The sequence below is a fragment of the Adiantum capillus-veneris genome, chromosome 5, assembly GCF_014529385.1.
Source record: "Adiantum capillus-veneris isolate H3 chromosome 5, ASM1452938v2, whole genome shotgun sequence".
NCBI classification, from domain to species: domain Eukaryota; kingdom Viridiplantae; phylum Streptophyta; class Polypodiopsida; order Polypodiales; family Pteridaceae; genus Adiantum; species Adiantum capillus-veneris.
Window position 1 is genome coordinate 157,778,019 of NC_140935.1, and position 72,089 is coordinate 157,850,107.

The 72,089-nt window shown below is 43.1% G+C and overlaps 1 protein-coding gene across 1 annotated transcript; it reads right to left on the reverse strand.

Moving 5' to 3' along the window:
* Positions 1–21,102: 21,102 nt before the first annotated feature.
* On the reverse strand, positions 21,103–53,244 carry DRT111 (D111/G-patch domain-containing protein). Its single transcript, XM_086513036.1, has 2 exons — positions 52,154–53,244; positions 21,103–22,067 (listed from the first exon to the last, which is right to left on the reverse strand). Exons 1-2 carry the CDS (start codon positions 53,096–53,098, stop codon positions 21,765–21,767), a joined length of 1,248 nt encoding a protein of 415 aa, XP_086369162.1. The 5' UTR covers positions 53,099–53,244; the 3' UTR covers positions 21,103–21,764.
* Positions 53,245–72,089: the final 18,845 nt, after the last annotated feature.

Genomic DNA, 72,089 nt, shown 5'->3' on the forward strand with positions numbered 1-72,089 from the left:
CCATCGTGAGCTTTAGAGGAGCCTTCCCTTTTGTTGGAGCCTTGTGCTTGTTATGCCCTTGGGGTAAGAAACAATGGTTGTTTGGATAGATTACCTTGCACAAGGAATCGGACCTCTCCGTCACCAACAATGGCCCGCAAGTAGGACATGCATTGTGCCCGATGTGGACAACCGTGCATACATATCATATGGTTAGAGAGATGAGTGAACTAAAGTGAGCTAAAGGGAGACAGGGAATGAGGGAAAGAGAGATAGAGGATAGGGGGTTACCAGAAATCTCTCCAAGCCCAGGATAGTCGTGCATAGTCCACATAAAGATTCCCCCCACTTGAGCCTCTCTCCCCCCCTTTGCAAGTGAGACATCGACAACAAGAATGCCTCTCCATAACTCCTCCAACTCTTCGATGAGGGGCTCGAGGTAAATGTCAATATTTGACACTTTGCACTTCCCTGGCATAAGCAAGGAAAGAAGTATATTGCCCTTCTTGGTTGTGTCCCATGGTGGAATATTGTAGTTGACGATCACCACAGGTCAAGTGCTCCATGAAATAGACTTAGTGCCGAAGGGGTTGACACCATCACTTGCTAATCCAAGCCTCAAGTGTCGAGGCTCTAACCCAAACTCTGGCCATTGAGTTTTGATGTGCCTCCATGCAAGTGAATTGATAGGGACATGCATCATTTGATCATTTGAGCGATGGTTTGCGTGCCACGCGAGAAGCTCCACTGTAGGCCTTCTTTTAAACATGTGTTGGATGCGAGGAATTAATGGAAAATGTCTTAATACCTTGCGGGGTAGGTGTGCCCCGCTCACACCTGTCTTGTATCGTGCCTCCTCGCACACGAAACATGAGGTAGCATGTGAATGCTCATTGCGGTATAGCATGCAATCGTTGACGCATGCATGGATGCTCTCATACTCCACTCCAAGTGCAGTGACATATGATCTAGCTCGTCGATGATCTGGAGGCATGTGGTTATTTTCTGGCAACATTTTGCTCATCAAACTACAACATTATAATTCCTAGAAGACGACACCATAAAGAGAGAGGGAGAGAGTATATAAAATCCACATTCCATACTTACAGAAGTAGCGCATCGACACTTGCATTACTCCAACCAAATTTTGCTTGTTGCAAGTTGAGTACTTCCAATGATGCTCGGAGCACCGAGTACTGTGCACCATCGTAAAGAGGTGTTCGGACACTCGTCATCAATCTATCCTCCATTTTGGCAGCCCGTTTAGTGCAGGACCGACAATCTTCCTCGCACATGTCGCGCTCATGAGCTAGTAACTCATCACACATGTCAAACATGTGCTCATCCTCTACCTCAAAGTGCGACGAAGACACCATAGGCGCTGCCGACGTAGAGCCAATGGGAGGATCACCATGCGATGCACCCAAATCGCCTAGTCGCTCTTGCCTCTACCGTTCGGCTTTGCGCGCCGGTGCACCACCACCGAACACAAACCAATGGGGCACCTCCTCAAGCGACGGGTGAGTCGCGCTATCATCTCTCTGAGCGCTTTTCCAAGGATGCCAAAGCTCTTCGTTCTCCACGTGCTCCAAAGCAATGCGCTTCGAGCGAGGAATTGCTCTTTTGCATTTGGTGCAAGGACAAGCTAGTTTTTCCTTGAGCCAACGATCTCTCTCTAGGCCTCTAGGAGGACCACGATCATCCCAGTCGATGTGCTGCACACGCGAAAAGTTGTTTATTTAGTCATGTGTCCTAAAAAATAAATAATTAGCAAAACACTTAATTCCATTTAAAGAAAAATTACATATTGTTAACGTCAAAGGAATAAATGACAATGAGTGTTGAAATTATTTTTAACTAAAAGAGATTTTTTAAAATTCAATTAATAAACATTTAAAAGTACTACAAAGTAAAGTATCCATAAAAAATATAAAATCTTCATCAAAAAACTCAAAAGGCTAAAAAATGAAATAATGTATAGCTAAGGGTAGAGGGGGGGGGGGGTTTGTACCTCCCCCCCCCCCAAGCCTCCAACCTCGGATTCGCATGTATCTGTTTGAAATGATTGGGCGCGGTAATAGCTGGCACCTAAAAAAGGAAAGAAGGTAGAGTATTCCGCGTTTTTGCAGCATGCCTTGTGTTCTTGCTCTCCGCCATCGCTCCTAAGCTTCTCCCCGCCCCCCACCTCTCCCTTCCCCCTCTCTCCTTCTCCAAGCTTCTCAAGTTTCGTCGAAGAGGGTTTCGTCCAAGTTTCGGCAAGGGGGTATTCCGCCATCGTCTTTGGAAGCTCAACCTAGTCGAAGCTCAACCACGCTACAAAGAAGAGGTAAACACAAAAGCACATCCTCCCTCTTCCCCTTTTGTTTTTTACTACACACACACACACATAAACTGATGTCATCCATGTTTGGCTTCTCATTTCTGAGAGTGCTTGCTTTACATGGAGGCGCAGACATGACTCTGGGGGATGGAGCTTCCGCTTCGTAATTCAACTGCACGACCAAGAAGGGGAGAGCGAGAGGGATAGAGAGAGAGAGAGAGAGAGAGAGAGAGAGAGAGAGAGAGAGAGAGAGAGTCAATGAGAGAAACAGAATTACTTATTGCATTACGTTAGAATTATAATATTACGATCAATTCATCACTTAGACGTTGAATCTAGGTGCAACCAACACAAACGATGGTTACATTTACAACCTTAACATATATATGTGTGTACATATATATCTGTTTATGCATGTATGTAGACACTAAGTACAGGAGCATAGCACCCAAAGGTTAGGCGCTTCCTCTTGGGTATAGTCCTTTTTTAATTGTGGCGTTGTGGTCATTGATCCACTCATGCATGGATTACCGCAATGTACCTTTGGTTTTTCACGGTTGAGACTGCGATGATATTTAAAGAGGTGCAGTTGACCTTTGGCACTACTAGCGTCTACTTAGGTCTACTAGTATGTATATGTATCTACGTGTTTGTGTGCTAATATATATATCCTCTAGGAGAGAATTGTAATGTTACGATCAATTGATCACTTAGACATTGAATCTAGGTGTAGCCAACACAAAACAATGGCTACATTTATAACCATAACATATGCATATATGTAGGCACTAAGTACGGGAGCATAGCATCCGAAGGTTAGACGCTTCCTCTTGGGTATAGTCATTTTTTAATCATGGCGTTGCAGTCATTGATCCACTCATGCATGGATTACCACAATGTACCTTTGGTTTTATCACGGTTGAGATTACGATGATATCTAAAGAGGTGGAATTGACCTTTGGCACTACTAGCCTCTACTTAGGTCTACTACTATGTATATGTATCTACGTGTTTGTGTGCTAATATACTTGTGTACGTATTTATAGATGGATGAGTAGGGTGGAAAGCTTAATCTTATATTGCTCTTTGTAATGTAGATGTCAGACGAGAGACCAACTGGTGAGGAGTAGCCAGTTGGCTCTTCTTTTGGTTGGTTCACATCTCAGGTGGGCTCCCAGCCGGGGTGGACATCGCCTCCAGTGGACCCGGGTCTTGATTTGGTGCGAATAATCAAAGAAATAAATAATGTTTTTACGTAGTTAACCATAAACCATGAGTGTCATAGGTTTTCTTTTGTTATTTGCAAGCATGGCCATCCTACACCTACCCTTCTCAGATTCCTCCATCGGTTTTAGATCCTGACTTACAGCGGGCTATCTCTTTACGAGAGTAGTACCTCCGTTCGACGGAGGATTTGTTTGACCGCTACACTCTGCAGCAGCTTGCGACCTACGGCATTTCTCCGCATACTACACCATGGGAGAGTCAGGGAGGGACTCCTTACCTACAAAGCCTCGCACCGATGGCACCTCCCTCTACTCTCCCTTCCTATCATAGGTTATGGTGCATGAGACACATCCTCCACATGCATCTTGGGTGGAAAGTAGCTCTTACAAAAGCATAAAAATCTTCGAAGGACCCTTGTATCTAGCTTTGAATGACTTCTCTTTTCTTGTTTCCATGGGCAAATTGCTTGTTGAGGCAACAAGAGTCCCACTCATCTTCTAAAAGATTTTGGAAGTTCAATAATAGTTGATTATGCCTTTTATTTTAGCATGGTTTTTTGCTATGTTTATAATGCTACTTAATGAAGGAAGAAAATATAATTGCACACATGTGTGCACGTGCGTGCCCACACACACAAAACAAAAATGACACAACAGTGAGGGCCACATTTCCATGAGACCAAAAGACCAAACCCCCTTTGAAAGGAAATATATTGATAGAAATCCTTGCAGCTAAAGTGCGATTAGAACTTAAGAGAGGTAGTAGTCACGGTATGAAGTTTCTATATATATTCAAAAACCAAAACCACTTGCACATGGTATGTCACTTGTATACACACCATTTGCTATCTTTATCCCTCTCAAGACTCAAAACCACGTAGGTTAGTAGCCCTACCCTCTTCTTTGGACCTAGCAAAAATTAGTATGGAAAATGCCAAACTATGTTCATTCATTGTTTGCCAAAACAAGTAATCAGTGATCTTGGAGTATTCACATAAGGAAATTCTCTATTCTATATAGTTTGTTTCTAGCGGGCAATTTTTTTTACAAGCATTGAAAAACTAAGCAACATAATAAATTACAAAACCATTAAAAGTGATAGAGAAAGAAAAAAATTATTTACCATCTTTTAAGCGCATGCTAATCATTATATAATCTCTCTCTCTCTCTCTCTCTCTCTCTCTCTCTCTCCACCCACACACACACACACACACAACATGTGCTCTATCACATTGCTATCAAATTTTCAAGCATTAAATGTATTGTCTTGGAGAAAGAGACTCAAACAGAGCATCACATGCTCACATTACACATCACAGTTTGAAAGGGAATATGGATAAACCAAGAAAAAGGAGTTTAAGGATATCATCATTAAGTGATGAAAGACATTGAGAACAAGAAAACGAAATTCAAAGCCCCATTCAACATCATGTGGAAATTTTTGTACAAACATAAATACCTCTATCATGGAATTAGGTGTCTTACTCATTTTGCATGTGTGCTTATATAGCTTATTGTATGGATTATGTGGCATGAGAGCATGTGTGGCATCATACTCCATGTGACTATGTATGTTCTTGTAAGGGATGTCATGAGCAAATTAGTTGACAAGAAAAAACCTTCTTGTTTTGAGAGGAGGATCATGATGCAAAGCCCAAGGGTAGCATAACCCATGCAATTTCCATGTGTATACATGTGGTAGACCTAGATTTTCGTCATTAGGAGAAATTTTAAGCCACTTTTGCACCTTGTAAAAGAAACTCTAGAGAGAGAATATTTGTTCAAGTTTTAGAAAATGAGTTGTCAAAAGCATGTGACACTTCATGATTGTCAAACGCCACAGTTCTTATTCTCCCTCTTAGTCTTGTTTCCCTCTCATTCTTGTTTGCAAATTTAAAATACTTGTCTCCCTTCAAAATGGCTAGTTTGACATCTCTTTCATATTCAAGCTCATCATCTTGTCACCACACTCAACCCTATAATCTTCTTCTAAGTCATCAACATTGATGAGAGATCTAAATAGCCATAAGGAATGTAACTAAGTGAAAGCATACCAATCCATAATTTGGGATGAAGGAAGGAGAAGCTCAAGCATATACAAGGATGTTGCAACAAAGGTGAGAATTGTTCAGTTTTGTCATATCAAAATTTTCCAAGATTTGGTTTTAATAGTCTTTCTTAGTAGCTTGGTACTACTAATGAGTCATTAGTGTCTCCTAATGGTGTTCTTTTTTTTTTAATCAGTATTTCTAAGATCCCTAAAAATATTCTCTCCTCTCCCTTCCTCATTGCCTCACCTCACCCTCGCTACCTCCAGCCCCATGCTAACCTCACCCACATAGCTCACATTGCTCCTCTTCTTGTGGGCAATCACACCATGCTTGCCTGCTATCTAGCTCCATCTCCACCTTTAGAGTCTTGACAATCCCCTCAGCTACTCTCGTGCATGCCCTAGTCCATCACTCGCTTGATTGTCCCATCTCCTCAACCCATCACCCACCAGCAAGACCCTAGAGAGAGAAAGGAGGGAAGTTTGATGTACAAAACTGAGCAGAGGTGACATGGCAAGATGGAGGCAACATAAGCATGGCACAGTAGCAAAGATGAGAGAGAGAGAGAGAGAGAGAGAGAGATTCCAAACTGGGAATCCAAAAGGATTCTATTCACATGACATGCCTCACCCCATTCTCACTCTTGTTTGAATCTCTTAGGGCATCATTTCAAGATTCTCACAATTAATCACTCCTCTTTCAACAGATCAAGACCATATTGGCAACTCCGTTGTTATATTCATTCATTCACAAGGTATTTCATGATCCCACCATCCTTACATCCCAATGCTAAGGTTGGAACTCATTTAAGACCTCTCTCACCAGTTAAATGGAGGGTGTCTCGCATCAGCCCCTCCTCCCTTGCCCCCTTGTTTGCGAGATCTTGCTCAAACATCTTCTCTCTACCCCCAAAAAACAAGAGAGAATCTACTCAAGGATTATTTGACCTGATGAATTCTTCTGAGCTAGTACCCCTATTAATATAATTGTTGGAATTAGGGTTGCAGAGAAACGCACACAGCTTGGAGAAGATGAAGGAAGTTCAAGGCACACAATAGAGAGTGTGTTCTTTAGTGTGCAATGGAAGATAGATAGCCCTAGAGTGATGAGTGTATATACAATGCATGGGGGGAAAAACCTCCTAAAGAGGGGAAAAATGCCACGGCGGTCCTAGTGTCTTCACACACATCACTATCACATGTATATGGTAACATTCCCCCCTGGAGTGATGCGGTGAACGAGAGGTGGAACATGAGTAAGGGAAGTTCCATGCCCTGAGGACATGATCAGTCCACAAAGGGGAGTAACCCAAAGCTTTGTGGAAAGCTTCGAGCTTCTCATGAGACAATGCATTTGTGAAAAGATCTACAAGGTTGTCCTATGTTGGCACATAAGCCAAGCTGATCTCTCCTGCTGAGAGCCTCTCCCTCACATAGTGGTAATGCACCTCAATGTGATTTGTGCGAGCATGAAAAACTGGGTTCCTCGCAACTGCCAATGCGCTCTGGCTGTCAGTGTAGATAGTGTTGGCAGTGTCCTGTGCAACACCCAAATCAGCCATAAGGCGTTTGTGCCATACACACTCAACCGTAGCTGTGAAGACTGCCCTGTGCTCAGCCTCACAACTCAAAGTGGCCATAGTAGGTTGCTTCTTGCTCAACCATGCTATACATGAAGTGCCAAGCATGAAACAAAAACCACTTGTGGACACTCATGTGTCAAAACAACCAGCCCAATCTAAGTCCAAAAAAGCATGTAAGTTTGGCGGCAATGATCCCCCATTGGGATAAAACAAGCCAAGATGTAAAGTGCCACTAAGGTAGCGAAAAATCCTCTTGACAGCCTGCCAATGCTTAGACCCTAGGCTATGCATAAATCTGATGACCTGTGAGACTACAAACTAAATATTCGGCCTTGTGTTGCATACATAAATGAGGCACCCAACAGCAGTTTGGTAAAGAGTGACATCAGCAGGATCACCAACGTCATGAAGACTCAATTTTAAACATGTTTCCATGGGAGTGGCAATAGGTTTTCAATCCTCAAGTCCAAACTTACATAGCAATGTCTCTACGTAACTTTTCTAACACAAGGCAATACCACTGTCACACTGCTTAAACTGTATACCCAAGTAATGATGCAATAGCCCCAAATCTTTCATCTTGAAAGCGGCATACAAATCAGCCTTAAATTCAGCAATATGTCTCTCATTGGTCCAGTGATCATCAAATTATCTACATAAAGAACCACAATCAGAAGTACATCACCCTCACGCTTTACATACAATGTGCTTTCTGTTGGATAGTTACAAAAGCCTCGTTTGACCAAATGAGTGTCAGCTTTCTCATACCGAGCATGAGGAGATTTCTTCAACCCATACAAAGCCTTCTTACATCTCCACACTTTGTCCTCTTGTCCTTTCACGACAAAACCACGAGGCTGCGTTACATAAACTTCCTCAAATATGTCACCATTCAAGAAAGCAGTAACAATGTCTGATTGATGTACATCCCAACCAAAATGAGCTGCCAATGCACATAGAGAACGCATAGTAGTCATACGACGAGTGGGAGAAAAATTCTCTTCATAATCTATGCCTTTTTTATGTGCATAACCCTTTGCAACAAGTCGAGCCTTATGGCGATCGATCTCACCATCCGGCTTGCGTTTCAACTTGTAAACCCACTTCGTACCAATGGCCTTTTTACCAGGAGGCAAACAACATAAAGTCCATGTGTCATTTTCTATAAGTGCATCATATTCTGATTGCATGGCAGCCATCCAATTTTTTGAAATCTGTGCTTCATCAAAAGACAGAGGATCCTCAACATCATGTAAGCTAGACACAACCAAAGCATAAAAATCTGATGCATAAGATGCATGGCGAGAGCCTGAACCAGTACGACTAGACAAAGGTGCATCCAATTTACTGTCACGCAATGTATGCACCATCCATTTTGGCATACCTCTAGCCTGTTCATTTTCAGTCCTTTCCTCATCAAGTACATCATGTACATCTGCATCAGAAATAGGCTGATCTATAACATTTTCAAAAACCCCCATAGGCTGTACATTTGCCTCATTGGAATTTACATTCAAACGTCCACCACTGAAAAGAGGCAACAAAGTGTCATAAATGTCATGAGCTTACATTACTGTCTCTAGTACATGACAGCAAGGGCTGAACAGATCTTCCACAAACACTACATCCCCTGAAATCAGAATACACTTTGTTGGCAGATGATACAATTTGTAACCTTTGCTTTTATCACTATAACCAACAAAAATACATTTGACAGCCTTATCATCCAATTTTCTGCGCTGTGTTTGTGGCACCAAAGCATATGTCAAATAGCCAAAAACACGCATGTGCGCAATAGAAGGCTTTCTATCATGCCATGCTTCATATGGAGTAATAGACTGCAAAGCTTTCGTAGGACACCTATTTAGCACTAGAATGGTAATAGGACACTTTTATGTCCTTGGACACTTTTGTGTCCTGTTAAGTGACCATTTTGCTTGAATTATTTGAAGAGTATGAAAATGAATTTCTAGGTGCTATATATCCACAAAGTTGCCTTATGAGCTGAAAAAAACTTAGCATTTTTTTTGGAGTATCGATCTCACCATTAACCTTATTCTTGCACAACATTTTTGAACCTAAACTGTGTGAAAAAACGGATCCTGTTTTTGGCTTTTTTTCAATTTTTGGCAACTATACCACTCTAAACTTCATGTTTGTGAGGTTTAGATGGCTAGAGGTTAAGTCTTCATAGTTCTCAACATGTTTTGATGCTTGTAGGGAGAGCTAAGTGTTAAATTTGAAAGTTATGACCAATTTACAAGAATTGCATAATCTTGTTTTTTTGGCCAAAATTAGCACTTTTATGATTTTTTTGGTGGCTTTCTTGATATCCAAATATAATTTTGATTGTGTAAGTGTAATGTATAACATAAATCTAGTCTTCCTTGAGTTTTGGGGGACCTAATATGCTATATAGCATAGTATACGATGATGGTTGATTTTTTTGATTGCTGAAGAATACGATACATTTTAGAGTAGCAAATATAACTTTCTGAATATTGCTAGTTTCTTAGGCCAATTGTGTGTATTTTGTAGGTAGTAACCATATCTAATCATAGACTACAAACTTGGCTAGATATTAAGTAGTTTCTATGGGTTTCTAGAGGTCATAATGCTAAACCCAGTTTTTTCATGTTTGCTGTATTTAGCACTTTATCATTGCCCCCAAGGTTCCAATTGTAAGAGATCCTTTATCCTTTTGACATGCTCCATGGCTCCTTTTGAATCCAAAGGCCCAAACGGAACTAAGAAAACATGTATATAGTATCTGTATTGAGCGTGACTATAGAAACTTTGATGATAGGTCCGCAGAATGGCAAAAATGCAACTTTTTTGTACCTATTTTTTTTCCCAAAAAAAATTTAGTGAGGTAAAAGCAACCATATGTTTTGGTCACCAACCCATTAAAGTTAACGGGGCATTTTATCTCATGTCCTACAAAAATCCCCACTCTTATTTATATGCAATCAACCGTAAGAAATTGTTGTTTTGGGCAAAATGCATTGGTCCATCAACTTTGGAGGCTTGTAGCGACCAAGGGATGAGAAAAATTACAAGTTTCTCATTTTTTCCATATGTAGTAGTTATTGAACTATAAGCTCATGAAAGGATTTTTCAAAATGAGTGGATCTACTATGGTTTTGGAATTTTTTCCCAAAACCCTGAAAGGACACTTTTATGTCCTGTTAGGTTACCATTCTAGTGTTAGTCCATAAGCGGCACGCGTGATGGCCTCAAATGCGGCAAAGCTTGACTTTTGACCATACATCGTGCCATTTCCGTAAGTGACCTATTTTTTCTCTCAACAACACCATTTTGCTGAGGTGTATAAGGCACTCTACATTGGTGTTTTATCCCACGACTAGCCAGAAATGCATTGAGTCCATGAGACATATACTCCCCCCCTCGATCGGAACGGAGGGTGCCCATAGTACATTTCGAGATATTTTTAGCCATAGCCAGAAATTGTTCGAAGCACATAAAAACTTTGAAATTTGCTTTAAGCATAAATACCCATGCATGCCTTGAGTAATCATCAATGAAAGTAATGAAGTAAAGGTAATTGCCCAAGGACGGAGTTTGCATGGGCCCAGAAACATCACTATGCACAAGCTACAACCTGCATGTGGCCCGAACTGAACAATCCTTTGGAAACTTCGATCGCTGCATCTTACACAAAATACAGCCTTCACAAACATGTTTTGCAGGTGCTTCAAGAGGCGGCAAAGAAGCAACCATATCAGATTTCTGCAAACGCAGCAAACTGGCAAAATTCAGATGACCAAAATGTGCATGCCAAAGTTTTGCATCTGAAATAGCCCTTGAATCTACAACTGCATTTGCAAAATTTTATCCACACTTGTCATACACAGTGAGCTTATACAGCCCATGGCACAAAAGCCCAGATGCAACAATTTCATCACCCAAATTGAGATCATGGACTGTACATCTGTCATCCACAAATTTGACTACAAGTCCAGTCTAGCAAGTGCGGATACGGACAAAAGATTCTTCTTGATACCAGGTACATAAAGTGCATCAAAACCTCACTGAAATCGGAGAAAGTGAGCAGGCATGTGTTGGAGCTGTTGGCGACTAAGCCCGGGAGGATGCAACCTGCTCTGATACCAATTGTTGGAATTAGGGTTGTAGAGAAACACACACAGCTTGGAGAAGACGAAGGAAGCTCAAGGACACAATAGAGAGTGCGTTCTTTAGTGTGCAATAGAAAGATAGATAGCCCTAGAGTGATGGACGTATATACAATGCATGGGGAAAAAAGCCTCCTAAAGAGGAAAAAGATGCCCCGGTGGTCCTAGTGTGTTCACACATATCACTACCACATACCACATGTATATGGTAACAATAATAGCTCTCCTAATGGCTTTTAAATATATATATATAGATTCACTACTATATAGTGCAAGGACACTCTAGAGACAAAAACGCTAAAGTGAAAATAAGCAAAAGAAAAACACATATGTATCAATGTGCACTGGACCATCTCTTTATATGGACACAGAACGTCTTTTTTCATTTTCATGGGTCTCTTAATTTTCTAAACTCACCCTTCACTTATGCACTTTAGATTTTTTTAAGGGATTTTTATTTTTCCAATATTGGGTACTTGTTTTTTTTTAGAATTGTTGAGCTGGAAGATGCAACAAAGCTAGTCGAGCATTGTTAGTTCCTTGGTATTTCATGTGCTACTTCTTGCGTACTTGACCATGTATTGCTCTTAATAGTTTCTATTCAACCATATACACTTCTTTCGGATTACTCTTAACAGTTCCGTAATTACTCTTGTTGTTGTTTACAATGCTAAATATCATTTTGATGTGTGTCAGATGTCTATTTCCCCAGTGAAGTTTGTTGCTTGTGTATGAAAGAGTGCCAATGGATCCTTGTGATTCACCCTAGGTTGCAAGGATAATAAAGGGTTCAATAATACTCTTAAGTGAAACATGCTTTGTTGAGTAATCAAATTATTATTTTTTATGAGAAGTTTATAGTACACTAAATTTAGGACCTTTCTCACTTGTCTCCCTAAGTTCATAGGCTCCTTTAATGGTTTGTTGTAAGATTTTTCTCTTTCTTTCAGTTTTGATTCCTATATTGCATGGCAAATATCTCTCTTAGAGCTTAGCTACTTCTCTTGTATTCCTTACATGCTACTATGTATATGATAGTGATGTATGTGAACACGCTTAGGACTACCGGCACTTTTTTCCCTCACTAAGAGGTTTTTTTCCCCTGTGCTTTGTATATATGCCCATTACTCTAGGGCTATCTTAATTTGTATTTGGACACCAAGTAATACATTCTCCATTGTGTGCCTTGGGCTTCTTCACAATGTCCAAGTTGTGTGTGCATTCTTGCAACCGTAATTGCAACCCTAACTCCAACAATTGTATTAGAGCAAGTGGAATCCTCCAGGCATAGTCACCAACGTTTCCAACACCCCCTATTGGCATGCATTAGTAGGTGTGCTAAGAATTTTGATTCAGACTCATTTTGGCCTCCATTTCCACTGCTACAGGTACTGTGGAGGTAATTTCATTCTTTTGTGTAGAATTTCTTCCACTACAAATTTTTGCATAGTAGGCCTTTGACAATCTACTGTGGTCTGTGCTATATAACACTACAATTTTCCTTCATTTCTACTTAGTTTGGCACTTTCTATAGCAAGGTCAGTCTTTCACAATGGCTGAGAGCAATGATGTTTTCAAGATGTTGTCTAAGTATGACATATTGGATGGAGAAAACTATCCATTGTGGGCTTACATAATGCAGCATGTACTTGTTTCCAAGTGTGCATAAAACATTGTTAAAGTTCTTGATGTACCCCATTGTAGCTTATATTGAGAGCCTCGTCTTGTTATTGGAACATTTACACTAAATGAAGGAACTTTTTGTGTCAGCCAATCTGGTCCTCACCCCATCTAAAATATATTGATTTTGGAGAGTCCATTGTAACTTATACTAAGAGCCTCATCTAGTGATTGGAACATTCACACTAAATGAAGAAAGTAACTATATAATTTCCTACAGAAGGTTGAGTAGAAGTAGGTGAAGCTTTAGCCTAGCACATATGGCTCTAATACTAATTATACTTATCAGTGGGATAACGGCTAGCATTCATGTCTACGTGACATTGTGAAAGAGAGAAAGCCCAATAGATATAAACAGGCACCAAACTTGACTACGTCAACTTTACAGAGTACATCTTGCCAATACATGGACTTGGAAGTGAGAAACGATGACATCAAGGATGATTATTTAAGTGATTCTAGAGAACATTCGTAGGGAGAAAGCAAGGGACTAGATACTAGTGCTTGATGTGAGATTTGTTGCACCTTGTGTGTGTGTGTGTGTGTGTGTGTGTGTGTGTGTGTGTGTGTGTGTGTGTGTGTGTGTGTGTGTGTGTGTGTGTGTGTGTGTGTGTGTGTGTGTGTGTGTGTGTGTGTGTGTGTGTGTGTGTGAAACTAAATAAATAACACACCAATGAACAAGATGTTCAAAACACGACTGGCTAAAGATGTCAAGGCAAACATAAGTACACAAACAATCCAATCTTTGAATCATAACTGTACAGTATACTAAGAATGAAGTACCATTCCAAGGGAATTTGTACAAAGGTATCAAAAGCTATCCCAATTGCATCATTACATGTTTCCAAAGTCGGACTGCAGCAAGCTAAACCTCTTTAAGTCAAGATACAATTCTCACCTGCGTCCATATAGTCAAGACAACAGATATGTTAGACTTGACTACGTATGGCAAGCTTCAAGGAATCTATCAGTTGTTATCCATGTCAAACTTAAAAAGTTTTAGACTAGCTAATGTCCTGCATATTTAAAGTCTCCATCATGTTATAGCTACACATACAATTAGCTTCTTATTATATCATATCCATTAATTCCTTTTTTTAAATGTCGACTAATCATTATTATTGTAAGTAAAAAGCATGCAAGCAAAGCTTAGTTAAGTAATATCATCCTTAAAATGTATCCGATGTTAAGCCCTTCAAAGCCAGAAGCACCTAGGATTATCTTTTGACCAAGCAAGCCCTATCCTGAGACTTGGTAAAAACCAAAAGAATGTAATGCAATTCACTAGTCCCGCCAAATCGTAATAAGCAGGTTTATCCAACAGCATAAACAAAATAATCATCAGTAGCAGTTTTAAATCTCCAAATTTTCCCAGCATAGTTTCTTTAAACATGGACCAGATCAGAGCCTGGCATTCCAAAAGGTTCCATAAATTTAGAGAAAAAACCCAAATTTATTTATGTTTAGCTTCATCACAAGATGTAAGTAAAGAACCATATCTATGCCAAATAACCAAGCATCAGGTAAAGTTTAGAAGCTCTGTAAGTCAGAACATAATTCTCTCAATACCATACCAAACTATGGTAGCCAAAACAACCCAATCATTATCCATTTGTAAAGCTTAGTTTTCCCATACCATATCAGTATAATGGCAAACCAGATCCGGCTAATGTCCAATCACACCCAAGATTAAGCCGAAGATATAAAGTTTGTGTAAAACCAGTCAGACTAGGCCAGATCTCCATTTGAATGTAACTCAAACTATCAGAATATGGCAGCATTCCAGTAACCAGAAAATCCATGCATAACCAATATCACCACCGACATTCAGCCCTCATACTCACCATCTGATTTAAAAGAACCAAAAAAGTATTTGATGTCATATTCTAGCTCAGTAGCAGAGGATTAAGTGAGTATGCAGTCAGTTCCAGGCAAGAGCCAAACAACATCCTATGCTGATGTGAAAAAACTTTAACAGAATATGGCAGCATAGCCAGTATCCCATATTCGAGCAACCTAACAATTTGATGCCTTTTTTATGTCAAGCAATTAAAAATAGAGTGAGTGTATGTAATCAATAACAGGCAAAAAGAAAAACCCTAATGATGTGTATCGATTAATGCCGAAGGTTCCATTAAGTCAGAGCAGGCAGTAAAAGACCAGAATTTAATTTAAGTTTAGTATCATCACAAGATGTAAGTCAGGAAGCAGTTTTATGCCAGATGACCAAGCAATAGGTGAAGTTTTTTCTTTTTCCCATAAGTCACAACATTCTTCTCCCAATCAAGATACCAAACTAAGGTAGCAAAAGCACAAAAAAACCCCATCATTATCCTTTTGCAAAGAACAGTTATATTAGCCAAGCTCTGTATATGCTAGAAACACAAGTAGGTACAAACAACAGTGTAACTCAGAGTATCTCAGCGGGTGCACACCAATGAAGCGAAACCCAGCAGTCAGACAAACCATCCGATGCAACCTAGCAACTACAAATGAAAGAATTGATATGCACTACAACTTAAAAAGCCATCAGATTCAAAACGGTCCCAACCTGTGAGGCACCGGGCGTCCAACACCATGTATTCAAGAGATGAACCAACAGAACAAGCACCATTCCTTCCTCTCACTCTCTCTCAAAGAGAAAAATCAACTAAGTCTAAGTGAGGGAGCAGAAGATCCCTCGCCTCTTTATACATGGTTTTGAAACACCAAGGAGGATCATATACTGCACTGCCAGAGTGAATGTAAGATTCCGCAACAGAGGCAATCCCCAAAGAGATCCGGGGCCGCGATGCAGTATGAGAGCCGCGACAGCTTGATGAAAACCAAGTAGAATTAATGAACTCGAAAGCCGCCCAAGTTCTTAAGAGGCCAAAGAATAGGTTTTAGCTAAAAATAGGTAAGTGATAAGGCAAGACACAAAGCGCATCCATGTACTCAGAATTGTGGACCTTTAGTACCTATCTAGCATTTTGTGCCCCTTAGATTAGGGGGTAGTACCCATAGGGTAGCCCCAAAAAAAAAAGATGCAGGAAAGGTTGGTAAATACCTCTAATTTCAACCAATGTGATCCACATAATAAAGCTATCAGTTGTACAGCACAGGGTAATCTCTTATAAGGCATCAACTCAATTTATCCACACGAGTTCATAAACTTGGATGATACGGTAATAGTCAACAACTCCCTCCAGATGAGGTGCTAGAGCAACCACAACCCTAAGGCGGCAATTTAATATGTAAAGCATAAGGTAAACGTCCCCTAAAGCCACAACTCAAAAATAGTTTTGAGTGCAACAGGTTGGAAGTCATATATTGTGGCCATAAATAGTGATTCAAAACATTATCCGAGCCCCATAGATACTATCCAGGTCGGATGTTGTGACCAATTGTGTGTGTGTGTGTGTGTGTGTGTGTGTGTGTGTGAACCCTCTCCACTTATCAATCTATGTGGGCACAACCCATGAGTAGTTCATGTGTGTGCCTTGTATGTCAAGCCTAGTCATTGGTCCTAGTCAGTCTTACGTGCAACATCACCCTCCATGTGCGTCTGAGATGCCTAAGTCAAGGCTATCAAAGGAGCTCATGTACACGCAATTTCATAAATTAATAAAAGCATTTATTTCTTATCCAAGTCTCAAAGACTAGATCCCATAAAATGAGGCTTGAAGTCGGCCCCAATCAATAATCTAGACTTCCCATAAGTTCCTATGCATCCATGTTTCACAAAAAGACCCTTTTTCTTGTTTTGTTCAAAAACACTAACCAAGTGAACAAACATGCTTGCATACTCTTGGATTGGTACCAATACAAACACAAAAGATCACTTCTTTCTACATTGTAATCATCGAGGAGAGAACATAAATTGCCCGACAACAATCCATTAAATACATCATTGTTTGTGATCTTGACGTTATAGAGAAGATCAAAAAGTAATAAACAAGCTAATGAGTGGGTGAATGACAGAGAAAGAAATCCAAGGCCTGCATCAAAGTAACCAAGTAAACGGTTTGCAAATAGCCCATCAAGGATTCCCCATTCATTCTCCATCTTGGTGGTAAAACAAGTAAAGCCATCTGTAAGACCCAAATATCAAGCATTCCTTATTCACATAAATCATTCAAGGAAACACTAATCAAAGTTAAGTAATACAAAGAGCCAAACATCTACCACAAATCACAAATCTACCACATCTACTCTAGTATGGAAAAAACATAACTTTCTGTCAAGAATCATTATAACACCCAATCAATGGGCAAGTAAAGAAGTAGCAAAAGGAATAAGCATTAGACCTCAAACCAAAGAGGATCAAAGAAACCAAAATATCATAGTATGCCATTACTAGGGTAAAGGCCAAAGTAGGAGAAAATCACTCAAAAGCAAACAACCCACAATTCTTTCCAGTAACCGACCATTATAGAGAGAAACAACTCCAAAAGTCAAAAGGAGAGAATAGACAAGCTTTTTTTTTTTTAATAAAAAGCTCACAAAAAAACAGAGGCAGCCATATCTTGTTTAAAAAAACCAAGCATGTAATTACCCATATTGTTTTGATAAGTACAAGCATCAACAAATGCATAAGAATGGAAATCCCTCTTCTGTAGCAAACGAGCGTCCAAATCCAAGTGAGACCCCCTAGTACCTTTATCCATGTCACAAAGCTTTTCCCTTGCTCTGGAGAATCCAATCTCTCAGTTCAAACTTTTCCCAATTATTTTTATAGCAGATTGCTTAGCTAGCATCCTTCGATCTAGCTAGGCATTAATCCTAAAAAATCTAATCAATCCCTTTTTTTGCATGTTCAGTCAACTCTTTGTAGCCGTCAAGCATTTACAACTGCCATTTTTGTATAAAAAAACTATATTAACCAAGATTAGGACCAATATTCTATTAAAAAAATACAGTGTAAAGGAAAACCATATTAACCAAGATTAGGAGCAATATTCTATAGAAAACCATATTAACCAAGATTAGGAGCAATATTCTATAAAAAATATGGTGTAAAGGAAACTCATAGCTTTATTGTATTACAAAAAGTATCACAAGATAAAACTTCCCTCCAAACCATTTAAGTGCTTTTATCAATATCTTCCAAATCCTTGTTTTCCAATGAAAATAACTAGCAAGACAAATTCAAAAGGTTGACCAGATTGCCCATTATCCAAAAGAAAGAAAAAGACATTTAATCCCAGAAATGCAAATTATTAAGTTGTGTCAGTCATTTTAAAGTTCAACCAAGATATGAACATCACTTTGCTTCAAGAAATGAGACCAAATAGTAATCAAGCCTTTCGGAGTTGCATTAGACCAAGCAAAACGTCTTTGAAAAAAAAAACCATTCGGGTAATATTGAATAAAAAACATGAGAAGTAGCAGCATCTTCAACAATATCCATGTTTTTTTTTGGGTGAAAAACCCTCACCTTAAATAAGGAAAGAGGGCAATGAGGAAGACAAGCCTCCTCTTCTTCTTGCTAGCTTCAAGCATGCCAAGCTACTATATCCCATCAATGTAGTCCTATAGATGCAACGCGAAGAAAGAGCCTCATAGCATACATGGGTTATGCCATGCTTCATCAAGTTAACTGTTGGCATTAGTGCAAAAGCAGTCAATACAACAATCCATAGTATCGGTGTGGATCATGATGCGTAACGATCATTGTCAAAAACAAGAGAGAGAGAGAGAGAGATGTCATATACTCCTCAAATCAGAGATAGATCCATACCATTAAACTACATCAAAATATGGAGAATGTAGTATTCCAAGTTGCCTCAATTCAGAAGGGTAGTACCCATCAATAGACTAGGAGGAATGCATGATCTCATTATGTGCAGAGAGGTAGAGGAGAAACTTCAAAACATCCCCGCAGTGCAAAGCGGGATCCCAACATAGTGCATTCAATGCACCACATCAAAACCCAAGACAAGCCCATGTGAAAACTTCAACTACTGAGGAAGTTTCCACCAAGAAGAGCACCTCCAAGTGAGGGGATAGTTCCCACTATGAGGAACAAATTACAAGCACTCACAAGGTGAAGGGACAATTCCCTTTAGGAGGCACAACTTCATTGTTTTAAAAACAAACTGACCAAACAGAAAATATATTCAAGAGAGCCCTCGTTCAAAAGTGACCTTGTTTTTCAAGAAAGAACTAGTTCCAAGTCAAGCCAATGTATCCATATTGCATTGCTTATAAAGGGATTCAAGTAACATGTCCTTTATTTTGATAAGGTAAGGACACAATTTGTCAAGACAGTGAAGTCAAAGCCCAATGAAAAGGTAGATCTGGAAAAGATCAAAGATTCTAAAAGGCCAAGCTTTGTGAGAGACATAGATGAGGTAGCTATGGGTTAATGTCAAATAATAACTAGCAAATGTATAATTGTGTGTGTGTGTGTGTGTGTGTGTGTGTGTGTGTGTGTGTGTGAGAGAGAGAGAGAGAGAGAGAGCACCCTCTCCATTTCATCAGTCTATGTGGACAAAGCCCATGAGTAGTCTCTCCGTCATGACAAAAGCTGGTCCTCCTTATCCACCCTAAACCCTACAAGTGGAACCATTACAATGAGACCATTATGAATACAGAAATTGGTACAAGCACCACAAGGACCAAGCAAAACCTGAACCAGTAGTAATATACTAAGAAGTGGAGAAACAAGAAACCACACAATTGTGAACCTCCAAAGTTGTGCATTGAGACAGCCACCCCACACGCGCGCGCATGTGCATGCGGACACACGCACACACCCCAATCCAACAAATGTGCATGGCATACTCATGCACACCAACAACACACACACAGCCCATCCAACTATTTTACCTATGCTAGTCCAAATTATATTGAATTGTGTCCATATCTATTTCACTATCTTCAACCATCCCATTTCTACAATGCTTATTAGCTAGCACTCAACTAAATTGAATTGGATCCATATCCACTTGGCTTGACAACCCAATCCTAAAATGCTCAAGTTCCTCTCTCTATGTAGCAGGCTAAATTAACTTGGTCCAGTCCCCATCTATTTGCGTTGATCGAACCAACTTCAACCACAACAGCTGAGTGTTTGTGAGTGTTGAGAAAAAATAGGAGTAATTAGATTACAATTTTCGCGACTGCACGGCCCTGAACGGGTAGAGACAAGCAGACCACAATGCAAGACAAGAACCAATCCAATTTAGCCCTTAAGAGCCGGATTAAAACTTGTTTCAATCATACGATATGTCAAGACTTGGAGAGAGAGAGAGAGAGAGAGAGAGAGAGAGAGAGAGAGAGAGAGCAAATGGGAGAAGTTTAAGCTGTATTGAATGGAGAGTAGACCTTCAATAGGACAAAAAGGGAATCTGTCATGTGTACACTTCATTGTAGAGTGTGTCCTTTAGCTTCCTACTTTCTGGCCATTATCATAGAGCATCTTTGAAAGAAAATATATTCACTTACCCCTATCAAAGTAGACGAAACATGGTACTGAACACACTATGGAAACTTCCTTACCGTTCGTCACTGTGGTCACCCACTAATAAGTGAGATGATACTCAAAAACAAATTCGTGCCCCCATGCCAAAGATGGAAGAGTCCCATCGCTACCATGACATGCACCTGATGCTTAAAAGAACCAGACTCCATAGTATGACAACAAATTCACCTGCTACTTTGTATCGAGCAAGTCTTCTCAACTACCAGCTCCAGTCTGCGATTGCTCGTCTTGACAACAGCAAAATTAACATCTTTTGAAACTTCACTTCTTTTGTTCCGATAGAATCCATCAAATCACATTTCAAAAGGACCAAGACGCACTTGCTATATCAAGAGACCAATCCGTACTCATGCCTTGTGGCGGTTGGAAAATCTATGCAAACCTTCTCAGCTAACTTCATCCGAACCAGACGACAATCAAACCTGTATTAATCTCGCCCCCGCACCACGATGAATCACAGATATTAGGACAAACTAAAAAAGCAAAATTAGTATCAGTTGGAAATAAATACTACAAGAATAAAGCAATGCTTACGTCTGAGAATATGGAAAGAGACCAACAAGACAACACGAAAGTTCCCATGAGTAACAGTGGGCTTGGTACCAGAAAAAAATGCCCTCTACTTCAGACAGGCGCTTGAAAAATGCCAAACCCCCCAAACTTGTCATATGTCATATTTGGGCTTCTAAACATTCCAAAGAAGTAGATCGGACAATCTTGTTTATCAGGGACTATTCTGATTGATTGTGAAACGCGCAAAAAAGGTAATTGAAATAGAGAAAACTGTCTCGGCTCGTGTACATCAGATTCGATCATTTCTACATCCCGTGTAAGTGCAACAGATGATCTTGTGTTCAGATTAGTGGGTAACTGAATTAATAGAGCTCTGTGTTTTTTACTACTATATTTAAATACCTAGATGGTATAATCAAGAGAAGCTAAATGTCTCCAGTACTTTTACAATTGTCAGATCGTAGGGTACATTTGCAGTAACCAAGTGCACTCATTGATGAGACTGCTTCATTTCTCACACACACAGAGCAACTGGGCAACAATGTGAAGACACATTTCACTTCTTCTCAAGCCAAATGTGAAACCTGGGCAACGATGTGGACACATTTCACTTCTTCTCAAGCCAAATGCAGCAAACTGCGCAACGATGTGGACACGTTTCACTTCTTCTCAAGCCAAATGCAACAAACAGCAAGGATCAGAAACGATCATTTGACAAAGAATGCTAAATCGATGCGCGCACTATCAAGCTCGAACAAGGCCTGAACATTTAATGAAACACCACTCTTACATCAAGACGGCTGCAATGCTGGAATTTCTCCTGGAAGAGGAGCCAGCTCATTGACGTTGAACCTGTCTTCATCATAAAAACCAGCATGCACCACCCTTCCCCCAAAAAATCGACCATCCAAATCCACCAGAGCTTTGGTTGCTTGCTCAGAACGCTCAAACTGCACAAAAATACGCACAGCTTCTGTGGCAGGAAAATCTGGTTCGGTGATTTCGAATATAAGCACCCGTGTCACAGTACCATACTTAGCGCATTCTGATGCCACTTCATCCTCCAGTTCATCATCAACTTCTCCTGGACCAACCTGTCACAAAATACCAACAATTTGTCTACATTAAGGCATCGATGGCAGAATAGTGCAGCCGCTTCAGAGTTTGAAGGTTTCGAAATGTTTTGTTTTCAAGAAAGAAAAAATGGAAACACTATGTTTATACATCTAGTGGTAAAGACAACCACAGCACCTACAGTAAAGAGCGAGAGGGAGTTGGCCTAAACCATTTGCTTGCATATTTAGCATTCACCTTTCACAGTGTCCCTATATGTACGCCACCCGTCAAGTTGTAATAATTAGGTGATAGGGTATCAGCATAGATGTTCACTTTTAGGTCATGCATCATACAGCACAACTACAATTTAACTACTTTGATATCAAAGACAATCCACTCACAGTATCAACCAAATTACATTGGCTTTGAGCTTTCATTAAACAGTCCAAAGCTGTTCCAATATTAAACAACACTTTAAAACTGGAAACCTTGTTTCGTTCATGTAATCAGTCGCAGTCATTAGCTAACTGCCATGCTGACGTGGCACATGGCAGCCAGCCGCAGGAGAGACAAGCAGCCAATAATAATGGCACAGTAGGCAGCCAAGCACACATGGCCAGAAGGCAGGGTTCGCATAAAAAACAAAAGAAAGGAAGATTCTGGGCCAGAACACACACTCTCGGGGCGTGGGGTTAATTTTGGGCACCCAGCTTTGAAAAGGGAGCAGCGTTACAATGCAAGTGCTTTTGAAGCCTATAAAACTAGGCCAGGAAGTGTATGGTCTCACTTTCATGCGATTAAAGTCTATATTTTAAGCACATACAATCACTCATTAAGTGCATGCATGTCACGTGCGGACTTCACTTGCGCCACCTGGACACGCTTCTGCAATAGTCTAGCGTCAGTCTTAGCATAGGACCTAGCCTAGTTCCTTTGTGAGCCTCTAGCAACACGTGCATGTCCATGCCGGTCATAGTTGCATACCCTCTCTTGCACAAGAACAGTCATTTCATCGTGCAGGCATTTTACCGCGTGAACCACCTCTTATAAGTCATTTTATTAAAAGTGACTTTTGAAATTCTGTTTTTAAGTTTGTTGGGAAGCTTGCCCTACCCAACATATAATTCATATAAATGAAACCCATTGGGCACACAGTAGAAGCAAAAGAAGCAAAGACACAAGGAGGAACGCACCCAGCAGTCAGGCAGCACCTCAGCAGGAGCCCTATCGTTTTCTCAAGAAGAAGAAGAGACCCAAATCAGCCTAGTGTTTTCAGTTTTCAGTAGACAGCCCAGCGTTTTCAGTTTTCAGCCTTAGCCTCGCGAGAACCCGCTCCCACCCGGTTGCAGATCCTCAACAGATTCCCCATCTAGTCCCACGTGAGCCTAGCGTTTTAGGAATTCAGCCAAATCAGCCTAGCGTTTTTGCATTTATGCCCAAGTGCGACTTGGCAATTGCAGATCCAAGCCGCAGTGCCGCAACAGTAGCAGATCCCCGACAGGAAGCCTGGCGTTTTCAGTTTTCGGCCTTGACACCATCGTCGTCCTCAACATCCTCTTCGTCATCGTCGTCGACATCATCGTCATTGACACAAACCCATCAGTACCTCATCGTCGACATCACCGTCGTCGACATAGAACCAGTATCAGTAGCATCAGTACCCATTAGCATCAGCATCTCAACATTTAGTCACTGTAGTAGCAATTGTGAAGAATAAAGAAAGTACTTGCTTGCTCTAGCAACAGAGCAAGGGGGGCCTTGAGGGTTAGGACCCGACATCCCTGTGTCGTCTCTTTCTCTCTCTTCTCTCTCTTTCTTTCAGTTTCAATTCAGTTCTTTCAAGTGAAGCAAAGTGTCCTTTGTGTTTGTGTGCGGTGTACTAGATCCGAGTGAAAGCGCGAAGGAGAGACTACCGAGAGATGCGCGAGGTGAAGGAGTGCAGGATTGGGCCGGATGTAGTCAGGCGTGAGTGCAAGAAGGGGATAGCGCTAGGGATCGAAAATAGCAAAAAAAGAGAGCTCGCACGATTTGACGAAACTCACCATCAAATTGTGGGCTTTCCCACTTTTATTATAAGTGATTTTAGAAGATGTGTCCATGTTCAATGTGAACCTGGAAAAAGTATAGAATGTACATAAAAAGGGGTTATTTAGGCCTTTAATCCAACAACCTCCCACTTAAAGGCATAAATGACGCCTTTAAGTTAACCAACTCCCACCAGCTGTATGCAATGCTCGTGTTGAACCTTAGCAAGCCTTTTGGTGAGAGCATCTGCAAGATTATTGTTATGTCCCGCTCACAGGAGAGGGGATCTAGCCCAGATGCCGTCGGGATGGGCTTCCAGTGTCCGGGCGGACGTAGTGCGAACCCGGCCAATGTGGCCGGCCATTATTATAAAAGGGAGGCCAAGGCCTCATTTATAGTTATCGACCCCATTGGCAGAGTGCCAGTGGTTAGCCCGCGAGGCTAGGAGTGCGCGAGATCACCTCGAGGAGGTGAGGCCGGGTGGTATGGGACGCTCGGTCTTACTGGTGCACGCCTACGTCCTCAGACGCTCGCCCCTGCACGGGGGAGCTGCCGGATGGTGGCTATGGTCGGGTGGTTCGTCCGACGCGCATCTGTAGGCGGTCCGTGTGGCCAGGAAATCCATTCTCTGCTTTCGTTTCATGGTATCAGAGCAGGCTTGGCTGCACGAAGAACTGCGTGCACACCTACAGGCTGATTTAAGTCGGATAATATCTATTTCATGCAATTTTTGATGAATTGGTTATTTAATTAATCGTTTTTCTTCTCATGAGTGTGCGTGCAAGTGAAAATTGATATTTCTCTCTTGTTTTTTGATAAATTCGGCAATCTGACAAGCGGGAATGCTGAAAATCAGGGAGTTCTTTGTTAATTTACTGATTTATGATTAAAATTTAGCATATGTTATGCTTTCAAAACTCTCTGTAAATCCCTCTCTCTGTAAGTTTCTCTGTGCGAAGCATATATATATATATATATATATATATATAGAGAGAGAGAGAGAGAGAGAGAGAGAGAGAGAGAGAGCATGTGCTTTCTCTAGTAAGTGGGCACCTCAAGGAGTTGAGCACACCCAGTGTAGGTGTGCAGCTTTCACAGGAGTCCTGCGTAGTTTTTTCCTAAAGAGGACAATTCCAGCATGGAAAATTTCCCGTGCGCTGGCTCCAGGGTGGAGCCTATGGCGTGTGCTGGGCACGCATACCCACGGGCCTGGATATTTCTCTCCACGCGTCAAAATTCTGGCCAGTGCTGCCATCGAAGAAAACCCACGCTGATGGTTTTTTTTTTTTTTTAACACTGGCTTTATTAACTCCCCAAGGACTTTTTATTTAAGTGGCCAAAGGCCCTTGACTTATTTTTAAAAAGGGGGACTGGACACTTTACATTTTTTTCAAGAGAGTATGAAACCTACTGATTATTAAAAGTCACTTATAGAGACTAAGTTTTCCTACAGACAAACTCCTTTTCCAACTCTCTACTGCTCCCCTCTCTCACCCGCTCGCGCTCCCGCCATCACCTGCTCGCGTTCAGACGCTCACGTTGACGCGTAGAGCTCTTCGCAACTTCAACTTTTCGCGGCCGAAAAGTGCAAAAAAAGGCTCGGTTCCGCGTAAATTTTCCCGTTCTTCACGCACTTCACCATGGATTCCTCCAACTCGGATGTGCAACGTGACGACGCACCAGGTAACATTTAAATTACATTCACGCATGCTCTCTACACATGGATTACAAGCACTTTCCAGAGCTTCGACCAGCGTGTTACCGCTCTGGAAAACACGAATGTTCAGACGAACCTTCGCTTGGCCTCTCTCGAAGGGGTCGTACAGGAGCTCAGTGCCCGACTTTCTACTCTCAAAAATATGGCTCAGTCAACGACTACGTGTATTTCCGAGGGCAAAACCCATCTCCAGCATTTGCGGACACAGATTGCTGCTTTTGGGCGTTCGTAGGCTAGTCCGACTGCCACAATTCCGTATAAAACTACAAATTTCTCAGGTGAAGAGAAGGAGTGTACACCAGTGGACCACATACTTTGATCTCCATGGGGAGCATGATGAACGGAGGATTCAGACGATTCCTCTCTATCTGCGCAGCAAGGCGCTTACATGGTGGCGTGACATGACAAAGAAGCCTACGACGTGGGTTGACTTTTGCGTGAAATTCAAGAGGGATTTCGCCAAAATGGACCCTTTGAAAGCCTATGCCAAATTGCAGAGTCTTTCGATGAAAACTCTATCTTTTGATAAGTATACGACAACTTTCAAAGAGGCGCTCACCTTCTGCAAGGTGGATTCCACGCACGCCGTGCACATGTACTTACTGGGGTTACATAAAGATTACCGTTGGGCCTTAATCAAGGACAAAGCCCCGACTGATGTCGAGGATGCAGTGGCCAAGGCCAGGACGTTCCATTTGATAAATGGAGCGAATTATGAGAAGAAAAGAACTGCAGACCATCAATCCGGTGAGGGTGCTTCGAGTAAGCGACCCCGATTGCAACATAAGTCCAAATCATCGCCGAGATCTTCTCAAGAAAAGAAGAAAGCCAATTCAGTTGCTGACGCACTGAAAAAGGGGGCTTCCTTCAGATGTGGCCAGACGGGTCACCAAATCAAGGATTTCCCTAAGAAGAAGAAGACGCAGAAACCGCAAGGCCGTCCTTCGGTTCAGATTCACGAGATCTCAGGTAACTCTGATGTTGTTCAAGTTGAAATCCATCATTTAGCGCACAGTTCATGCACTAATTGTACTTTTAGCACCAAAGTGTTTAGTAAGCACGATCTTCTCCGTTTCCCCGAGTAGATCAATGGTCACGACGTGACCGTACTCCTTGATAATGGAAGCTTACACAATTTTGTGGATGCAAAATTGGTGTAGAACTGAACCTGCGGACACAGGACAGTGACCATGAGTATCGCGTGAAGATGGCTCGTGGCGTGGATACGGATGTATGGAATCGGATGGTTCCAGACTTGTCGCTCGAGCTGGCTGATTACAAAGAGAACCTGGACTTCCACATCATGCGCCTGAACAGAGCAGATGTTATTTTAGGAATTCCATGGTTTTATGATAAACAAGACTCATTGTATATAGACTATGTACATCACTCTCTTGTTTTTGTTAAGCAGTACATGCCTCATGTATCTGTGTCGCTTTGTAATCAAAAGTCTGTAAATAATGGTTTTGCAATACCAGTTGTTACTGCTTTGGAAATGTATAAAGAAATAAAGTCTTCTGATGTTGACTATATCAATGTGTACCATCTGGTTGGTTTGATTCATTAGTGCGTGGTACTAGTCACTGAATTTCGTAAAAATATTTCATGTTCTTCTGTTGAACTTGGGGATTCCGACGAATCCAACTTTATCCGAGAAATCATGACTGATTTCAAGGATGTTTTTCCTGATGATCTACCTCCTGGCCTGCCGCCTTCGAGAGGAGTAGATCATGGCATTGAGTTGGTGGCTGGTAGTTAGCCCTTCTCAAAGCAACCCTATCGGTTTAGTAAAACCGAGGAGGACGAGATTCAGCAACAGCTGAAGGATTATCTCGACAAGGGTTTTGTTCGGCCAAGAATGCTGAAGGATTATCTCGACAAGGGTTTTGTTTGGCTTTGGTCAAGCGATATTTCTATCGGCCAAGAATGCGCTCTTACATAGAGAGCTATGTGAAGAGATGCGCTCTGTGTCAGGTCAATAAGGCAGAGCGCCTTAGGAAAGCTGGCCTGCTACACCCATTGGAAATTCCAGATGCCAAGTGGCAAAGTATTTCCATGGACTTCATCGTTGGTTTGCCAAATACTAGTCGAGGCAATGACGCTATTTGGGTTGTGGTCGATAGACTCACAAAAATGGCCAAGTTTATACCAACGAAGTCGACAGTAAAAAGCCATGAGTTGGCGGTTTTATTTGTCAATCAGCTTTATAAGCTGTATGGTCTCCCAGAGGACATCGTCAATGATCGAGATGCTAAGTTCACTGGCTGATTTTGGCGAGATGTGTTCGCTGATCTTCAGACGAAGTTGAGTATATCGTCTTTTGACCATCCTGAGTCCGACGGACAAACTGAGAGGATGAATCAAACATTAGAAGACATGTTGAGAGCCTATGTCTCTCACAGGCAATCTGATTGGGAAAGGTATCTTCCACAGTTAGAGTTTGCCTATAATAGTAGCAAGCATTCTACTACTGGATTTAGCCCGTTCATGCTGATGTATGGATTTCAGCCTAAATCCCCAATTGCTATTGGCTTAGAGAAAGTCAAGGAACACCAAGCTCGTGATTTCCTGTATGACATGCAGGAAATGCTCGAATTGGCTAAGGATAGTATAAGAACGGCTCGTGATCGAGTCACTACTTATGCTAATCAAAAGAGATCTCCAAGGACTCTAGATGTGGGACAATGGGTCTATCTGAAGATACCCAAGGATTCCAAGACTATGCAAACAAGAAAGCATTATAAGCTTTCAACTAGATATTGTGGTCCGTTCTTGATCACAAAGAAAATTGGCCAAGTTGCCTACAAACTGGCTCTTCCTTCGGATGTTAAGTGTAGATCCAGTGTTTCATGTCAGCCGCCTTATAGTGAAATTGGGCGAAGCTGATGTTGTCGTGCCTATCGAGGAAAATGTATGGCAAGATATGCAAATTGAGTATATTCCTCGAGAACCAAAGGCAATTTTGGATCATCGTACCCGTCATTCTCGCCAAAAGGCTTATGACGAGTACTTAATTAAATGGAAGGGTCAATCCGAAAGGCTTGCTACCTGGAAACTTGTTAGAGCTTTGAAGGCTCAGTATCCCTATAACCGGCCCGTACAACGTAGAGGGCGGTACTATTTCAATTACCTGTAAACTTTACACAGAGCACTGAGAAGGGAAGAGAACACAGTTGCGTCCAGCGACTAGAATGTCACTGCGCACACGAGACCGACACCCTGTAGGCCCCAAAGACTGGCGCCCCTTTCGGTATTTCTTTAATTTAGAGAGAGAGAATTACAAAAAAGAGTCCCTGGAAGACAACACCTGCATCCAGCTAGTACGCTCTAGATTCAGCAAAATTTCGGCAACATAACAGTACCGAAATCAATCCGAATCAGTTTCTAAGGTAGGCCCTCCGTTCCACAAACATATTCCCTCAATCAGGAGCACAAAACAGTAAATTGCAGGTCGCTGTAATTTCTGGTTCAGCCCTGTTTTTGACCTGATTTGGGCACACGACTGTCCCTGCACTGTTCCCTGCACCTTGGGCTAAGTGCCCCTTGATTCTGGAAACATTTTGGGCTCAAAACAGCCCCAAAATAGAGTAAAAACAGCAAGCCTACAATGCTGAATTTACTGCGCAATCGAGAGGTTATCACCCTCTCGTGTACCTGCTTTGGTGCAGTAGCTAGCTACACCGGTTCCCGTGCAAAGAGGCTCTTGCCTCAGCACGAAAGCATATTTCCCCACAGCTGTACATAGGTCAAATGAGAAGCCCACTAGTGGGGCATAACATACTGTACGTAGGGGAGAAAGAGAGCAGTATGTAGCGTGCGGGGCATCACTCCTGTCACCATACTGTGCACAGAGGGCAAGTTAAGCATTCCATAGCTTCTATACCTGCTACAATCCACCTCAGGCTGAAAAATGGCGCCCCCTTTGTTGATATGCAGCTCGTTTTTGCTTCCCAGAGTGGCAGAATCGCTCACAGGTTGACACGTCGCCCAGTTTCCGAGTTTGGGCTTTCCCTGCTAAAAATATCTCAACTGGTGCGTCAGTTGACTTGGCAGCAGAGCAATAAAATGTTCCCCTTGCCAGAGCTAATGACGCGAACACATTTTCCGGTCAAAAATAGCAGTTCCCTAAATTTTAGGAGATGCTTCCATGGCGTCTCTATCGGTCTCCTGACCATCATTGAAGACTACCATTTGACCAACATCTACAATGTGGGTTAATTTACTGGCCCATTTCAACTTATAAAGTTGCAGTGACTTGACGAGTGGCCCAAATTCCAGTTTGGCGCACACGAGCTTCCATACTCATCAGAATTCAGTGCTAACTGGCACGGACAGTCCCTATCTGACCGACCTAGATCCCCGATGTGAGAAACCCATTTGGCTGCAGCCGTTTCACACTGGCCATGCAATGTCCACTTGCACCTTATCAAGGGTTCCGAGACAAACAAGAAAAAATAAAATAAATATATCTAATACTTATTTACGGAAGGCAACAGGAAAAATACACCTCCTGGTGACACACCCCACCCTTGAAATACTGCAAGCGACCTCGCTTGCATGCCAATAATACATGCGGATATCTCGTGATATCACATATATTCTATGATGGGAATCCAAGATATACATGCTTCCGAAAATGTAGCGTTGGACGATTAAACAATCCCACCAACCTGGCTACGACACATATATCAAGCATAGAAGTCTTCTAGTGTACTCATGAGCACAAACTTCTCTAGCTAAATTCTGTATGGAAAGAGTAGATACAATTGCTTAACTACTCTCTTGAGCATCATGAACCATGCTCTTGCCTTGCTCCAAAAAGGCTGCATTAAGTCACTGTGGGTTCCATCTGAAAGGCTTTAAGATACAATTGCAATAGCTGAGGTGAATCAACCAATTCAAACTCTTCCATCCATTTGGCATCTAATGATTGATAGTTTTTGAACTTCACCAAATAGCGTCTTGCAACTTTTCCTCTAACCTTTCTTTCTTTATGTGCCAATATCTGTTCAGGAACAAGGATTTCATCCAATTCTTCCACTTCGGGTTGTTCCTCATCAAGCATATTCTCTGGCACATCACCAACAAAGGGCCTTAGAAGGCTAACATGAAAAGCATTATGTATTTTCCAGCCTTCTGGTAGCTTTAACCTGTAAGCTACATCGCTGATCTTTTTTGAAATCTGAAAAGGACCATAATATCGCATACTGGGCTTAGGAAACAAGCGTTCCTTGCCTTTCCTTTTCCTTAACCTGGCCTTTACAAAGCGCAAAAGTACCCAATCACCAAGTGAAAATACAAGTTCACGACGGTGACGATCAAGAGCTTTCCTTTGCTTAGCCTGAGTCTTCTCAAGAGCAATCTTAATCTTCCTGTATGTTTCATCCATATCTTGCACATACTTGTCTGCCTCAAATATCTTGTCCTTAGTCTGCAAAATGGACGGGACTTTCTTTCCTCCTTCCACTATCTCAAATGGTGCCTTACCTGTTGACGTATGCACAGTATTATTGTAAGCATATTCAACCGATGGGAGATGGTGTTCCCAAGTTGCCTTGTGCTCTGAGACATAACATTTGAGCAGGTCCAAGACAATAGAATTTGCCTCTTCTGACTGTCCATCAGTTTGCGGATGAAACGAAGAAGAGAACTTGAGCGTAGTGCCCATGTTCTCAAACAATGCCTTCCAGAAAAGACTCGTCACTGACAATTGACTGAGGCATCCCGTGGTATTTAAAGATATTGCTCATAAATATCTTGACCATGTGTTCTGGCTTTATCTTCTTCCTCACAGGAATGAAATGGACCTGCTTACTGAACCTACAAATGATAGTCCAAATCCCATCATTGCCTGTTTGCGTCCTTAGAAGATCAAAGATAAAGTCCATTGCTATACTTTCCCATGGCCTATCAGGGATCGGCAATGGCTGCAACAATCTCGGTTGCTTTTGTCTGTCAAATTTAACTTTTTGGCATACTAAGCATGATCTTACAAATGTGTCAACATCTTGACGCAAAGCTGGCCAATAGAAGAATGCCTCAACCCCTTTCACTGTCGCATCAATTCCACGATGCCCAGCATAAGGTGGAGCATGACTTTCCATCAAAATCTTTGGCCGTAACTGTTTAGTAACGCATAACTTTCCATGCATCATGAGAAAGTCGTTCTTAAGCATATAGTACTCATGATGTTGCCCATCAACAAGCTGGTCATAAATCCTTGCAAAATCTGAATCTTCAGCATATTGTGTCTTCATTTCGTCTAGTTCACAATGGTACGGAATTGACACTGCTGAAATTTGGGGCTTTCGTGACAACACATCAGCCACCACGTTCTTTTTCCCTTGCAGATGCACAATCTGAAATGGAACATTGACAAGATGTTTGCCCATCGCATGTGCTTCTCACACAACTTCGTCTGTGTGAGAAAATATCGCAAGGTTTGATGATCCGTTTGGACAACAAAATCAGCCCCTAGCAAATAGTGTTTCCAACTAGTGATAGCATGAATTACTGCCAGCAATTCTTTCTCATAGACTTGCAAGTTCCTTTCAGTCTTCAAAAGAATTCTGCTCTCATATGCGACTACTCGGCCATTCTGCATTAGAACTGCACCAAGACTATGGCCACAAGCATCACATTGAGCCACAAAAGGTTTAGAAAGATCTGGCAAAATAATTACCGGATCTGAAGTCAGCTTCTCTTTCAAGTGTTTGAACGCTAAAATTTCCTTGGCTGTCCACTTGAAAGTAACTCCTTTTCCTTGCAGTGCATGGAGTGGAGAAGCAATCTCAGCAAAATTTCGGATGAACCTCCTGTAATAGGAACATAAGCCTAGAAAGCTTCGAATGTCATGTACGGACTTCAAGTCTGGCCATGACCTAATTGCTTCCACTTTAGCGGGATCCATGCGTACCCCATCTTTTGAAACAATGTGCCCAAGGAAGTGAATCTCTTGCAAAAAGAACTCACTTTTCTTCGCATTAATGAGTAGCCTATTCTTGCGTAGCTCATTGAAAACTGCGGTCAAGTGATCCCTATGCTCCTCTTCAGACTTTGAGTAGACAATCATGTCATCAAAGAAGGTACCCACGAAGTTTCTATGTGGTCTAAAAATTCGGTCCATCATTCTATTAAACGTGGCAGGAGCATTTGTGAGACCAAATGGCATAACAAGAAACTCATAGAGACCAAATGTTGTCCTCAACGCAGTCTTATGGACATCTTCTGGCCTAATGCGTATCTGATGATACCCGCTCTTTAGGTCTATTCTTGTAAACAATGACGCTCCCTCAAGCCGATCAAGAATGTCATCTATCCTCGGTATGGGGAACCTGTTCTTGATGGTATTCTTATTCAAGGCGCGATAGTCAATGCACATGCGCCATGAACCATCCTTCTTCTGCACTAAGAGTACAGGCGAACAAAAAGGGGATGAACTGGGCTGAATCAGCCCCTTCTCTAAAAGCTCGTTGACCTGACCCATAATCTCTTTCTGTTGGGCTGCACTAACCCTGTATGGTGGTCTATTCGGTGGACTAGAACCTGGCACAAGATCTATAGTATGATCCTCAGGTCTCTCAGGAGGTAACTCCTCTGGCAAAGAGTCCGAAAAACAATCACTGAAACCACTCAAAAAAGTTGACCTGTCTTTATCTAAGGTAGACAAATTAGATACAACTTGAGGTACTTCTTTTGCAAAGATCAAGTACGCAGAAAGATGATTCTTTATTACAGATGAAATAGCAGAAGCAGAAACAACTCGAACAGACTCGCCTTTAAGCTTTACATCAAGGACATGAGTCTTTCCTCTATGTACAAGGGTAATCTTTTTGTTGTAAGTATCCACCATAGCATGCAACCTGTAACACCATGGGATACCCAATAACACATCACAGCTCTCAAGCGGCATAATATGAAATTCTTCCGCATCCACATAGCTCTGAATGTGATTTCCCAGAATGGGAGTAACAGGCTCTGAATGTCCTGGGCATGCCAAACCTGCTTCGCCTGTCATACCTATCTCCTCTGCACGAATGCCCAACTTTGATGCCAATTCTGGTGATATGAAATTTGCACAGGCTCCTGGATCAAAGAAAACCAGCACTGTCTGGTCTCTGACTTTGCCCCAAGCTCTGCACAGCTCCGTGGCATCTGTGTTTGGCTGATCTCCAACCAAATCTAGAACAAGTCCTGCACTCGGCTTTGGCTTCTTCCCTTTATGGTCTGACTTGTCATCCTTATCCTGTGACTTCTTCTGTGGGCACTCATTTGCAAAGTGTCCTTCTTGTTCACAAATGTGGCATTTCTTGGCCTCCCTAAGAGCTTTCCTTTCTTGAAAAGTTTTGCCAGAAAAATGCCTTTTTTGTCCTTGTCCTCGTTCCGAAGAAGATTTAGACTGCTTCTTGGACGTATCAGCTTCTTCAGTGGAGAGCTTCTTTGCAGGAGACTCAGAAGGCTTTGCTGCAACATTGCCCTTGGCTGAAAACTGTTTGCCCTGGGCCCCTTTCTTGTGGCTATTAAATCCATCGGAATCTCCCTTCGACGGATTGTTGGCCACTCTTGCATTCTCTATCAATTGAAACATATTCATGACAGTAGTCTTTGTGCAATAGTCCCTAATTTTTTTGGGCAATCCGCAACAGTACTTCTCAATTTGTTCTGACAATGGCACAAACCTGTAAGAGGTGACTGGCAACAGTGCGGCCCAAAACCGTTTATTGTACTCTTCCAGATTCGCACACTGTTTAGCATTCAACTCGTGCCATTCTGTCATCACATCCACTTCAAAAGTGTTTGTCAACCATGCAGGCGCAAAAAGTTGTTTAAATTGGACCCACGTTGTTGGGGCTTGACCATGGTTCAATAATGCGGTCCACCATTGAAGCGCATTCCCTATCAAGAAAGTGGCAGCCTTGCGTATCTTTGAAGATTCCGTGAAGTTGCCTCCAGCATAAGCTGCATCGAACTGCTGTATGAAGGTCAAAGCCTTTAATTGGTCCTCAATTCCTCTGAAAGTTTCAAACTTCACTCCCTGCCCACCTTCCTTGTAATCCTTAGGCTGACTCAAAGGAGCCACATTATCATAAACAGGTGCCTGTAACAGTGGTGCTCCATGAGTGTTCATTCTAGCACTCGCATCAACTGTTTTCCTTGTCATATCTGCATTTTGTACGTATGGCTGCGAAAAACCAGCTATACCAAATTGTGTTCCAGGCACTCGAAACTGGCCATAGGCACCCTGAAAACATGGTTGGACACCCATGTTCGCGTACATAGGGTTACCCATGCCTATTTGCATTGTCCCGAACACATTCCCTGGCATATAACCTGTGGAAGGTCCAGCCATAGCTTGAAACACTGAACCACCTCCAAAATAACCAGGATACGTATTAGGTAATGGAAGGGTCTGACACATAGCCTGTTCATTGCTCCCTTGACCATTCACAAACGGTTCCTGTCCAGCTAAAGCAAGTTGCTTTGGATCATTGGACACCGCTAGTTGCTTAACCACATGGGCTTTCCCTCGAGCATCATGAGTCCTCTACGCATTGGAAATCTCCTTTTCCTGCAACGGCTCAGTCATGCCCTGTGTAGGAGGCTTAAAACCCTGTGTCGGAGCCTGCAAGAATTCCTGCATCCTTGGGTTGTTAGCCAACTGCTGAAACATGTCCATGCAACAACGCAGTTGAGTTCTAAACAACCTGTCCTCTTCTTGAAGAGTTGAAGGAATTTTCTCTGTGCCATGTGAGGAAGATCCCTCTTCAGATACTTGGTCTCTCTTCTCTGCCATATCGACAAGCTCTGTGTTGCTTTCACCCACAACAATCCACGCTGCACTTTTTGAAGAAAAAGTGACTATCCCGTCGATGGAACCATATAACCGGCTCGTAAAACGTAGAGGGCGGTACTATTTCAATTACCTGTAAACTTTACACAGAGCACTGAGAAGGGAAGAGAACACAATTGCGTCCAGCGACTAGAATATCACTGCGCACACGAGACCGACACCCTGTAGGCCCCAAAGACTGACGCCCCTTTCGGTATTTCTTTAATTTAGAGAGAGAGAATTACAAAAAAGAGCCCCTGGAAGACAACACCTGCATCCAGCTAGTACGCTCCGGATTCGGCAAAATTTCGGCAACATAACAATACCGAAATCAATCCGAATCAGTTTCTAAGGTAGGCCCTCTGTTCCACGGACATATTCCCTCAGTCGGGAGCACAAAACAGTAAATTGCAGGTCGCTGTAATTTCTGGTTCAGCCCTGTTTTTGACCTGATTTGGGCACACGACTGTCCCTCCACTGTTCCCTGCACCTTGCGCTAAGTGCCCTTGATTCTAGAAACATTTTGGGCTCAAAACAGCCCCAAAATAGAGTAAAAACAGCAAGCCTACAATGCTGAATTTACTGCGCAATCGAGAGGTTATCACCCTCTCGTGTACCTGCTTTGGTGCAGTAGCTAGCTACACCGGTTCCTGTGCAAAGAGGCTCTTGCCTCAGCACGAAAGCATATTTCCGCACAGCTGTACATAGGTCAAATGAGAAGCCCACTAGTGGGGCATAACATACTGTACGTAGGGGAGAAAGAGAGCAGTATGTAGCGTGCGGGGCATCACTCCCGTCACCATACTGTGCATAGAGGGCAAGGTAAGCATTCCATAGCTTCTGTACCTGCTACAATCCACCTGAGGCTGAAAAATGGCGCCCCCTTTGTTGATATGCAGCTCGTTTTTGCTTCCCAGAGTGGCAGAATCTCTCACAGGCTGACACGTCGCCCAGTTTCCGAGTTTGGGCTTTCCCTGCTAAAAATATCTCAACTGGTGCGTCAATTGACTTGGCAGAAGAGCAATAAAATGTTCCCCTTGCCAGAGCTAATGACGCGAACACATTTTCCGGTCAAAAATAGCAGTTCCCTAAATTTTAGGAGATGCTTCCATGGCGTCCCTATCGGTCTCCTGACCATCATTGAAGACTACCGGATGCTTCCATGGCGTCCCTATTGGTCTCCTGACCATCATTGAAGACTACCATTTGACCAACATCTACAATGTGGGTTAATTTACTGGCCCCTTTTAACTTATAAAGTTGCAGTGACTTGACGAGTGGCCCAAATTCCAGTTTGGCGCACACGAGCTTCCATAATCATCAGAATTCAGTGCTAACTGGCCCGAGCAATCCCTTTCTGACCGACCTAGATCCCCGATGTGAGAAACCCATTTGGCCGCATCCGTTTCACACTGGCCATGCAATGTCCACTTGCACCTTTTCAAGGGTTCCGGGACAAACAAGTAAAAATAAAATAAACATATATAATACTTATTTACGAAAGGCAACAGAAAAAATACACCTCCTCGTGACAATCCCACTTCATTGATGAGGACATCAATGGTTCTTAAGGGGGGAAGTATGTTATGTCCCGCTACAGGAGAGGGGATCTAGCCCAGATGCCGTCGGGATGGGCGTCCAGTGTCCGGGCGAACGTAGTGCGAACCCGGCCAATGTGGCCGGCCATTATTATAAAAGGGACCAAGGCCTCATTTACAGTTATCAACCCCACTGGCAGAGTGCCAGTGGTTAGCCCGCGAGGCTAGGAGTGCGGGAGGTCACCTCGAGGAGGTGAGGCCGGGTGGTATGGGACGCTCGGTCTTACAGGTGCACGCCTACATCCTAGGACGCTGCCCCAGCACGGGGGAGCAGCCGGATAATGGCTATGGTCGGGTGGTTCGTCTGACGCGCATCTGTAGGCGGTCCGTGTGGCCGGGAGATCCATTCTCTGCTTTCGTTTCAATTATCCTCTGTATGGATCTTAGTCAAGGTGACTAGAACATCCTCCAATACTTGTCATATGAAGTGGTACCGCACACATATGAGTTTGGTACGTGCATGAAACATGGCATTTTTTGCTAAATAGAGTATTATAACCCAAGACTGGGGTATGAGCAAGCATGCCAAGTTCTTTTGCAAGTCTATCCAACCAAATGGCTTCCTTTGAAGCCTCTCTGGCTGAAATGTATTCAGCCTCAGTAGTACTCAATGCCACAATTTTCTGCAACCTAGAACACCAAGAGATTGCACCACCAGCAATAGCAAATATATATCCACTGGTAGATTTCCTGGTATCCATGTCACCTTCCATGTCTGCATCACAATATCCCAGCAACTTTAAGTCACTTTTACCATAACAAATACACTTTGATTGTGTACCTTGCAAATATCTCAGAATGCATTTGAGAGCTTTCCAATGCACTTTGCCAGGATTCGACATGTATCGACTAACAACTCCCACTGCATAAGCAATCTCGGAACGAGTGGCAACAGAGTGTTAAATTCCTTGAATGCAAACATTTCATCTTTACATGAATCATCCGCATACATCTGCGCTCATTCATAAGTGAATCATGCTCATCGAACAATATATTATGCCTGTGAAAAGGGATCACATACGGACGGTGACTAAAATACAGGAAAGCATCAAAAATGAAACGCTTGAACAATGCGTGCTGACTAATCATCCATACACATAATACTTCCTGTGGGGGTTCTTTGGACATAGGCTCGAGGACCAAGATCGGTTCTTCCTGAGGGGGTTCTTTGGACCTAGGCTTGAGAGCCAAGATCGGTTCTTCCTGATTGATCGAATCTGCAATGAGATTAGCTTCACTAGAAATGTGAACAATCACATCGTGATCATACAAATCATCATGCTTGTGAGAAATCACATCTTGATCATGCAAATCATCATGCTTGTCATTGTCATACAATTCTTCATGCTTATCCTTATCATCCAAATCATCATGCTCATCATTATCATTCAAATCATCATACTTATCATCATGCAAATCCTGTGTGTCATGCTTTGGAAAAGAAGAGACTGAGAGAGTCTCCTTCTCTTGGCTCTTTTCAATCTTCGCATGTACATTAGAGATAAGAGAGGAAGAATGAACGTTCTCTCCACGAATGACAATGGGAGAGTCACTTTTGGCATTGAAAGTGAACGTATTTCTGTTGCTAATTGGACTATTTTCTTATTTTTAATGATTAATCTCTTTTTTAGGATATTTTATTGTGTGCACTAAGAACTGTTAAAAGATTGTAGCTACTGGAACTGCCATCAAGAACGGACAACTCTGATGTGTCATTTGATGGGTGACGGTAAACATCGCGAAGGAGTTTCCGTAAGTTCGGTGGAAAGGGCCGGGTTACGAGTGCCCCTGATGCGTCACATGATGGGTGACGGGTGCATCAGTAAGGAGGCATCCCGTAGGCTAAGGAGGAAATCCAAATTGAGTAAGAAAATACGCGTAAGAACGCAAGCACAAGAATAAAGATGGGTTCAATGAAGCTTTTTATGAAAAGCAGGAACATTCGCGGGAGGGCGGATGTTTTCCCGCGAGGAGTCTGTGTCTGCATTGCATCTGTGCCGTGTGTTGCACCCGGGGACGCCTGGAATGTGTTCGTGTAGCATTATTTTCACTAACTCAGTGAGTTTGAACAGGTCACACTTTATTTTATAAAGTGGCCGGCCACTTTTAAGTGACCAGCCCTATTATAATAAAATAAAGCAAGGCTCTTCTTTTAAAAAAAGTCAGCGCTAAAAAGCTACGAAGGGGGGGGGGACTGATTCAACGATCCCTCTCTCTCCTCTCTCTAGGGAGGCCAAGTTCTGCTTTTTTGGCTCCTATTCCTGCCGGGTGCCAAGCCCTATAAAGTAGTAGCCAGCGTTCCAGTTTTAGGAGGCCGGAAGCAGCAGAAGAAGCTAGCGCTGGGATTCTAGAGCAGAGGTTGGCGACGGAAATTGCAAGTGTTCGTGTGACGACTGAGTACGGAGGTCACTTTTCCGAGCAAGGAGCGACAGGTATAAGGTGTTGATACGCATTGAGAATTGTTGCTTTGTGTGGTTTGTTTTGCAGGAATCTCCCGTCTTACGAGAAAGCCCCTCACGGGAAGTACGGCTTCACGCCTAAGTCCCTTACGGGAAAGTACGGCTTCGCGCCTAAGTCCCTTACGGGAAGGAACGGTCTTGTGCCCAAGCCCTTTACGGGAAAGCACGACCTTCGGGTCTAAGATTACAGAACGGAGGGGTTTCCTCGGGTTCTCGTGCTTGTATAAGAATTCTCCCTGAATAAAGAATACTCTTAACAGGGGGGGGGTGCAGCCCATCTTCTGGTCCCCAATACTGTGTCGATCTTCTCCCTTCTCTCATGTTTGCATAAGAATTCTCCCTGAATAAAGAATACTCTTAACGGGGGGGGGGGGCAACCCATCTTCTGGTCCCCAATACTGAGTCGATCTTCTCCCTTCTCTCATGTTTGCAAAGTATTATATTTTTCAGATTTCTAAGTGCTCGTATACGCTCCCGTTTTGTGACAATGGTATCAGAGCCCGAACTCCTCTCTTTCTCTGCAAAGAAGGACGATTCCGAGAAGAACGGGAAGAACCATGTCAGGCCAAGGGAGAAGCGTTGAAGAGGAGCTTCAACAAGTGCAAGCTCAGCTTGCGGATTTGCAACAAATTTTACTATTGCTAGATGTCCAAAAGCTCTTGGGCGGAATGAAGAAAACGAATGGAACAGATGCAGCCAGGCATCAAGACAACATTGTTGGCGTGAGACCACAGGAGGAAAGAGAAGAAGAACGTGCTGAGGTGCACAAAGGATCTTCGGATCGGAATGAGCGGCCTACTCCAAGGAAAGGCCAAGAAAAAGCGCTCTCTTTGCTAGACGAGAGCAAGGACATCTCTATCTCATCTCCATCTTACTCTCCTGATTATACTTCTACTTCTCGATCATCTCAACAGAAGAAGGAAGCCGCTACTACTACTACCTTACATCAACCTAAAGATAAGCCTCGATTCAAGAAGCATGGTCGCAAGTCTCAACATCGCATGAGAGTCTTCAAATCGGGCGACAAGGACATCAAGTTGGAAACTACAACGGACGGAGAGACATCTCCAAAGCACTGTCCTTCATTAGACAGTTTGAAGTCGCCTTTACCGATGGGCACTTCACAGAAAGATCCAAATTACGCCATGTGGGGATGCACCTCAAGGAAACGGCAAGTAATTGGTGGTTAGCCAAGATTCTGGAAGGTTCACAGGCCAGAACTTGGGAAAGCTTCAAATCTGAATTTTATGAACAATTTCTTCCACCTGACTTTGAGCAGGACATACGGAAGGAATGGGATTGGCTTGCCCAGAAGGAACATGAAAGAGTAACGACCTATGTGGACAAGTATTGGTCGGTTCTTCTGAAGGTCACTCCCTTCATGAAGATTGCCGACGAGGAAAAGAAACGGAAGTTCGAAGCAGGTCTCCAACCGCAACTTCGAAAGAGTATGAAAGTGTATCCGCATGACACTCTTCAGAGGATGATGGAGTCAGCAATCATTGCTGAGAATTTGCACTCAACCGGGACACCCAGAAAAATGGAGCATAGCACTTACCGTGCAAGACAAAGAGGGGTCTACGATGACCAAGGGAGCCAAGGAAGAAAACGTCCATCTAGGGACTATGATCATTCTAAGAAGCCAGAGGGCAATGACAAGCGAACTAAGTATCTTTCTCCTACTCAACTTCAAACTTTCAGAGAGGAAGGAAGATGCTTCTACTGCGGCGAGAAAGGACATATGAAACCGGATTGCCCGCTAAAGCAGCAACGGCAAGAACAAGCCTCTACGAGGCAAGAGAAAGCAAGGAAGGAACCGGCTCCACCAAGCTCGAACTCAATTCCATATGTTCAAGGAAATACAGAAACGGAGAAAGGAAAGCGTCAACTTCTGAAGGGCTGGGGGTCTTTGAACAACCAGCGAGTATTGATTCTTTATGATCCAGGATCCACGGATAACTTCATCTCCCTGGATACTGCGGAACGTTTGTGCCTCACACCGGCTCAGCTTGGCACACCGGTTACATCCGGATCGGCATTCAAGGGGTTGACAACCAATGCAACTCCCGTGCAAGGACAGCTCAATCTTTGGATTGGCAAGTACAAGGACCGCGAATCATTTTTGATGGCACCCATCGAGGGATGTGATATCATCTTGGGTATGCCATGGCACTTGCACATGACACCTATTCCCGATTATGTGGAAAAGACCCTCACTTTTGATCATGGGGGTAAGAAAATAAAGATTCATGCTGATGTAGGAGATTGGCAGTTCCCAATTGTAAGCCATATCTCCATTAAGAAAGAAATGAAGAAGTGTGTTTCTACTCACTTGATTTTTGCACGTGAGAAGGATAAAACTAGTAGGGACTCTCTCTCTAGTCTGGAAATTAAGCGTCTTCAATTTATTGAAAAGTACAAAGATTGTTTCACGGAAACACTTCCTGATGAGCTCCCTCCGGTACGCCCGGAAGATCACTGCATAGATCTCATACCGAGTAGCTCGCCTCCCAATCAACCCCCTTATCGGGTGAGTCTTGCTCAGCAAGAGGAAATTTTGAAGCAAGTTAATGAGCTTCTAGAGAAAGGGTTAGTACAGCCCAGTGCTTCACCCTACTGCTCTCCAGTTCTACTAGTGCAGAAGAAAGATGGCACGTTTCGAATGTGCATAGACTATAGGTCTTTAAACAAAATTACAATCAAGAATCGCTTTCCAATCCTTCATATTGATGATATACTTGATAAGTTGCAGGGTGCAAGTGTCTTTAGTCACATAGACTTAAAGAGTGGGTATCACCAGATACGGATCGCCCCTGAGGATGTCCATAAGGCTGCTTTCCGCACAACCTTTGGACTATATGAATTTTTGGTAATGCCTTTCGGCTTGACCAATGCTCCTGCGACGTTCAATCACATGATGGACCGCATTTTCAACCCGTATCGAGCTTTTACGGGAGTATTCTTTGACGGCATACTCATCTTCTCTAAGTCAGAAGAGGAACATCAGAAGCACTTGGACTTAGTGTTTCAAGAATTGCGAAAGCATGAGTTGCATGTGAATGCAAAGAAGAGCGAGTTCTTCCTCTCAGAGATACACTATCTCGGCCATATAGTCTCTCACAATCAAGTGAGTATGGATCCTGCCAAGATCCGAGTGGTAGAAGATTGGCCTATTCCCACTACGGTACATGATGTACGTAGTTTCCTGGGATTATGTTCGTATTATCGAAGGTTTGTCCGAGGATTTGCTCATGTAGCAGGACCACTTCATGACTTGACAAAGAAGAAGATTCCTTTCAGATGGGGATCGAGACAACAAGGAGCTTTTGATCGGCTCAAGTACTTGCTAAGCCATGGACCTATTTTGATAGTGCCTGACTTAAGAAAACCATTCGAGGTTCACTGCGATGCTTCAGGCGATTGCATCGGAGCAGAGTTAAACCAAGAAGGCCATGCAGTGGCCTACGAAACCAGACGGCTTAAGGATGCAGAGTTGCATGCATCAATCTACGAAAAGGAACTCACGGTTGTGATTCACGCCTTATCCAACTGGAAGCACTATCTTCTAGGAGCGGATTTTGTGATCAAGACTGATCACCAGAGTTTGCGGTATTTTCTTACGCAAAGGAAACTATCTGAGAGCAGATGAGATGGGCAAACTTTTTGTCTATGTTTCACTTCCAGATCCTTCACACGGCTGGGAGTAAGAATGTGGTCGCGGACGCATTGTCTAGGCGGCCAAGGGTGAACGCTATCACTTCGGTGTATCACCAAGAATTAGAAGCACTACCAGATTTGTATCCGAATGATCCAGACTTCTCCACCATTTGGGAAAAGCTACATCGTGGAGAGAATGAGTTTCCCTATTCCATTCGGGACGGTTATCTCTACCACCATCAGGCCATATGTGTGGCGGAATCATTAAGAAAGAAGATCATGGATGAAGCACACGCTTCGCCTTATGCGGGTCATCCGGGTATTCTCCCTACGACCTTAGCAATGGAAAGATATTTCTTTTGGCCTAGCCTTAAAGCAGACATTGATAAATATGTCAGGGAATGCTTGGTTTGCCAAAGAGTGAAGTATGATCGACATAAGACGCATGGGTTGCTGCAACCATTGCCTGTGCCTAATGAACCTTGGGAAAGTATTGCCATGGACTTTATCATGGACCTCCCTAGAACTCAGACTGGAAATGACACAATCTGGACCATTGTGGACAGGTTTAGCAAGCAAGCACACTTTATACCAGTCAAGAAAACGATCAAAGCAGATCATATGGCTAGGGTCTTCCTGGCACAGATCTTTAAGCATCATGGAATGCCTAAGTCTATTGTGAGTGATCGAGATCCTCGCATGACAGGAAATTTTTGGCGTGCCTTGATGGATAATCTTGGTACGAAGCTGAATTTTTCATCTGCCTACCATCCTCAAACGGACGGGCAAAGTGAGATAGCCAATTCCACAGTATTGGATATGTTAAAAGCTTATGTGTCAGACCGGCAATCTGACTGGGAGAAATATTTGCCTCTTGTTGAGTATGCATATAACAATACCATACACTCATCGACGGGGAAAGCACCTTTTGAGATTCTCTATGGTGAGCCTTTGCTTCCATCGATCCTTTTAACTAAGGATAAGATCTTTGCAGCAGATGAATTTGTCAGGGATTTGGACATAGCCTACGGGCAAGTTAGGAGAGCTATTCTACGCTCTCAGGAAAAGCATAAGAAAGCTGCAGACAAGCACAGGAGGAATTTAGACTTGACAGTCGGACAGTTAGTCTTACTCAAGTTTGACAAGGCAAGACTTAAGAAACAAGCGTCTCATAAGGGTAAGGTGGTAAAACTTTCTACCCGTTATTAAGGGCCGTTTAAGATCACTGAGCGAGTGAATGATGTCACCTTCCGATTAGAGCTACCGCCTAATTGGAAAATCCATAATGCTTTCCATGTCAGTTTACTCCGGCCGTATATGGGACCGCCTCCGAGCCAGCCTAGTGCTGAGGAGCCTCCTGAGGTTGAGGAAACAGAAGAAATACTCCAACCGGAGCAGATAGTAAGTCATCAGGAGCGGCCTCTCAAATCCGGAAAAATAACACGGAAGTATTTGGTTAAGTTTAAGAACTATTCGAATCTAGATGCTCAGTGGATGACGCAGGAGGAATTAGCAGCTTATCCCGAGATACTGGAGATATATGTCCAAGCACTACAGTTGAGGTCAACTGTTTAGAAGCCAGAGGGATGTTGCTAATTGGACTTTTTTCTTATTTTTAATGATTAATCTCTTTTTTAGGATATTTTATTGTGTGCACTAAGAACTGTTAAAAGATTGTAGCTACTGGAACTACCATCAAGAACGGACAACTCTGATGTGTCATTTGATGGGTGACGGTAAACATCGCGAAGGAGTTTCCGTAAGTTCGGTGGAAAGGGCCGGGTTACGAGTGGCCCTGATGCGTCACATGATGGGTGACGGGTGCATCAGTAAGGAGGCATCCCGTAGGCTAAGGAGGAAATCCAAACTGAGTAAGAAAATACGCGTAAGAACGCAAGCACAAGAATAAAGATGGGTTCAATGAAGCTTTTTACGAAAAGCAGGAACATTCGCGGGAGAGCGGATGTTTTCCCGCGAGGAGTCTGTGTCTACATTGCATCTGTGCCGTGTGTTGCACCCGGGGACGCCTGGAATGTGTTCGTGTAGCATTATTTTCACTAACTCAGTGAGTTTGAACAGGTTCACACTTTATTTTATAAAGTGGCCGGCCACTTTTAAGTGACCAGCCCTATTATAATAAAATAAAGCAAGGCTCTTCTTTTAAAAAAAGTCAGCGCTAAAAAGCTACGAAGGGGGGGGGGGGGGGGGGACTGATTCAACGATCCCTCTCTCTCCTCTCTCTAGGGACGCCAAGTTCTGCTTTTTCGGCTCCTATTTCTGCCGGGTGCCAAGCCCTATAAAGTAGTAGCCAGCGTTCCAGTTTTAGGAGGCCGGAAGCAGTAGAAGAAGCTAGCGCTGGGATTCTGGAGCAGAGGTTGGCGACGGAAATTGCAAGTGTTCGTGTGACGACTAAGTACGGAGGTCGCTTTTCCGAGCAAGGAGCGACAGGTATAAGGTGTTGATACGCATTGAGAATTGTTGCTTTGTGTGGTTTGTTTTGCAGGAATCTCCCGTCTTACGGGAAAGCCCCTCACGGGAAGTACGGCTTCATGCCTAAGTCCCTTACGGGAAAGTACGGCTTCGCGCCTAAGTCCCTTACTGGAAGGAACGGCCTTGTGCCCAAGCCCTTTACGGGAAAGCACGACCTTCGGGTCTAAGATTACAGAACGAAGGGGTTTCCTCGGGTTCTCGTGCTTGTATAAGAATACTCCTTGAATAAAGAATACTCTTAACAGGGGGGGACCAGCCCATCTTCTGGTCCCCAATACTGTGTCGATCTTCTCCCTTCTCTTATGTTTGCAAAGTATTATATTTTTCAGATTTCTAAGTGCTCGTGTACGCTCCCGTTTTGTGACAATTTCCCGCCCAATCAATGAGAGGGTTATGCTCACAAAACCATCGAATGCCCAAAATCATATCACATCGTAAGAGAGGAGAATTTTCTACGGAAAGCGGCTTGTTGAACCGTAAACAACACATCAAGGCACTCTTTCGTGATGAGAGTCCATACCGGGAGCGAAGCTAGAGACCTCGAGAGGAGATTTCTGACTAACCTCTAGGTGGGCTCTCTCAACAAGAGAAGAACTAATCACATCATGCATACTGCCTGGGTCAAACAATATGACAAAACGCTGCCTCGTCATATGACCATAACATTTAATGAGAGACTAATCAATGGGATGCGAAGTGGATGGAGGAGGAGGACCTAGCAGATACTCCTCGGATTGTGAAACTTTACCTTGATGTTTTGGTTTAGCATAGTCTACTCCAAACGGAACCCAGAAATTCAGCTTGGCCGAAGATCTGGTGCAGTGGGAGCGAAGCTAGAGACCTCGAGAGGAGATTTCTGACTAACCTCTAGGCGGGCTCTCTCAACAAGAGAGGAACTAATCACATCATGCATACTGCCTGGGTCAAACAATATGACAAAACGCTGCCCCGTCATATGACCATAACATTTAATGAGAGACTACTCAATGGGATGCGAAGTGGATGGAGGAGGAGGACCTAGCAGATACTCCTCGGATTGTGAAACTTTACCTTGATGTTTTAGTTTAGCATAGTCTACTCCAAACGGAACCCAGAAATTCAGCTTGGCCGGAGATCTGGTGCAGTGGGATGCACAAGAGGGGAGTTACAGTTTACTACGCTCCTTTGTCAACAGATGCCTTGATTTTGATACTAAAGTCACTGATGTCTCTTTGAGCTTCAGGGATACTGAGAGCTGACAGTATTTTGTTGGATGACTTTATGAAATGGAATTCCTGATAACGCTACTGATTTGTTCTTGACTTTGAGTGCAAGAACTAATAGACGAAATGACTGCAACATTTTGGTCTGATTGATCTCGAACAAACATGGTTGCAATAGGGGTTAGTCAATCGGACATCGATGAGGTCCCGATTGGACCTAGATGTGATTGCTAGCTACATTGCCGATAAATCAAGCTCTAAGATCCAAATGAATGTTGAATGTCATGTGATGTCCTGTGATGTCGTGTGATGTGAGTGTCGATTTGGTACATGTGCTAGATGTGTGTTCCTAGTACGTAGGTACTAATAGTCACTGTCCGGTTATGGCTTTTGTCGGTTTTGCAGGCGTAATCGCGGTCGATTACAATGCTTTCAAGAGGGGGGTATGTCACAAAGTAATGACGTGGCTACCGACAAGAGAAACCCTAAATTCTGCCAAAAACCCTAATTTTTGGAAACCCTAACCCTAACTGCTAACTGGAAACCCTAATCAGGCGGGGAATGCCATGTGGCATCAGGTACGGATTTTCGGGATTTGCGGAAGCAAAAAGCAACTGCAAGGGCGACGCAATTCTTGCTTTATTTTTGCTACGCAAGGAATTGGAGAGAGAAAAAGAGTTGACTTGCTTTTATTTTAATTGCTCTCTTGAGAGAGAGGGAGATTGCTTTTTGAATTGAAAGCTTTTTGAGACTCTACTTTTGGGCATCCCTTGTAATCTTTTTATATGCGGTGAGGGTCTGACTTCTCAGAGCATCTGGACGCAGAGTCTGAGAGTGAAACCCTAACCCCTCTTGTACTTTGATATTGATTTAATACATAAAGAAATACCGAAAGGGGCGCCAGTCTTTGGGGCCAATATCTCTAGGCACGGAACTCCGCCGGGCCAGTGCAAATCTATTGTGATATGTGAATTGTTTTGAAGTGGTTATTTGGTGCTGTCGCGATTGATTCTTGACTTGGAGTGTCCAAGTCTGTTACAGTTGTGGTTTTCTACCACTCCGTATGCACCTCCTCCAAAGAGATCTTGCTCGTATATTTTGCCATCTTCGGGTCCTTGGCAAAATTAAGCATCATCTTTGTTGCATCATTGATCAATTGTCGGCGCTCCATCTCTCAATGCTCCGTTTGAGTAGGCCGAGGCGAGCCATACTGCTCTCGTGAATCTTCGTTGTGATCCCTTCCCGCATCTCTAGATGCAGAGGGAGTCGACTGATCCTTGTCTGAAGCCATAGGTGCACCGGAAAAAAAAATTGGGATCGGATTTCCCTTAGAAGAGAAATCGGTCGTGCTCTGATACCACTCTAACAGACTTGGACACTCCCAAGTCAAGAATCAATCGCGACAGCACCAAATAACCACTTCAAAACAGTTCACAGTTCACAATAGATTTGCACTGGCCCGGCGGAGTTCTGTGCCTAGAGATATTGGCCCCCAAAGACTGGCGCCCCTTTCGCTATTTCTTTTTGTATTAATCAGTGTTCAAAGTACAAGAGTGGTTCGGGTCTCACTCTCAGACTCTGCGTCTGAATGCTCTCCAGAGTCGGAGCCCAAACCACATATAATTTAAATTACAAGGGATGCCAAAAGCAGAGCCCCAAAAGCTTCAAACCAAAAGCCTAAAAATAAAAGCAAAGGCTCTTTTTCTCTCTCAAGCTCTCTTGAGCTTTAGAAAATAAAGCTAATATTCTCTCTTTCCATCTCAATTTGCATAGAGCCAAAAAAGCAAACTGCCGTACAATGCGCCGCAAAAAGCGGAATTTTGCCGTACGATGCCACGTCATCATGTCAGTGCTTTCTCCGGGTTCATCCCTAGGGTTAGGGTTAGGATTTTTGTTGTTTTAGGGATTCCAAAATTAGGGTTTGGCAAAAATTAGGGTTAGGGTTTTTGGCAACATTTAGGGTTTTTGCAGATTAGGGTTTCTGGCCATCATATCAAGCAACCACATCATCACTTTGAGACATGGGAGTGGCTAATAAGTCCGGGTTGGAGGGCGAAGATACCTCAAATAATATTCCAGTAGCTCTGTCTACTCTTTTGTAGGACCGGTATGCTTTCAGAAAAGCACACGCCTGATGCTCTGATACCATTGTCACAAGACGGGCACCACGTGCCAATAGAAAAGAACAAACTGAACAAACTTATAACACTTCAATAACAACTCAACTCAGAGAGAGAGAGAGAGAGAGAGAGAGATGACACGCGACATGGAGTGGCGGAATTCCACCCCAGAGAGTATTGGCCCCAAACCTTGGCGCCCCTTTCAGTATTTCTTTATATTGCATCAACACAGTACAAGCCGGTACTCCAGACTCTGCACCTTCTCCAGGAAGCATGCCAGAGAATGAGCTCTAACCTCATATTTAAAGGCCCTTGGCCTCAAAAGCAATTATAGTGAAAAGCCTTCAAAACTCAAAAGCTTCTCGTCCAAAAAGCAAAGCAAAAAGCTGCTAGCGTAATTTACGAAAATCAGTACAACTTGCCACGTCATCATGCCAACGCAATTTTCAAAAATCTGCCACGTCATCAATTTTTGCGTGTCTCCTGCTTTATTTTAGTCCTTTATGTCACTTGGGGCCCCATCGAACGAGGGGAGTTGGTAGGACTTCTTCTTCTATTACTTGTTCTTCTTAGGGTTTAGGCCCCTCGGCCGGCTTCTGTAAGTTGACTCCATTCTTTAGGCTTTGACACGTCAGTAGTTTGTTACAAGGTATGTCACAAAGTGATGATGAGGCTGCCCGCTCTAGAGGAAACCCTAACCCTAAAATCAAAAACCCTAATTTTGTTGAAACCCTAACCCTAAAATGCTGACTGGTTGACTGCAGCATAAAAACGCAGAAAGGCTGCCACGTGGAAAGCTGTTCCGAATTCCGAGATTCGCGACGCATATTGCGGCAAATTTGGACAGCTTTTGGGCCTTGCTTTTCTTCGCAAATTGCAAGAGAGAGACACCCAGCTTTTGCTTTATTTTACTAAAGCCTAAGAGAGAGAAAGCCTCTTTGCTTTATTTCTATTAAGCAAGAGAGAGAGAGAGAGAGAGAGAAAAGTCTTCTGCTTTATTTCAGGAAGCTTTTGATTTTCAGCTTTTGGGCTCTGCTTTTGGCATCCCTTGTAACCTTTAAATACGCGGGCTGGCTTCTCACAACTCAGAGCATCTGGACGTAGAGCCTAAGTGTGAGCGCTTGCCCGCACTCTTGTACTTTGAACTCAAATTAATACAAAAAGAAATACCAAAAGGGGCGCCAGTCTCTAGGGCCAATCTCTGGGCACGAAACTCCGTCGGACCAAAGTTGAATCAATTCTAAACTGTGAACTATTTTTAAAGTGGTTATCTGTGCTGTCGCAGTAGATTCTTGACTTGGAGTGTCCAAGTCTGTTACATAGAGTCACATTGAGTTTAAGACTTAAGTGTACTTTAATCTTTACACATTTCAATTTTCAATCAAATTATGTGCAGAACTAGGTCTTCAAGTGGACTACCTATTCTTATATTGTGAGAAGATACATCTTTTAAAAAACCAACGTATTTTATTTTTATCCGCAAAAATACGTCTAGTACACGTTTATACGCCCTATATTATATGTATCGTCCTGTACCATAACTATTATGCTTCACAGGCTACCACAAGCATATCACCACTCCTTTTCTCTCTTGCTCTAACTCTAGCATTGAAACTTGCAGAGTTCGGAGCTTTGCTTCCCCAATGTCCCCTTTCATGGCTTGAATTTTCGCAACTTGAATCAAAAAGCTTCTATCACCACAATCTCTCAGTCCTTATACTATTCCACGTCGTCTTCTCCTTCCACAAATGAGACAGAGTGGCAAGAGTTCCACTCCAAACAGCATTGGGCCCTCAACTAGGCGCTCCTTAGCAGTATTTCTTTACTTCATTAGACCGAAGTCAAGAACTACAAACTCGAAGACTCCCTCTAAGTCAGCACACAGTTGTAGTCTACCGAGCCAATCTACTCTAATGGCAGGCATCGATTCAAAACCAACTTTAAATATAACAAATATTTTTACAAATGCAAAGCACCAAAAGTCATTGCTCATAAAAATTAATCCTCAAAAATGTTTTTTTTAACTAGTGCCCAACAGCTACCCCAAGTCCCCCAAAAAAAACAAAATAAATGAATAGGATCACAATGAGGAGTCACTTGGGATGCATAACTTTAACAACCCCCCCCCCCAACAACTATTTCAAAATAAAGACCCCAAGTGCATACATTAGTAACCAACCTCAAGAGGAGGGAACTGAACCTTCGAGTCTCCCTCAACCATCAAAAAACATTTGAGATTAACAATCAACTTTATTGATTCGTGGCATATGTAATATAAGGCCGAGTAGATGCAACAATAACTTCTTTTTTTCCTCAAGAGGTAATGTTCGCGCAGGCCACCCTCTAAAAAAATGGTCGCTAAAGTTGCTCAGCTTGGGCCTGCCTATGAATCTCTCTTTTGCTGGTCTTCAAGAAAGTTTGCCCACTTTTGATGGTTTTCAACAAAATGACAAGATAGTAAGTCAAGGAGAATATGGATTCACATAAAAAGCACATCGTTAGAATGTCTGCTTGCATCTTGGAGGGGCATGCCACTCTACAAAGAGTATACTTATTACAACACTGCCAAAAGAAGACTCCAATTTTATGGGACACGTGGAGTGAGGCAGGGGAGTATGTGGATCCTGAAAACATGGTCAATTTGCGGCTGATGGGAGGCTACCAACACGGCTGTAGATGGGCAACTGAAGCAAAGACAATCGATGGCCCCACTCTCAAGGGATTCCTAGGCGAAAGATTTGATTGTGAAGGATGAGATTTAAACCGAGTTGTAACAAGTCAACTGCTATCCCAGCCAATTTATACAAGCCAAAAGTAAATATCGACATTGATGACTCCTGCTTCATCAGCATCTCTACAGACACGCACTGAAAAGAGAGCTAGCTGTTGTTCTTTTTCTAACACTATCAGCTTGGCAGATAGCACACTTAACAGCTCTGAGACATCCACCCACCCAAACAAAGGGACCAAAAAAAAAAAAACCTTTTGGAAAGACAAATTGCTTAATCAAAAGGACTATGCACGCACCATGTTTCTGAGAAGAACAACACGAGTTGGTGGGCCTGAAATGGAAACTCCTGTCTTGGCTTTTTTCTCTGCACTTGCATTTACAATAACACCTGCTCTCCTATCTGTTTTGCGGGCCATAAGGGGTGTTGTGATTCCTTGTTCCTGCTTACCCAAACCTTGGCCTTCTTTCCATCCCATTCGAGCCATCATGCGCTGTGCAGCTGTCATTTGCCCACCTGCACCTAAACCTAAACCTGCCGTGGCCGACTTGCTTATAGAGAAACCCTCCCCTTCTTCTGGAGAAGGAGACCTCTGCCTGGCAACAGGACTCGTTTCTATGGGCCCACCTTTGTTTGCACTGAGCATCGCCCTTCTTTTCCAGGCTTCTTCCCCACTGATGTTGAGGGATACTGACCTCATTTCAGCAGGCTCTCTTTCTCTCTCAGCTTCAAGCTCCCGCAATCTATTCATTTCTCTCTCTCTCTCACGGTCTCTTTCTTCTTCCTCCTGCCGTCGCCGTTCAAGCTCACGGCGCATTTCCTCCTCAAGTTTGCGCTTCCGCCTCTCTTTGCAGAATTCCTCATAATCATTGGGGCGAGCAGGATCATACTCGTCAGTGAGTACTGCCGATGCACCCACTAACTGGCGAGGTGGGGAGGGCGGAGCAAAGGGCCTGTCAGTAACGTCTGAAGATCCATAGGAAGGAGGAGCAAAGCTTCCAACCTTGCTTGTGATAACGGTGACGCTTTTGGGTTTTGCAAGCAAGGCCTGATTTTTCAGCACGGAAGGGAGAAGGGCAGGCTTTCGCAAGGTGGAAGGGGCCAGCTTGGCTGCGCTCCCAGACCATAAAGAAGCACCTGCAGATGCACCGCCATTGTTCAACAAAGAAGCTCCTTTTGATTCATCCTCCCCTATACTTGATGACGAAGGGGGAGGCAAGTCCCCATACAAGCCGCCCAACATGATCGCCCAAAGACAAGTTGACCCTAGTCTATCTCATCCTGCACTGCAACCAGAGCTACCCGTTGAACCGGAAACCCTAATACGCAGAAAACCTAAAATAGACTCAGACAGAAAATTAGCGAAAACTTGGTTAATCAGACTATTTCTAATTTCTTACGCGTTATGCAACTTAAAAACTTAGAACTTGGTTAATCAAACTATTCTAATTTCTTACCAGTTATGCAACTTAAAGACTTGAGTTATAAGAGCCGGGCTGCACCATGGGTTAGTGGGGGCAAGAGGGGTGAAGCATTGCACACGGCCGCACTCATAGTAGTATGTGAAATATTTTTAAGGAGATCGTGAGGGATGTTTGATTGGAGATGGCAAGCCTACGTTTAAGGAGAGCTTTACACTGCCTAAAAGATAGCTTATTCCCCTCCTTTTTCAAAATGCTAAGTGGGGTTTGTAAACGTCTTCTACATTTGTGGAGGAAAACATGGATATGCATTTATTTAATAAACTCTAACCCATGGTAAACTCGAAAAACGAGGGCAAAGTGAAAGGCTCTCATTACCCACTAAACTACTTGTTGCCACTGCTGATGATATGGAACCAGTGCATAGGTGGGGTCTGAAATTTTGAGGAAGAGATCATGCCTTCCACCACATTCTTAAATGTAAGCATCAACCACCTGTAGCAATGAATTTGAAAAAGAAAAATTGATTGTCCATGGTGATGCATTGAGAAATTGCAAGTGTAGAGGATGCAAATACAAAAGGCAACTAGTGCCCTAATATGAATATGCCCTTGTTGGTGAAGTTAGCTTGGGCAGAAGTGCCTTGACCACCTTCCAACATGAGTTGCCATTTCTTAGTTTCTTTCTTACACAACTTCTACTCCCGCACGATCAAAGTATGACAATGTAACATTTAATGGCCTAGTAACTTGTGTGTAGCGAAAAATAGCATGAACATAGTGAGCATTTCATTAGACTAGGTTCTTAATGATAATAACAAGAGTGCTTGGGTGGAGAAAGCAACAAAAAGCATAACACCTAGTTAGATAGCATGAACAATACTTCAAAAGAGAGAGAAATTAAGCAAATGACAATAGTTAAGGACCGGATTTGCATGGAGCCAGCCCCCCCTCCAAAAGGCTTTGTATTATGGTTTCTCCCATCAAGAGAGACATTTTACAATACAATTTCTTGTGTTCCTTCAATATTAGCTAGTGCAATGAAGATGGAAACTTCATGCACTACGCAAAACACTTATCAAACACAACATCAATCCCCTTACGGTCTCAGACCCAAGACCTCACACACCTTCGAAGATGGTGAGAGCTAGCGGGGTATGAGAGTAGATTGAGAGGAAGAAGGAGTATTCTTACGAGAAAAGGTACATCTCCTCACACAATCACTCATATTAGCATAGCTTGGCTTAGTAATTAGCATGGTAGAGGAGATGAGCATGCATTGAAGCTTGGCTCTTGGTTGGATTTGCATCACAAAGCCAAGAGTTGTTGGTGTAGGCCTTCCTTCTCACAAGCTTGGAGTAGGTGATAAGATTTCCATTAAAGCTTGAGAAGGAGAGAGAGTCTTCTTTACTTCACACATGAGATAGTGTGAGTGTGTGTGTCAATAATGCCTTGCAAAAATCAGTCCCCCTCTCTCTCTTGGTCGACCCCCCTTGCTAATTACTCATGCTAGCATCCTATTGGACCTCCCCAGGCTTAGCCAATGACAATTAAGCAGCATAAGTGATAGCCTTCTGACATGTGTCCCCCTTTCCCCTTTTGTGAGAGCTTTAGGTAATTTAATAATTCAACTAAACTCTCATTGGACCCCTTTGCCTCCTGGCCAATAGGAATCAGGCAAGCCATTGGGCTGTTGAATGCTCATTGGTCCCCTTGGGAGACTGTCCAATAGTTTTCTAGAGAGCTTAATTCTTATTGGTTCTATTATTAAGTGTTTTTTGAATTAATTAAACTAGATTTAATCTAGCCTAAATCTCATTGGTCCACCTCCAAGGCCATCCAATAGGATTTGAGTACACCTTTTGGGCATCTGGGCTAGGGAGCTGACATGTGTCCCTCTTTCCCCTTGTGTACAAAGGGAGCTTGTGTGTGTGTGTGTGTGTGTGTGTGTGTGTGTGTGTGTGTGTGTGTGTGTGTGTGTGTATGAGTTTTTCTCTCATCCCCTGCTTCTTGGGCTCGCCCCCTCTTATGTAGGGCTTGAGAAAGACTTTTGGGACACACACAAAGCATCCAATTTTCCCTAAAGTTTACCTTTGGAAACAACCTTTGAATTTTGGAACCTTGGGATTTTGGAAGTCTCAATGGGTTGAACCTTAAGGTCTTTTAAGCCCATTGTTGCACATAGCTCTTTTGCAGATGGTCCCCCCTTTGGATCCCTGTTTTCCCTCCTTTGAATCCCTACTGTGGCCGGTCTGCTAACTTAACCAATATTCTAGCTTTTTCTCCCCTGGCACTTCCCCATATGAAATGATCGGTTTAACATGAGAAAATCATTTAGGAGAATTAGATATTGATTATTATGACATTACCTCTCTCTTGAAATCATAGTCGTCCTCGACTATGGTGTAGAGAAGATAAAGCATATTCATGAGTCCTTTTTCTTAGCAGGTAGAGGATCCCTATGTTACCCTACGACATCGTTGCAGAATGGATGACTAGTCCATTTGGCGTTGAGAGCCTGAGGCTGCCGCAAGCATGTCTGCACATTAGTCCTATCAATCTTCCATAGTAGAGTGACAAGCTCTACTTGGTTTTTGGGAGACGTCATCTCCGCAAACTTGATCTAAGCATGCATATTACTTCATTTTTGTGCGTAATAAAGAAAAAGAGAGTCTTATAAGACAAAAACTTTGTTCATTTTTAACATTTGTACATTTGCTTACTCTTGGGAAGCATTGTAAGCATTGATAAGGTTTAGGTTATCCTTTAATTGTATGTCTTGCATCCATCTAGCATCTTCAAAAGGATAATTCTTAAACTTTATAAGATATCGTCGGATAGTCTTACCGCCTCTTAGTACCTTGTCTTCGTGTCGGAGAATGGACTCGGGCTGCAGTACCTCTTCTTGGTCCTCGATCTCCGGTGGGTCTTCAATAGTTGGTTCTTGAGGTGGCTCTCCTTTGTAAGGCTTTAGTAGGCTCACATGGAAAGCATTGTGTATGAGCCAATGGTTGGGCAACTTGAGTTGATAGGCCATCTCATTGATTGGCCTAAGAATCTGGAAGGGACCATAGTACCTTTTTGCTAACTTAGCATAGTACTTTTGGTGTCCCGTAGGATTCTTACCCGTCGTGTGCCTTAATCGAGCCTTGGGAAATTTGAGTAAGACCCAATCATTTTCTTTAAAGGCTTGGGCTCTTCTGTGCTTGTCAGCAGCAGCCTTTTGCCTTTGCTGTGAGATAGAGATAGCATCCTTAATCTTTTGGAAAGATTCTTGTAGGTCTCGGCTATACTCCACTGCAGCGAAGATCTTCCCGTGTACCTTAAGTAGCAAGGGACTTTTTTATCTTCCCTCAATTACCTCCAAAGGTGCTTTTGCCGTGGAAGTATGTACAATGTTATTGTAGGGATACTCCACTAAGGGTAAGTACTTCTCCCATTGGGAACTTTGATCTACTTCCGTTACATAGGCTTTTAGTAGATCGAGAATTGGTAGGTTAGCTATTTCACTTTGGCCATCTGTTTGCGGATGATAGGCCGAAGAGAAGTTTAGCATTGTTCCTAAATTCTCAAAGAGACCCTTCCAGAAATTACTGGTCATTCTAGGATCTCTATCCGACACTATGGATATTGGCAAGCCATGGTCCTTGAAAATTTGTGAAATGAAGAGGGTTGCCATTTGATGGGCTTTGATAGTCTTTTTGACAGGTATAAAATGAGCTTGTTTACTGAACCTGTCTACTATCGTCCATATTCCCGTATTCCCATGGATAGACTTAGGCAATCCAAAGATAAAATCCATGTGTTAACCCTCACGGCTCACGGACACCCTATCACCTACGACGGACGTTGTATTATTTACTTGGTAGAGTCAGGTACTGGGTCAATAGGAAAAGGGTAAGAGTGATTGCCGATGAGCGGCGCACTCTAACTGGAACATTCAAGGGATTAGTTGGCTAAGCATGGGCGCCCAAGTGTGAATGGGGCGAACTCATATAAAAATCAACTAAACCTAAAATTCACTTACTCTCTCATTTGTGCAATTGAAGAGTGCTCTTGCTCCATCTCCATCTTCTTCTTCTTCATCTCCTTGTGTGTGTGTGTGTGTGTGTGTGTGTGTGTGTGTGTGTGTGTGTGTGTGTGTTAACCCTCACGGCTCACGGACACCCCATCACCTATGACGGACGTGTATTATGTATTTGGTAGAGTCAGGTACCAGGCTTGTCGGACCAATAGGAAAAGGGTAAGAGTGATTGCCGATGAGAGGCGCACTCTAACTGGGACATTCAAGGGATTAGTTGGCTAAGCATGGGCGCCCAAGTGTGAATGGGGTGAGCTCATATAAAAGCCAACTAAACCTAAAATTCACTCATTCTCTCATTTGTGCAATAGAAGAGTGCTCTTGCTCCATCTCCATCTCCATCTTCTTCTTCTTCACCTCCTTGTGTGTGTGTGTGTGTGTGTGAGAGAGAGAGAGAGAGAGTGTGTGTGATCGAGCATTCCTACGAAGGCACGGCGGCGGCGAAGTGGTTGAGCGCGGCACGACTGCAGCTTCTTCTTCATCGCGGCGAGGAATCCACCACGAAGGCGAGCGTAGAGTGGTGAGTGACACACCTTTTGCTCTCTTGAGCTTGCTAAATTAGTCTTCTTGTGTGGTTGGAGCCATTTGTGGCTCGCACACGGTGTATCGGCAAGTCCCTTGCTTCGACAGTGTGGCAAGGAGTGCACATTTTTGGCGCCGTTGTCGGGGAAATGCCCTACACTAAGCTCGGTTAAGCACTTTACGCTTTCTTGTGATGCAATTTCAATTGAAGGATTTGTGAAGAAGGAAGGTGTGTGGTTGTGTGGAGAAGATTTTTGTTACACTGTATTGTCATTTTTGTTTTCTGTAAAGAAGGAGTTACAATTTTTTTTGCAATGTATTGTTAGAATTAAGGTATTAGCTATGGAATGTTAGTTCTGTAAGGTTCAATGTTAGTTCTGTAAGGTTAGTTTTGTAGATCTGTTAGCTACTGTAGTACTGTGTAAACAGTGTTAGAGTGTGTATGGCAGTATCTCTATTAGTTGTAAGCAGATAAGTTAGGTGTAGGTTAAGTGTGTGTGTGTGCGCGCGCGCGGCGCGGCCGCGGCGACTTTATAAAAAAAAAAATCTTTTAAAAAAAATATTTTAAAAAGAAGGATCGGGCTGGGGATCATTCCCCAAGCTCAAGCCCAAACCCAAACCTCAGTCCTCAGTTTTAAAATATAGTTTATACACCTTTTTATATTTAAAAACTATTTTTAGTATTTCAAGGACTATAAAGACTATTTTTAGGATTTCGAGGGCTTCACGTAGCCAAATAGGGAGCTGTAAAGCACGGCACGTTCCTTTAGCCAAAACGCTCGTCTTGAGCTATTGCATGCCATATTTTGTGGCTCGGTTACAAAAAATAACCAAGAATAACGAAAAACTTGGGTTATAAACACCTTTAAAAAGAAAAAAAAACTAAGTGAGCGGCCTTCACGGGCACTCACCAACGCGTTTAGAGGGTGGAAGTCATATGAACCTATGCTCTGGACGAGTGTTAGAGCACGAGCATATTGGTAGTGCCTCCATTTACGTGGGCACCCATTATTCCTCCACTCTAGGTTCTGGACCTTCGGTAGGGACTCAAGGTAGCACGAACCAAGATCCTCATATCGCGTCTAGTGATTCTTCCTCTGACTACGAAGTCATGGAGGGGTATCCTACACCAAACCCTGATAGTTCAAGTCAAGACATGCATGCCATGGGCCCACGGCCCGGGTCCAGCGTGTTTAGCCGCTTAAAAGAGACCCTTAGTATAGCTACTCGCTCCGAACATGCGGTTAATGAAATAAATGAAGGGAGTGGGGAAGTAAATTCGTCATTCATGCCTAAAATAGACCCTATGCTTCTTGAGAGTGTGCATGTGAATGTTCCATCCACTGCACCTCCTGATCCTTTAGGACTATCTCCCTCTGAGGTTTTACTACCCGATGGTAGGAGTCTTGCCGAAGTACAAGAGATCGAACGCTATATGCAAGCAACAAGGGAGAGGGAAATTGAGAACCTACGAAGGCTAGAACAAAGTCGAGCCCTGAAAGCAAAGGCTCCTATGACAACAATCATGACAGCCGAGCAACTGAGTGCTCCCAAGGTAGCAGTCACGGAGGGGCAAGCGATGGGGAGCAATAATGCTTCCACTTCGAGGGAAACCTCCAGCACGCCAGGCCTAGATGGGATATTCCTAAACGAAAATTGGGAGTATGACCTACAAGCAAAAGCTTTAACTGATCGGTACACAGGACACACCTATCATGTGGGTTGGTTAGATGTTCTACAATCCACATCGGGTGCTACTAGCATAGATGAGCAACAACAGAAAGTCTGTGATGTCCTCCATAGGATTGTCGAGTTAGAAAGACAGAACACAGGGATCAACATGCCTTCAACAGGCCTAATGAGATTCTTGGATACGGGAAAGGCCAACCAACCAACCCTATCACAAATGGAGACTCCCTCAGCGAGCCCCATTGATCCTCCATATGTTGTTTCGCCAGGAGCCTCGGTACAATCTGAGCCCACAAGTGGCAGCTTTACCTTCCCAGATCTAGCTCATCTTTCTCTTAATGACACTACGGCTACCATGCATATCCCAGTGGTGAGCATGACAAGAAGTACACCATGGAGTTCATTTGTTGACACTGCGCCGATGCCTAGTAGCACACTGCCCCCAACTATACCTACATGTATGTATCAATCATGTGCACCTGTCGTACCTCAGCCTCATGTAGCTCCTACACCTCCGATTATTCCAAGAGCTTACAATCCACAATGGCATTATCCAAGCTCTTATACAAGTGGAGCCATGCCATTTAATAATAACATGCCATATCAGGCACCCCCTATGCCTAGGGCCACGCCTGTAAACTTTGGACCACCGTCTGGTACACCACCATACGAAATATGGGACCCAAGAGCCGCGCATATGCTAAGGCCAAGGCCAACTCCCATCTCACATACACCCATTATACCTGCTCAAATAGGAGATTTGGCAGCATTTGCTCAAACTATCGGTCACTCTATTGCGGAAAACATGCGTAGTGCACCTGATAGAGAGCCTAGGAGCAAGGCAGTTCAAGTAGCTAAGCTCACACAGAAATTTAGTGGAGACGGAGATGCTAGAAAGCATATGGAAGTCTTTGAACATGTGTGCAATTCCTTGGAAGAGCACAATGAGCTACATAAGTGTAAGGCTTTGAGTTTGACCCTAAGCGGAAAGGCTGGAGATTGGTATAGAACCTTAAGAGTAGAAGAGAAAACGATCTACTCTACTCTTAGGAGATTGTTCTTGAAAGAGCACATACGAGAGGGAGTACTTTGGGGTGTAGCCTCTCAGCTCCAGAAAGCCCAACGAGAAGAAGGTGAATCCGTGAGAGACTTCATTAGTCGCCTAAAGAATTTGAATTCTCGATGCAATCCAAACGAGCGATTCAACAACAACCAATTGCTCGATGATTCATTAAGGGACTACGACATGAAAGTATTTATAATGGCCTAGTCATTAGAGGTATCACTACTTGGGAAGCAGTCACCATGAATGCAATCCAATTGGAGGATAATTTAATGATTGTAGGAGAAAGAGTGTCCGCCGAGCCAAAGTCTAGTAGCTCGCAAGCGTCAGGGCATGAGCCAATGAAGATAAAGCCAATCGTGAAAGAGCAAACGATATCTGAGATGACTTTGGCAGATCTCACCAAGGCCATCCAAGAAAGCCTTAGGGGTAATCGTGCTCCACAAAACACTCATATGTATCCAAGAAGGGAGCAACAATGGTGCTCAATTTGCTTGGGCCCACATACTACGAGTGAATGCCCTACTTTCATAGTAAAGTTTAACGGGACTTGTAACGCGTGTGGTAGGTATGGCCATCAAGCGAAGGATTGCCTAATGCTTAAACGCATCATGGAAAATAGACCGCCTATAGCTTGGGCAGACTCACCTCGAGTTCCTGCATTGATGCCTACCCCACCCATGGAGCAACAATTGCCATTACAGCACATGGTCCCTAGAACCCAAAATGTGGTCCAAACCACACCGTTGCCACCTCTAGTGCTAGGACCGCAACCCCCTCATCCAAGAGTTACACCTATGAACCAAGGGGACAAATCAAACCGGTATATCAAGCTACTGCGCTAGCAGCAAGAGGCCAAAACATTAATAGTTTTGCCAGGAGACCACCTCTTCAGTGCTACGAATGTGGTGGACCACATCGAGTAGCTGAGTGCCCCATTAGAATGCAAAAGAATGCTGCACTAATGCAAACAAGTCAAGGGAGTGCATTGGCAATGCCAATACTCACTTGTAATCGTTGTGGCATAGATCATTTGATCGCACAGTGTCCTAACAATCCAAACGCACCGAAAATCACACCATTGAACTTAATAGAGATTGTTGATGGGACACCACCAACTATAAACATAGCACAAGTGAATGCACTCACACGGTCGATGCTCCAAAAGCAAAATTACATCCTCGAAGAGAGAGATGCTGCATCCATTGGTCGAGCGAGAAAGAAGAAAACATGAAGAAAGAAATCCCTTAATTCTTCTAGCTCAAAACCTAGTTCAAAGACTAACATAGGGACAGGAGAGGATCCCGTGTATATGAATGACCCTGAGGATGACTCAGATTCGATAGAGACCACGGAGACCAAAACTGTTACTACAAAGGAAAAAGCCAGTGAGGAGGATCACGAGAGGGAATTATGACGAACACCAAAAGAGTATTCAAAGTTAAACCACCCAGTTGCGAACCCCCAAGATAAGCCACGAGAGACAAAAAATGAGGATTGCAAGAGAAAGATTGGAACCTATCCAAACCCAACAGTGGAAATTGAACGAGTCCAACAACTGAGGGGTTTGGTGGAAGAAACTCAACGAACATTACAACCTGAACCCAAACATATCCAGATGTCGAACACAGTGTTTCCCACACAAGTTCAACCTCACAAGAACTACAGGCCGTTAGCTATACCCAGTATCATTCGGGAAGAGAGTGAGGGTAGGACATCTAAAAGTGGACACACACCTTTCCTACTAGAGAGAATTTTTGGTGAGGGAATGCCCGACCCCCTTGAGGAAGTGGAGATTCCATCTTCACCATTCTCTTGTCAGGGTCCTACGTCCCACAAGATGCCATTAAATGTTGCCAAATTGATGGATTTCATGTCTTCAGAAGTTAGAACCACCATCATGTCCAAACTATATAAAGACCCCGAGCTAGTCTCAGCTCTTCGAGCCTTCCTCAATGGAGAATTACAGGCCGGATTACCACAGTTTGCACATATGAACAAACCTGACTCGGTAATGAATGATGAGGAACATTTAGCACCACCATCTGACCTAGCGGGACATGAATCTGTAATTGAAATACCCGTTAACAAGTTGGGGCAATACTTTGAAGGTGATGAATCTAATGCTACTCTACCAATCACTACTAAAGGATTAACTGTAAAGGGGGTCCTTGACGGTGGTGCGGGAGTCAGCATGGTGACAAAGAGTTGTTGGGAGTCTATGGGGCGACCTCACCTTGAAGCCACAAGCGTGGTGGTAAAAATGGCTAATGGATCTATTGTTACGCCTATTGGAATGCTAAAGGATCTCAGGATCAAGGTCTTGGGACACAAGGTAAGGCAAACTTTCATTGTTATGGATTTTTCCAAGCATCCTATGTCATTTGAGATGATCTTAGGGCGTCCATTCATGAGGGAAGCAAAAATGGTGCATGACTGGTCCAAAAACCACGTCTACTTACAGTTCCAAGACTCTGTCATTTGAGTTGATCTTTTAAGTGGTCGAACGCATCCTCTAGGAAATAAATTCATCATTGATAATCGATCAGATACAACAATTCACTCAGCTCCATTACAGTATTGTTACACGTGTAACGAAGACACGGATATTGGGGAGAACTCTCCTTATATGGATATCCTACCTGGGATGACTGAGTCGGACAATGTGGATTGGGTCCACCTAGCAGCAACCATAGACACTTGGGGAAATAGGGGGACGACCTGGGTAACACCTGAGGGGGATGAAATGCCTGTACCCTTAAATATGCTACAAGCAATGCATATAGCTTCTGACAAGACTCATCCTAATGTAACGAAGAAAACATACAAGTGGGTCCCTAAAGCTTCTTTAGTGACCATAGCTAGTGCTAAAAAACAAAAGCCTTGTAAGAATTGTACCACTCACTCCAAGAAAAGTAAGAAAATGTTGCGATGGATCCCTAAACGACTATTGGAAGCCCAAGGCTACTATCAAGGAAATGATCACATCTGGGTGCCAAAACGTAGATTGTGCTCTTACCTATCACCTGACCCATGTGAGCCCAATCCCGTAGCTCCAAAACGAATCAATGATCGTGGACAGAAAAAGATCACAGAATGCTACACACCCGCTCCCGAGCTAGTTTGGGTACCAAAGAAAGAACGATTTGTTCCACCTAGCTCAGGAAGGGGGGAGTCCCATGAAGCTTCTAGCTCCTCATGTAATGCATCCGTAGAGGTAAAAGCTTCTCCACAGCCTCCACCTACAATAGTGGACCTCCATAAAGCTACAAAGGAATCCACACCTTCCAGTGTTCAAGAATCACCTGATGAACTACTTCAAGTTCGATCTTGGGAGAGTACCTTACCACCCTTGCAACTCGACGAGGCGCCTAAGGTAATAGAAAACTACTGGCAAAAATCTCCACCTATTACCAACTGGAACAATTGGTTTCAAAAGGTGACAAGCTCATTTCAAACGGTATGATCTACCCAAGGAAGGGGGGAGTGTTTGCTGACAGTCATCATTCATTTGTTTCCCTCTCAACTTTTTTCCCTGACCTCTCAATCACCAATCTTAGGGAATGTACATATAAAGCTTTATACTCACAAAAAACAAAAAAATAAAGAGCAAGAGCAATTAGCAAACGAGTATGCACAATAAAAGTCAAAACATTGACCCAAACCTACACATTTACATCCGGTACACTGAAACAGAAACCTATGTCATGAAACACCTTTGATCCTCATCACTTGAGTGATGGAGGGTAGGTAAGATTAGTACGATAGGAGTGTTTCTGTTTTAGAGTTGAGTGATTAGCAAAGTTCTCTTTTCCCACTGATGTGCCTCCTAGAGGTATTGTTTGTGTTTCATAGTGTGTACAGGAACGTGTTGTTGTGGTTAGGATTTGGACCTTCATGGAACCTTTCTCTCATTCACTCTTCTGTTCAAGCGCCACCATCAACACAAGCAGGTGTTTCTTGTCCATTAGCATTGCCCCTTATCTTTTTTTCATCTATGATTGTCTGCTTTAATTGTGATTGGTAGCCTAATATTCACCGCATTTGCTTAGTATCAAACATTTAATTCAATGTAATTTTTTGTCATAATCACTTGTCTAGGTTTAAAAATCAAGCAAGTTCGACTAAGCTAGTTTGACCAAGTTAGGTGTTAGAGATCTTCTCTTAATACCATGGGGAATGCCTTCCTAATAATCAATGGTTACTTAGGTTCTTAATCCGATTTAGGCAGCATTGTGTGAAATGTACTAGGGCTTTCTAGTGGGCTTGACCCTATTGACCTTTAGCTTAAGTATTATAAAGGGAGTTTACTAGTGAGATGAGCCTGGGGAGGTGTATCAGTGTTATATGACCCCCCAAAGTTACAAAATTAAAATGATGAAAATGAACAAAAAATAATTCAAAGTGCCACATTGTAAAATCTTAAGCTGGAAGAGAAATCTCAGCTTGATTGGGTACTTCACTCACATGTATCGCCTATGGTACTAGAGCCCTAGAGGTTCCCAGTATGGGCGCTTTTTCTTGAAAAGCAAAAAACCCAAGGCATACAAAATAAGCACACACATCAAATTGAATCATTGTGAAAACACTTTGGAGGGTCAAAGAAAAGGTAATCAGTCAGGCGATGATTTCATGAGAAATTCCTTTTATCGTCGCTTAACTACGAGGTCCTCTAGGTATAGCCTCTAGTCAGCCCTCGAACATGAAATACTTGGCTCTCGCGATTAAACAACTTAATTAACCAGAGAAAATTAAGAAGCTTACCCATGGTATTAATAGTCGATCTCTAGTGCCTTTCGACCGTCAAATTAGCGACCCCAGACTTGTTTAATTTTTTTACCTTTACATCTGTTTATGCATTTGATTACATTGCAATTTAATGTTCATTGCTGACAAATTGTTTGAAATTCTTTTACCAATCAATTTGTCTACCTAAAACTGCATATGCTTTTTAATCACTTATGAGAATGCAATTACTGTGCCAATGTTGTTTGATTTTGCAGTGACTGAAGAAGGCTAAGGACATTCATCTCAAATGCTCTTCCACCTCGACGAACGAGCTTCAACTCAATAGCTTCCGAGGACGGAATCTACATCAGGAAGGGGGGCATGTTAACCCTCACGGCTCACGGACACCCCATCACCTACGACGGACGTGTATTATGTATTTGGTAGAGTCAGGTACCGGGCTTGTCGAACCAATAGGAAAAGGGTAAGAGTGATCGCCGATGAGAGGCGCACTCTAACTGGGACATTCAAGGGATTAGTTGGCTAAGCATGGGCGCCCAAGTGTGAATGGGGTGAGCTCATATAAAAGCCAACTAAACCTAAAATTCACTCATTCTCTCATTTGTGCAATAGAAGAGTGCTCTTGCTCCATCTCCATCTCCATCTCCATCTTCTTCTTCTTCACCTCCTTGTGTGTGTGTGTGTGTGTGTGTGTGAGAGAGAGAGAGAGTGTGAGAGAGAGAGAGAGAGAGAGAGAGAGAGAGAGAGAGAGAGAGAGTGATCGAGCATTGCTACGAAGGCACGGCGGCGGCGAAGCGCGGCACGACTGCAGCTTCTTCTTCATCGCGGCGAGGAATCCACCACGAAGGCGAGCGTAGAGCGGTGAGTGACACACCCTTTGCTCTCTTGAGCTTGCTAGATTAGTCTTGTTGTGTGCTTGGAGCCATTTGTGGCTCGCACACGGTGTATCGGCAAGTCCCTTGCTTCGACAGTGCGGCAAGGAGTGCACAGTGTGTATGCGTGTGTGTGTGTGTGTGTGTGTGTGTGTGTGAGAGAGAGAGAGAGAGAGAGAGAGAGAGAGAGAGAGAGAGAGAGAGAGAGAGAGAGAGTGCGATCGAGCATTGTGGCGGCACGATGACGGCGAGGCAGTTGAGCGCGGCGTAGCAGCGTCTCCCTCTTCTTCGCGACGAGGAATCCTCCACGACAGGAAGCATAGAGCGGTGAGTGACACACCAACGCCATCTTTGAGCTTACTAGTTTAAGCTTGTTGTGTGCTTGGAGCCATTTGTGGCTCGCAGACAATGTATCGGCAAGTTCCTTGCATTGACACGTGCGACATAAGCGCACATTTTTGGCGCCGTTGCCGGGGAATGCCATACACTAAGCTTGAATGGCACTCTGTGCTTCTTTTGTGGTGCAATTTCAATTGTAGGAAAGGTAAGGAAGGAGGGTGTGTGTGTTGAGAAGAAGGATTTTGTGTTACTTCTGTGTATTTTTTTTGTTAATGGAGTTTTCAAAGGTACTGTGTTTTTTCTCTGTGTAAGGTGTTAGTATTAAGGTTGTTAGTTTTGTGTAATGTAATGTACAGTAAGTAGGAAGTAGATCCGCAAGAGCTAATTGAGTGTGTTAGTGTGTAACAGTAGGTGTATTAGTTGGAAGTAGGTAGGTAGAGTGTGTGTGTGCTCTCGCACAGGCCGCGACGACCTTATCCTTAAAAAAATAAAAAATAAAAAAATAAAAAAATTTAAAGGTAGGATCGGGATCGGGAATATCTTCCAGACCCAAGCCCAAGCTCATGCTCAGGCATAGGCATCTTTCGCCCTTTAAAATTACGAATTTTAGCTTCACACGTAGCTAAAAATCGACTTTTTTTGAGGACCAACGGAGCTTCAGGTGACCGAACGTTGTGCTGTAAAGCACACCGCGACCCTCTGAGTGATACGCTCATTTTGAGCTATCACACACTTTAATCAAAAAAATCGATCATTAAAATAATATTCAAAACGTAAAAAACACGAGTGAAAACAGACGCTTAAAAAAGTAAGCGGTTAACCTTCGAGGTTATTCACCGACGCTTGGAGGGTGCCAAAGGCACATGCATCTGCGCTCTGGTTGTGTGCTAGAGACGGAGAAACTAGAGAGAATTTTGACTTACACGAGTTCTCAATATCCACCTACTTTAGGTTCCGGGCTCTTGGCGGGGACCCAAGGTAGTACAAACCAAGACCCGAACATAGCGGCTAGTGACTCTTCCTTTGACTACGATGTCCTGAAGGGTTTCCCAATGCCTAATCCCGATAGATCAAGCCAAGACACGCATACCATGGGTCCACGGTCCGGGCCGAGCGCGCTTAGCCGCTTGAAGGAAACCTTTAGTAGAGCCACTCGCTCCGAACATGGAGCTAATGATGTAAATGAGGGGGGTGGGGAAGTAAATTATCCATTCGTGACCAACATAGACCCTATGCCCTTAGAGAATGTGCACGTGAATACTTCATTCACTGCACCTCCTGAATCTTCAGAGCTATTCCCCTCCGAGGTCATATATACCTGATGGTAGAAGCCTTGCCGAAATGCAAGAGGTTGAGCGATATATCATTGCAGCGAGGGAAAAGGAAATTGAGAGCTTACGCAAGGCGGAGCAACGAAGAGAGTTAAAATCGAAAGGGCCTATGTCAATATCTTTGCTAAGAGAGCAATCAAGTGCTCCTGACTTAGCAACCGCTAAGGGCCAACCCCTAGAAAGCAACATTACATCTAGCTCAAAGGACACCCCTAGCACCTCAATCCTAGATGGAGGTTTCTTAAATGAGAACTGGGAGTACGAACTACAAACAAAAACTCTGACCGACCTATACACTGAAGGAGTACGAGCGGAAGTGCGACGCGAGAGAGAGTGCGAGAAGAAGAGCACGACGATATGGTGAACTCGCTCTACTGTAATGTGTAGAGCATAGTGAGTTCTTATTAGGTTTTTACAAAAGAATATGTGTACATACCTGGTGGCCCGCCCACTTACCTGGGCTACCACATTGGGCTTTATACCCCAACAACCTCCCACTTAAAGTCCAATGTGGTACTTTAAGTGTGAGAGAAGCTACTATACAAGCTAATATACAAGAGATGTAGAGAAGTGATGTACTACCCTACACCTAACTGCTTGCGAAAATGCGCAAAGCTCTCCAAGGGAAGTCCTTTTGTAAGTAGATCAACAGGATTTTCTATGGTGTGAACTTTGACAAGCTGAAGTTGCTTATCCTCGAGCATTTCCCTGATGAAATGATACTTCACATCCACATGCTTTGTCTTTGACTGATAAACTGGATTGCGAGCCAATTGTATAGCACTTTGACTATCACAATATAACACAGGCATCTCTTCTTTGATTCCCAAATCTGTTACTAGTCGATTAAGCCAAATTGATTCTTTGCATGCCTCTGATGCTGCAACATATTAGGCCTCTGTAGTAGACTGAGTAACTCAATCTTGTAATCTAGAACGCCATGATACTGCTCCACCAGCCAATGTAAAGACATACCCTGACGTAGACCTTTGGTTGTCTAAGTCACCTGCATAATCTGAGTCTGTAAAACCCTTTACACTTAGCTCCTGACTCCCATAACATATACGCATACTCTTTGTAGCTTTCAGGTATCTCAATATTCCTTTCACTGCCTCCCAATGTTTCTTGCCTGGGTTTGAAATGTATCGACTTACTACTCCCACTGCAAATGCAATGTCTGGGCGAGTAGCAATCATTGCATACATCAAACTACCCACTGCAGACGCATATGGAATCTTATCCATTTCAGCCTTTTCTTCCTCAGACACAGGACAATCTTGTTTGCTAAGTTTCACATATGGTGGCAATGGAACACTCAATGCCTTTCCCTTCTCCATATTGAAACGTTGCAAAACCTTGTCAATATACTCTGTTTGAGATAACCAAATCAACTTCTTTGATCTGTCTCTCTCAATGCGCATACCAAGTATATGACTTGCCTCACCCATGTCTTTCATGTCAAACGATTTTGCCATCTTTGACTTCAAAGCTGAAATCTCTTCCAAGTGCTTGCCAGCAATCAACATGTCATCCACATACAAAATAAGGATCAGCCAACTACCATCCTTAGCCTTCTTTGTATATAGACAGTGATCGAACTCACTACGTTTGTAGCCTTGAGAAAGCATAAACTTGTGGAATTTAGGGTACCATGCCCTCGGTGATTGTTTTAAGCCATAAAGACTCTTTAGCAACTGGCATACCCAATCTTCCTTGCCTTTCTCAACAAACCCTTCTGGCTGCTGCATGTAAATTTCCACATCTAGATCACCATGCAAGAACGCTGTCTTGACATCCATTTGGTGCAACACCAAATCTAATATGGCAACCAATGCAAGAAAGCATCTCAATGTAGTCATCTTGACCACCGGAGAGAAGACTTCATCAAAGTCAATGCCTTGTTCTTGCTTAAAGCCCTTGGCAACAAGCCTTGCTTTGTACTTTGGCTGACTATCATGAGCGGTGATCTTATACCTGTAAACCTATTTACAAGGTAGAGCCTTTTTGCCCTGTGGTAATTTAATTAGTTTCCATGTCTTGTTTTTATGTAGAGCTGTCATCTCTGACTGCATGGCCAATTGCCAATTCCCGGAGTCCTTCATTTGCACTGCTTCCTTGTAACATGAAGGCTCATTGCAATCAGTCAACATGACATAGTTCATAGATGGAACAAACCTATCAGGAGGTCGCGTGACACGTCCAAATCTACGCACAATAGGTGGCTCAGGCTCAGCCACAACCTGTGGTTCCAATCTATCCTGTCCTTGCTCCTCTTGACCCTTGACATTTTGTCTTGCACGTGCAGGTCCATCTTCTTGGAAGACAACTCTTCTAATCTCCTCAACCCTCTCTGGTTTAGAATGATATTTGGATTCATTAAAGTGAACATCATTGCTGCGGACAACCTTTCTGGATTCGGGATCCCAAAGTCTGTACCCCATCTCACCAGAATTACCATAGCCTAGAAAGATGCACTTTCTACTCTTTGGCTCAAGTTTGTTCCTAAATTCCTTTGGAACATGAGTATATGCCTCACAGCCAAAGACTCTGAGATGCTTGTATGAGGGCATTTTGCATGACCATACCATCTCTGGCACTGAATCCTTCTGCAAAACCTTGCTAGGAGATCTATTTACAAGATGAACAGCTGTTGATACAGCTTCAGCCCAAAACCCATTTGGCAGCTGTGCATCAGACAACATACTTCTGACCTTCTCTTGTATGTACCTATTCATCCTCTCAGCAACACCATTTTGAGGAGGATTGTAAGGAGCAGTAAGTTCACGCTTTATACCTTTTGACTCACAAAAGTCCTGAAAGGCCTTTGAAACATACTCTCCACCATTGTCAGTGCGTAAGCATTTAAGCTTCTTGCCACTCTGATTCTCCACAAGTGTCACAAACATTTTGAAAACACTAAACGCTTCGTCCTTGTGCTTGAGAAAGTAAACCCATACTTTCCTCGAGTAATCATCTGTAAATGTCATAAAGTAAGAAGCTCCCCCTAGAGATAGGTTAGGCATAGGTCCACACAAATCACTATGAACAAGTGCCAACTGTGTATCTCTTCTACTGCTTCTATGCTTATGTGGCTGTTGTGTTTGCTTACCATATAGACAATGTTCATAGAATTCAAAATCATTAAATGAAAAGCCAGGCAAATAACCAGAACGAGACAAGATTTCCATTCCCTTCTTGGACATATGTCCTAACCGGCTATGCCACAAAGAAACGTTCGGCTGCTCAGTTACATTGATTACATTTTTAGAGACATTTGATACATAAATCATGTAAAGTCCTCCAGACATTACTCCATGTGCTACTGTCATAGAACCCTTGGATATCTTCCACATGTTCTGTCCAAAAGTGGTGACGTAGCCAGCATCATCAAGTAAACCTGTGCTGATCAAGCTCTTTGTAATTGTGGGAACATGTCTCACATTCTTCAGCGTGAAAGAAGAGCCATTCTGAAACTTCAATTGAACATCTCCAACACCTAAGATCTCACATGTCTGCCCATTGCCTAGCCGAACATGATCTTTAGTGGTCACATAAGAGGTAAACCACTCCTTGTTTGGAGACACATGAAGTGATGCCCCTGAGTCTATAATTCAGTCACTCAGTGCATTTCCATCAGATGCTGTAAGAAGAGCTGAGTCCATTGTATTCTTCAAGAAGTAGATGTCTCCTAACACTAGACTGTCATCCTCTACAACAGTGTTTGTCACATTTATTTCTTGAATCTTCACTGAGGATTTGTTCTTCTCACCATGGTCTTCAGCTTTCTCTTTGCCTTTTTCTGCTTTCCATTCTCTGCAGTCTCTTTTCATGTGACCCTTCTTGCCACAATGGTAGCATTTTATGTCACTCTTGCCATTAGCACTGCGGGACTTGCTACGAGACTGATTCCTCTTTCCACCTTTGTACTTTTCTTTGGTCCTTCCCCTGACAACTAAGGCTATTCCTTTGCCTTTGTCCATTGTCTTTCTATTGGTTTCTTCAGTAAGCAGACTTCCTTCTACACCTGCTATGTTCAAACCATCTAGAGGTGCAGAATTACTCAAAGCTGTGCGAAAAGTGTCCCAACTTTCCGGCAATGTGATCAACAGGAACATGGCTCTAATAGGTTCATCAAACTTGACACCTTGAGCTGACAACTGACTGTAGA

Coding starts and splice junctions, on each gene's coding strand:
- DRT111 (XM_086513036.1), bottom strand. CDS start 53,098: ATGTTGGGCGGCTTGTATGGGGACTTGCCTCCCCCTTCGTCATCAAGT. Junction 22,068..52,153: donor TTGTTCTTCTCAGAAACATG/GTGCGTGCATAG, acceptor ATTTTGTGACAG/GTTGGTCCAGGAGAAGTTGA.